Source organism: Syngnathus scovelli, chromosome 10, assembly GCF_024217435.2.
Source record: "Syngnathus scovelli strain Florida chromosome 10, RoL_Ssco_1.2, whole genome shotgun sequence".
Classification (NCBI taxonomy): Eukaryota; Metazoa; Chordata; class Actinopteri; order Syngnathiformes; family Syngnathidae; genus Syngnathus; species Syngnathus scovelli.
Window position 1 is genome coordinate 11,150,794 of NC_090856.1, and position 60,948 is coordinate 11,211,741.

At 47.3% G+C, this 60,948-nt stretch overlaps 6 protein-coding genes and 1 long non-coding RNA gene across 11 annotated transcripts; 4 read left to right on the forward strand and 3 right to left on the reverse strand.

Annotated features, from left to right (window-relative positions):
• The first annotated feature begins 5,612 nt into the window (after window positions 1–5,612).
• LOC125970107 (solute carrier family 22 member 23) lies at window positions 5,613–13,552 on the forward strand. The gene is made up of 10 exons (XM_049722104.2): window positions 5,613–6,840; window positions 7,276–7,379; window positions 7,974–8,128; window positions 9,703–9,889; window positions 10,025–10,152; window positions 10,382–10,484; window positions 10,783–11,009; window positions 11,224–11,256; window positions 11,364–11,487; window positions 11,819–13,552. The coding sequence occupies exons 1-10, from the start codon at window positions 6,427–6,429 to the stop codon at window positions 12,237–12,239; spliced, it is 1,896 nt and encodes a 631-aa protein (XP_049578061.1). The 5' UTR covers window positions 5,613–6,426; the 3' UTR covers window positions 12,240–13,552.
• psmg4 (proteasome (prosome, macropain) assembly chaperone 4) lies at window positions 13,437–14,718 on the reverse strand. Its single transcript, XM_049722263.2, has 3 exons — window positions 14,444–14,718; window positions 13,939–14,014; window positions 13,437–13,767 (listed from the first exon to the last, which is right to left on the reverse strand). Exons 1-3 carry the CDS (start codon window positions 14,594–14,596, stop codon window positions 13,646–13,648), a joined length of 351 nt encoding a protein of 116 aa, XP_049578220.1. The 5' UTR covers window positions 14,597–14,718; the 3' UTR covers window positions 13,437–13,645.
• Window positions 14,679–27,789, forward strand: LOC125970093 (serine/threonine-protein kinase MAK-like). Of its 4 annotated transcripts, none has more exons than XM_049722065.2 (16): window positions 14,679–14,818; window positions 15,034–15,137; window positions 15,227–15,394; window positions 15,642–15,696; window positions 15,855–15,976; window positions 16,083–16,165; window positions 16,234–16,366; window positions 16,427–16,598; window positions 16,714–16,881; window positions 16,981–17,352; window positions 17,429–17,625; window positions 17,709–17,830; window positions 17,946–18,056; window positions 26,669–26,770; window positions 26,891–26,968; window positions 27,181–27,789. In XM_049722065.2, the coding sequence occupies exons 3-16, from the start codon at window positions 15,294–15,296 to the stop codon at window positions 27,336–27,338; spliced, it is 1,974 nt and encodes a 657-aa protein (XP_049578022.1). In that variant the 5' UTR covers window positions 14,679–14,818; window positions 15,034–15,137; window positions 15,227–15,293; the 3' UTR covers window positions 27,339–27,789. The 4 variants fall into 4 exon arrangements, with proteins under 4 accessions (XP_049578022.1, XP_049578031.1, XP_049578039.1 ...); XM_049722074.2 differs by having other exon boundaries at window positions 15,252–15,394; XM_049722082.2 differs by having other exon boundaries at window positions 27,048–27,326.
• Window positions 27,790–28,541: 752 nt separating this feature from the next.
• On the reverse strand, window positions 28,542–38,648 carry bphl (biphenyl hydrolase like). The gene is made up of 7 exons (XM_049722214.1): window positions 38,484–38,648; window positions 30,557–30,660; window positions 29,990–30,156; window positions 29,717–29,870; window positions 29,490–29,621; window positions 28,931–29,054; window positions 28,542–28,849 (listed from the first exon to the last, which is right to left on the reverse strand). The coding sequence occupies exons 1-7, from the start codon at window positions 38,552–38,554 to the stop codon at window positions 28,747–28,749; spliced, it is 855 nt and encodes a 284-aa protein (XP_049578171.1). The 5' UTR covers window positions 38,555–38,648; the 3' UTR covers window positions 28,542–28,746.
• Window positions 38,649–39,809: 1,161 nt separating this feature from the next.
• On the forward strand, window positions 39,810–42,915 carry irf4l (interferon regulatory factor 4 like). The gene is made up of 8 exons (XM_049722144.1): window positions 39,810–40,198; window positions 40,517–40,703; window positions 40,883–40,959; window positions 41,043–41,181; window positions 41,243–41,344; window positions 41,411–41,794; window positions 42,460–42,569; window positions 42,648–42,915. The coding sequence occupies exons 1-8, from the start codon at window positions 40,001–40,003 to the stop codon at window positions 42,801–42,803; spliced, it is 1,353 nt and encodes a 450-aa protein (XP_049578101.1). The 5' UTR covers window positions 39,810–40,000; the 3' UTR covers window positions 42,804–42,915.
• Window positions 42,916–43,656: 741 nt separating this feature from the next.
• Window positions 43,657–60,084, reverse strand: exoc2 (exocyst complex component 2). Of its 2 annotated transcripts, none has more exons than XM_049722025.1 (28): window positions 59,933–60,084; window positions 56,982–57,135; window positions 56,738–56,914; window positions 56,399–56,525; window positions 55,592–55,705; window positions 55,375–55,499; window positions 53,104–53,184; window positions 52,857–53,002; window positions 52,663–52,744; window positions 52,482–52,584; window positions 51,822–51,940; window positions 49,808–49,921; window positions 49,479–49,603; window positions 49,331–49,399; window positions 48,956–49,113; window positions 48,758–48,879; window positions 48,018–48,079; window positions 47,835–47,915; window positions 47,355–47,414; window positions 47,119–47,180; window positions 46,982–47,048; window positions 46,396–46,512; window positions 45,931–46,072; window positions 45,087–45,142; window positions 44,897–45,019; window positions 44,725–44,786; window positions 43,963–44,022; window positions 43,657–43,882 (listed from the first exon to the last, which is right to left on the reverse strand). In XM_049722025.1, exons 2-28 carry the CDS (start codon window positions 57,097–57,099, stop codon window positions 43,789–43,791), a joined length of 2,766 nt encoding a protein of 921 aa, XP_049577982.1. In that variant the 5' UTR covers window positions 57,100–57,135; window positions 59,933–60,084; the 3' UTR covers window positions 43,657–43,788. The 2 variants fall into 2 exon arrangements, with proteins under 2 accessions (XP_049577982.1, XP_049577973.1); XM_049722016.1 differs by having other exon boundaries at window positions 55,592–55,722; window positions 56,398–56,525.
• Window positions 46,224–48,280, forward strand: LOC125970211 (uncharacterized). The gene is made up of 2 exons (XR_007482038.1): window positions 46,224–46,369; window positions 47,862–48,280. It is a non-coding gene; the product is annotated as an uncharacterized lncRNA (long non-coding RNA).
• Window positions 60,085–60,948: the final 864 nt, after the last annotated feature.

Here is a 60,948-nt window from a genome sequence, read left to right on the forward strand (position 1 = left end):
CCGATTTTATTTAATATTTATATGATTCCGCTTGGGGACATAATACGTAAATATAATATTAGTTTTCAATGCTACGCGGATGACACCCAATTATATATGCCGTTATCGATGACAGATCCACAGGACTGCTGTAATCTCGAGGCGTGCCTTGCGGAGATTAAGCAATGGATGTCTCTCAACTTCCTTCGTCTTAACCTGGATAAAACTGAGATGTTGATAATTGGTCCTACTCGTTATCAACATTTATTTAAGGAAACCACTATAACTATAGATAACCGTACTATCACTCAGAGTGATACGGTAACTAATCTCGGGGTAATATTTGACCAAACGCTCTCCTTTCAAAAACACATTAAGAATATAACCAGGATTGCGTTTTTTCACCTTCGTAATATTGCTAAGATTCGTCCTATCCTCTCGACCGGGGATGCGGAAACTATTATACATGCGTTCGTCACGTCGCGCCTGGACTACTGTAATGTATTATTCTCTGGTCTTCTTAAATCCAGTATCAAAAGTCTACAGTTAGTGTAAAATGCCGCTGCGAGGCTGCTCTCACGGTCAAGAAAATTTGATCACATTACCCCAATATTAGCCAAATTACATTGGCTCCCGGTCCATTTAAGATGTGACTTCAAGGTTCTTCTACTAACCTATAAATCACTGCATGGCTTAGCGCCTTCATATCTCGTCGACCTAGTCGTTCCTTATGTTCCGTCTCGTAACCTTCGTTTGCAAAACGCTAGTCTTTTAGTTATACCGAGGGCCAAGAAAATGTCTGCAGGGTCTAGAGCATTCTCTATTCGGGCTCCAGAGCTTTGGAATGCCCTACCAATGGATATTAGAACTACTACCTCAGTAGAAACATTTAAGACACGTTTAAAGACACATTTCTATGAGATGGCCTTTAACTAACTTGTGATGGCCGATTTGGCCGGAGTTTGTTCTGTTCTCTCTGCCCACCTCCTCCCCGGCTGGGGACGGGGTTAGGTGGCTCAAAAGCTGATAGCGGCTGGCTGGATTCTCGGGGACCAGTTCGGGATGGGGGAGCTGCGGCTCGGCCCCCTTGAGGACACTGCCAGGACAATCGAGGGCACCTCCGACATCCATTTTTTTCATTGATTCTCATATTATGTATTACTTGTGCACTCTCTGCATCCATTATAACCTGGTGATCCTGAAAGGGGGATCCTTCCATCTGTGGTCCCTTCTCAAGGTTTCTCATTTTCCCCTGGCAGGGTTTTTTTGAGTTTTTCCTTGCCCTTTTGGGAGCTTATGATCAGGGGATGCTTTGAGAATAATTGTCAATTTTGGCTATGTGAAGCCCTTTGAGACTGTTTGTGATTTAGGGCTATACAAATAAACTTGACTTGACTTGACTTGACTTGACTTGACTTGACTTGACTTGACTTGTCTCAGTCTCCTGGCTTGGAGCAGTTGTTGACCTGTGGGGAAGAAAGATCAGGCGGCAGTAAATTTGCATTTGACACATCTTTCAGTTTGAGTGCTCTGATCATGCTACCTGCCAAGGTATGTTCTTCGTCTGCTTTTTGCAACTCTTGTAGTCAATTTTATTGCCAGGGAAGCGCATAAGCTTAACACCTACACAACTTCCTCATAGCTTATGTAGTCACTTTTCAATCATCTTCCGATTGCTTCAAGCAAAAGTTTGTAGAAAATTTTAACTTAATGGTATTGTGGTGAATTCTCTTCGATGGTCAGCTGGTCTTCAAAACAAACGGTGAAAAAGTGGCTGGCTTGGGGAAGGAATACTTCAGTCACACACGGCTGATTGGGGAAAGATTTTATTCAACGGATGTCAGAGAGAAGTGTCTCGCGCCCTAGCCAAGATGTCGAGTCCCTTTGTATACTCTCGCCCTAAAACTTACACCCCCACGCTTCCCTTCACTCGGGTGGACGCACACGGGGCTGTCGGATTATCTATGACCACGCAGTCAGCCTCCCTAACTCTACACGGTGCATATCTTGTCAGTTGCTAATGGAAACCAGATGTGTCTGGTGCCAATGAATCTATGTTACTGGACCAAGCCCCAAACAATCCCGCACGAACCTGACCCAAACATGACCCGGTCACACTTAGGCTTAGTAGTGAGATATACATTGCATGATACCAGAATAAAAATTTACCACAGTATAACACCAAATGTATTGGAAAATCCATATGTCTTAAAGTGTTGTATTATTACTATCTTTCACTATGTGTCCTACTCACTCACTCCTTCTGAGGCTTGGCAACACCCATGCCTCACACCTTGACAAACTTTTTGGGAGAATGTGTTCTTTACTACATATGATTCTATCATCATTTAATTTGACTTTCTTTCCAAAACGCTTCTCAATTTCCCAGTTCACACATCTCCTGCATGTGTTACTGGTTCTCCAGGTTTTTCTCTCGTTAATTATCAGTCCAAAAGCAACGGGTTTTTTTTCTTTTTTCTTAGCATTCAACTTACTCAAAATCACTCTTTCTTCAAAGTCGCGCAACTCATTTTCCATAGTAGTCGCTAACAACCATTCAACCTGTATTTTCCTTCCATTCAGGCAATCATTCATCAATGCTCATTTGCATCTCACACAGTCTCCAAAAAGGAGTCTTTCTATCACATTGGTCCCAATTTATCCAAGCCCCCCCACACAACATTCATACACCATTTTCAACTCAAGGTTCCTGATAGAAAACTCCACCAATAAAATGTTAGAGTGGTGCTCACTCTAACTTATTTTGCAAGAACCACACGGGAGACAAGTAAGTCCTTTTGAACACCTGCAGGAGGAGAGTCCATTCGTTGCTGTGCGTACAGCAATGATCGACTGAAGGTCAAGAGCATTTTTATTAAGAGAAACAGGGTGAGGGTAAGAGTGGACTGGATAGGGTTGAAGCCCTTGACCTCTAGTCAAAGCATATCAGGGGGTGTTTTACGACGTTGTGTAGGATGGGACAAGTTAGGCTATTTATTACAGGTTGCATTCCAACATAATCATACGATAAAGGTAATCTGGAAAACCCTGACACTGACAGAAATCATCACGTCCAAAGGCAAACGTTTTCATTCATTCCTCAGAAGTGATGTTGAGTGCCTTGTTGGGGTGTGGCCGCATGCAAGATTGTGTTCAGGAATGAAAAGAGCAGGAACGTTGACAATGACTGACTTCTATGGCAGCAAGTGCAAAACTTTGAGTAAAAGGTGGCCTGAGTGCCGTTGAAGCAAATTTCAGCTTATGGCAGGCGCATTGTCGCTGGCCGCGAGCCAGGTGAGCAGAAGATGAGCCGGTTTTGCTCGGGTGTGTCTCTGCGGCTTTAGCTCAGCCCGCCGACACATCTGTAAAAATCCATCCAAATGAATGTTCATCCATCCCAACAAGGATTGCAAATTTCTTTAACCTGTCCTAACCTAACATAAATAAAGCTCAAGTTATGTTTCTAACCTTGTAAGTTCTGTTTTGCCATTCATGGACCGCGTTTGTCGTGTGACTGCACTTAGTAGTCTGTGGGAGAACTCGGGGTCATTTTTTCTTTACTTCGCAACTCGGACCTCCCAGTTCAAGAGTGTTCTCGTGCACTTTTCTTAGTTGGAAGTCAGACAAGTCAGACTCCCCACTTCCCTCGAATGCAGATTTAGTTCCCGGTCTTGAGTCTTTTTTCCTTGTGATGGTTTTGTACTCTTTGTTTATTTTATTAATGTAGGCCCAAGCCTTATTTGCCTTTGGCTTCTCTTTGGAATTTCTTTTTTGAGTTGCACACCAGCCTCATTGATTTGATAAACAATTGCAGCTGTAGCAGGCAGAATAATGAAAGTGAGTGTTGTGTACCTGTGTGTGCGTGTGAGTGTGTGTGTGTGTCTGTGTGTGTGTGTGTGTGTGTGTGTGTGTGTGTGTGTGTATGTGTGTGTGTGTGTGTGTGTGTGTGTGTGTGTGTGTGTGTGTGTGTGTGTGTGTGTGTGTGTGTGTGTGTGTGTGCGTGTGTGCGTATTTGTATTAATGTGTGCGTGCATGCATGTGTGTGTGAGGGAGTAGGAGGTGGCCTTCGAGACAAAGCCCAAACTTATTCATTGCTGAGGGCACTTTCATCAAAGTTGAAAGCAGTCTGTGTGTGGCTCGCTGGGGTGAAACTGAGAGCCTCTGTGCTCACCGTTGCCATGGAGACGATTTTGCCACTCATCATTGCAAAAACATGCAATATATGGTCATTTTGAAAGTTGTAGGCTACAGTTTGTAAGGCGAATGTGCATTGGAAATGTGCCAAGCGTGTTGAGTACAGGTGAACCATCATTTTGCCAACAGCTAATCCTGTGGCAGTGCCACACCTGAGCGCCTGCTCAGCTGACATGGATATGCCTCCTGGGGTGTGCAGAGGGGGAGGGCAAGCTCAAATGCAAAGAAAACGATACCTGAGCTCGGCCAGCTCTACGGTCCGATTGAAACTACAGATACTGCAGCAACTTCACGCACACGGGCGGGAATAATCAATCGAGCCACGCAAAATAGGTTTGCATTTCATCCGAAACACTCGTTGTGGACTTCACATTACCTCCCATGATATGACTGACGCTTCGTCTAATCACACTCCTTGTTCAATTCAATATTTGAAGAGCTTGGACATGTTTGTCATAATCATTTAGCCTCATTCTAATTTGAAGGTGTGGCCACGTTCTGTTTTAAGCAGCAGGAATGCCAGCTCAACAATGTGCTATATGGGTGTGGTTGGCAGATGACGCACCAGTTCATTTATGCCCAGCTGCCCAGCCCATCACATTTACTTTTACAGTAAACGAGCAGGAGGACGTTGGATAAACATGAGAGATGAGAACTGAGTGAACATAAAGGTTGTCACATTTCTGTTAGCAAACATTGATCCTTTTGAGACGTGGATGTTGAATTGGCTTGACTTGTCTCACACTTTTCTGCTGCCACAATACTTGATGTGCTTTATTTCACCCTTTTCACTTAAGTAGATGACGATTCAAGGGACATATGAGTACATATGAGAAGAGCCCAGAGATACTTCTGCAGGCCTACTTCAGCAGGGATCAAGCCCTCTGCAAGAAGTTGTTTTTTTGTGTGTATTTTTTTAAAGCGTTTACATTCTAATATTTGGCTTTTTTATTTGCAGATTGTTGGGTAAATGCAAAACTCCAGTTCAGGCTCCTTAATTGTGTCACTGTCACTGTTGGAATCTCAAGGTCACACATTCTCGGGCATGAAGACCAGTTGCAGTCACAGACACGCCCATAATAGCGACGTCTAGCTCAATACATTCGAATAATTGTGCCGCGTAACATTGTAACGATCCAGAAGAAATGCTCTCCCATGGTGACAATGGACGTGACTGAAACGATGCAAGGCCGTGCGTGAATTATGTGATGGTTTGTCGCCCCCGTGCGGCCGAATAGTCTAATCGTTCCCTCTATTGTCTTTCCAAACCAGTAACTAATTGATTCAAAGATTCATGAAATAAAATAATAATAAAGAACAACACGTGGCTGTTGAAAGCATCAATTAAACATAAATGTGTTCGTCATAGATGACACGATGGCGACACGGCCACTTGAATGATTTTGAGCAAGCATTTCGGGGAAGGAGCGGCACAAAGGAGATCATTGTTGCTTGCCCGCAGATGCCTGTCACTGGTGCAGTCTCTCCAATCGCAACGCATAGCCCGATCGGCGAAGGCTGGGCTTCGCCTTTCCCCCCATCCCCACGTCACGCCATCTCTGCGACCCTCTTTGCCTCCCATTGAGGAGACAGCGGCAGCACAGTCGTCTGAGTCTCTCAACGTAAGCTCTCAGAGCGACAAAGCGAGCCAGCGACGGGAGGGAGCCTGGATGCTATTCTGGGACCGTCCCCAAGAAGATGCGCGCCTCCAGAATTGGGCTCGCACTTTGGCTTCGAACGAGACCTGTTGTGGCGCATATGGATGACCTCGCAGCAGATGTTTAGATGATATTCTCTCCTTACGACTTCCAAAAAGGCCTGGCTAGCCCCGATCGGCTCCACATGGATGCATCCCACTGCGGGAGGTGCGCGCATGCAGGAGCACAAAGCCCATGCTCGCCCGAGCAGCTCATTCCTCTAAGGGAAATTCCCCACAACCTCCTGAAACAATTGGACTGCTTTGGGACCCCCGCGGACGACATGAGGACAACTGTAATGTGATTCGCTCCAAATACCACAGACCCGTTTTTTGTCTGGGAGGGGGCGAGAATTTTTGGTTGCTACGATTAGGATTTATCTGCGCCGCGAGCCCCTTTGTGTCCGCGCGGGGGCTTAGCACAGAGGGGCTTTGCCTGCTACTTGGCTCTCTTGCTTGCTTGCTTGCTCGCTTGCTTGCTTACTTGCTTGCTTACTTGCTTACTTGCTTGGCTTGGCCGGCTATTGCGGCCAGCTGCTCCGCGGGACCGGGCAGCGATGGCAGCCGGTCGCCCGCAACCACACAACCACCCGCCCGAGAACGGCTTCATCCCACTTGATCAGCCGGCACCCAGGCTGCTACCGCACATCGACGCCTCGGTTCTGCCGTCTCTAGGGGGGTTCGGGAGGCACCAGAAGCAGCTCGTGGTCCTGACCTGGATACCGGCATTGTTCATAGGCTTTAGCCAATTCTCGGATTATTTCCTCTTGGCGCAGCCCAACGGCACGTGTTTGCAACCTTTGGGTAACGACAGCAAATGGACCGCAGAATCGTACCCGCTCACCGGTACCGGGCTGCAGGTCAACGGCACCGGGGATGATGAAGACGACGACGGCAGTGGTCTGCTGTGCGCCTGCAAGGAGAGGACATTGGAGCTGCACACGGGACTGAGTCAGAATGTGGTTACCAAGGTAACGAGAGAGCACGACACTGGTCCTCAAATTTAACGAATACATTTATATGATTTTTTAAAAAGTAGATTCACATCTGTCGACTGTGACATGCCTTCATCATCGCCGACGGCAGTAGCATCTGATCCAAACACTACCAAGGCTCACCCACTGACCTCAATTTGAGATGGAGGCTGAGTGCAACATCCCCCCCCCCCCCCCCCCACCGCCCCGCCCCCAATGATCCAATGTGTTGATATACACTGGCCTACTTTTGGATTAGTATTTACTGTATATGGTTTTTACAGTATTTAATTTGGCATATCTTGTTGTGAGATACTGGTGAAAGGTAATTAAGAGAGGTATCGACACTGGCCTTGTAAGAATAATTTACATTATACATATGCATTTTGGATTTATGCACAATTCTGATTTCTACATTTTTTGTGTTTACAGTGGAACTTGGTGTGTGACTCAGCCTGGAAGGTTCATATTGCCAAATTTTCTTTGCTCGTGGGCTCCATTTTTGGCTACCTAGTGATGGGTGTCATGGCCGACTGGTAAATTCACTTCCTTTCCACTCCTGAAAGCTTGTATTCATATTGAAAATTCTATCTTAAAAAGTGATTTCTAAGTCATTTAAGCATCACTGATTCTGCATGCCTCCAGGCAAGTTGTTCTAAAGGCGAGGCACCCTGATGGAGAAAGCTCTATTGCGTTTAGTTTGGTACAACCAGAAAGCTTTCACCCGAGCATCCGAGGCAGCGGGCTAGCTCATAAGGGCTTCATACTTCAGTTGGTGCCAGACCCACAAATTGCTGCTTCGTTTGTTTTGACATCTTATTTTTATAATACCAGAAAGTGAAGTGCCCGGCCCATTATGCCAGATGACTGACTGAGTTCCCACAAGGCAACTCAGCTGGCTCGTGGGAAAACAAAATCCTTTGCATTGTGTCCTGGATCAGTAACCATGGAAACCATGTAAAGAACTGGCTTGATTCTAATATGACCTACTGGGCAACCAAATGAGGGAGTCCAGGTGGCCCAAACAAGACATGGCCCGTACGGCCTTGTTGACGCGATTAGCTCATGTTGTCGGGTTGTGAGCCCTTTGTAAAGATGTCTTTGTTTTTCTTTTTCTCTCTGCTTCCAAGGTTCGGTCGCCACCCGGTGTTGATTCTCTCTGTGCTCTTCATGCTGGTGTTTGGTTTGAGTGTTGCCTTCTCTGTAAATGTCACCATGTTCAGCACCTTGCGCTTCTTTGAGGGTTTCTGCTTGGCGGGCCTCGCTCTTTCCCTCTACGTGCTCAGTAAGTACACACCTTACACCTGTCTGCTTTGGCACCGTATGCATCCTCACCACCTTTTCTTGTTACCCCTCTGTCGTCAGTCAGGCGGAATGTGAATGAAAACCAACATATGTTGAAGTTGTTGGTACAGCTTCATTTGCATTTTTAAGAAAAAAAATCACTTGCTGACCTGCTTTAGTGCCAGCAGCACGTTTGTATTTTGCTCCCTCACTGCACCATATCATGTGACTTGTGTAATGAATCATATTTTCTAACTCCACTCATCACAAAATGGTTTGAATTGGAATGAGGTCAACCGTGCGCTTACTGCATACACGTCAACGACCAAACTGTTTGCGTCCCCCATTTGATGACCTCACTCCATTCTTTCTACCATTGGAAATATGGAATCCCGATTGTCAATCGATTTGATCTCTGGCCCTTTCCGTTTCCACTGAATTTGTCCTTCAATACCCCCTCTCCGTTTATCCATTGCTTTCTTGCTTTCTCTTTACCCCTTGCAACGATTTTATTATTAGCACAGAGACCCGCTGCGCTTATTTTCTCGCACTTCCTTTCATCATTTGCTTCTCTCGCTACAGATTGCCGTCGTAATCATTCGCCGGCCCAAATATGCCGACGCGGTGTGTGTAACTGTGTGCATCGTTGGGTGTGGCAGCCATTTGGGACGTGTTTATGAGGAATTGAGTGCCTCGCGGTGCCATCCTTGGGGAGCTATTAGTGTTGAGCTTCTTCGTCCTCACGTTTGTTTTTCATTTGATCTTGAGGCCATGGTGCACGATTGCACCATGGCATGCAAGAGTGACCTCTTTTGATCATTTGAACTCACACACTGTAAGAGAGTTGGTTGTGCCATGGAAAAGATTTGCTCGCTTCCAAACTTGGTACGGCAGTTAAGGGTCTCAACCTGAATCTGCTAAATGTTATGAAGTCTTGTAAGAAATGTTGACAACTCCTCAGCTCTCTGGATACACTCCCAAACAGACAGTGGTCACCAGCTGGCTCTCAAAGCCTGCCCCCCCCCCCCCCCCCCCCTCCGGTTTTTGTTTTCTTCAGACAAGGAACTGCCGGTGAATGAATGTGTGCAGAGAAAAGAATGAGGGAGAAAGGAGGCTTCATGGGGGATGGGGCGAGACCAGGCAGGGAGGGGGGGATTGGGCAGGGGAGTGAGGCGATACCAGGATGAGCCTACAGGCTGGGGGGCGAGAGGGGGGGCACTGAGATAATCAGCGCATTCTGCTACTCAGCGAGAACAAAAGGTTTGTGCCTACAGTGTGTGTGTGCGTGTGTATGTGTGTGCGTGCGTGCGTGTGTGTGTGCAATATCTCAGTCGAGCTGGCAACAGTTGAAAACAACACAGGGAGGTTTGTTTTTTGTTTTGTTTTTTTGATTTGCACATATGGGGTCACTTCCGCATTGTATAAAAGTAATGTTTGCAATGTCGCGTACGCACAGATTCTTCAGACTGGATTATTTAAATTTTTATTCAGACGCCGTTTTCTGGATATGTTTGTTAATAATGGTGAGCACAGTTAAAGCTAGAAACACTTTTTTTTGTGCTCTCTTCACTTAAGGGGTGGAGCTTTGCTTGCCCGCCTGGCGTTTCTCCATGACCATGGTGGCCAGTTTCCTGATGGTGGCGGGGCAGCTGCTGATGCCTGGCCTGGCTGCCTTGTGCCGCCATTGGCCAGGGCGAGATGACTGGCAGGTTCTGCAGATTGTCATCATCAGCCCCTTCGTCTTGATGCTGCCCTACGTCTGGTGAGTTGACACAAACGCAATGTGCAGGACGCCACGCAGCGTGCCCGCCACGCAGTGCCTCCTCGTTGCTTTGGCTAAACATTGACGTGCTTCTTGCTGCCTGTGAGTTTCATGAGTGTCTTGCCCTTATGGCAGGATTTTTCCTGAATCGTTACGCTGGCTGCTGAGCACCCGGCACTACAGACGTTCCAAAGCCATGATGCTGCGCATTGCGAGGAAGAACCAAGTGGACATGACGACTGAACCCAACAGAGTTCTTTCAGGTGGTGAAGGCTTCATACAGGGTCAACCGCTGGTCAAGAGACACCGCTCAAAGCTCATGTCGCGTTCGTTTGGACTTTTTGCACTCCATTCATTATTTTGTGCTTGCAGCAGCTTCTTGATATGATTCACATTTAGACAACTCATTTAAGTTAAGAAAGTATAATGCGAAAGTTGCGATTCTATCTCCTGTTGCGTCAAGGTGTGAGCAAGTGTCTTGTTTTCAAGCAGAGCTGGAGCAGGAGCTGTACAAGAGGCCCCAGCGCTCCTGTGTGGTGAAAATGATGAGTACCAGGAACCTGTGGAAGAACATTGTGGTGCTGTGCGTCAACTCGTAAGTCACTTTCTTGCCTGCAATGTGCTCAGACACTATAGCGACATCGTTCACAGTGGTGACGACTTTTCAGAAAAATAGCCCTGTCAGCTACTCAATGCCGGATTCATTTTTTGCCTTAAGTATCCGTGGCTGGTATCATCGGCCTCCTTTAGTACCCGATATCTTAAAATACGGGCCCGATTCCGACACCTGTACTCCTCCGTCCCGTCTGAATTATGATTTTTTCTCCATAAAGATGAAGTCAACGCATTTTCCGTCAACTCACAGCTTTGCTTATTTGTGTGCATTTTTACAGGTTGACAGGCTACGGGATACACCACTGCTTCGCTCGAAGTATGATGGACCCGGAAGCCCAGCCCACTGCTTTGTGCCACACGGACTACTATACCATGGCTGGCATCGCCGTGGCAACGTGCGTGGCGCTGTGCCCCATGGTTGGCCTGATGGGTCGACGCGGTGGCCTTCTGACCTTCATGATCATCACAGCGCTCGCGTCACTGCTGCAGCTGGGCCTGCTCAATCGTGAGTCACCGCAGTGGGAAAGCACTTTTTCTAGCTCTCTCGACGATCAAAATGCAGCAGGTCATGTTTCATGCAGTTTCGTAACTGCTGAAAACTGAAAAGATTTTCAGGCATGTACGGCCTACTTGTGTCACAAATGCCATGCGCAATGTTTTTGTCATTAGCATGTTTTCTTGTCTGCCCTCCCCACATGTCAACCACAAATGCGATCCAGTGATTGGGAAGTACAGTCTCCGGTATGACACGGGTACGGTACAGCTACTACTATTGCTTGCATTTGGTCAGATTGGATGAATTACATGAAATCATATTGAGTGTTTTTCTTTCCCTTCTTTTTTTTTATTTTCCCGACAGTCCTGCGGGACAGCCTAAAGAGAAAATTCTCTGTGGCCTTCTCCATCATCGGCATGTTCTCCTCTCATGCTGTCAGCACCCTCAGTATTTTCTTTTGTGCTGAAATCACACCAACAGTCATCAGGTAAGTGAGGATGATAGAAAGAGAATAATGGAGAGGTTCCTTGTGACTGAAATGCTTCACTCCTGACACTTGTGAGCAAATTTGGAGCAGTAATGGGAAAATGGTTGAACCAGTTGTATTTTTGGACTACTCTAGTTGTGTTCAACATGGGGCTGATGAAAGCACACTGACTTACCATGTCGTCGACCCCGTTAATGAAACCAACAGTGCCATCTAGAGGTGTATAAAAATACAGCAACGGGTTCATGAAGCACATTTCAAGCTTCATTTTATCATCACTCGAAATGGGAAGGATGATATGCGCTGAGCAAATCCTCTTGTCATGGATCAGGGGCGGAGGTCTGGGTCTGGTCTTAGCCAGCGCCGGCTTCGGCATGCTGACTGCGCCCATCATGGAGCTCCACAACCAGAAGGGCTACTTCCTGCATCACGTGATTTTTGCTTGCTGCACGCTGCTGTGCATCATCTGCCTGCTGCTGCTCCCTGAGCCGCGGGGTCAGCCGCTGCCCGAGAGCCTGGCTGACGGAGAGACATTCACCCGGCAAACCTTGCTCCATCCGGGCGAGCAGCACCTTCTCCTGGCCAAGGGCGACAGGGACTACTCGCGCGTTCACGACACCCCGCTTCACCTGTCGGCCACGGGCGGCGCCACCGCAGCAGCTGCCACCGCTCTGGCAGCGGTGCCGGCCTCGTATTCCTTGGCCACCGGCGGCGAGATCATTGGCAACCACACGATGGCCAACGGGGTTTGAGCGCAAGGAGTTGCTCAGCAACTAACAGGTCTGGGAAGCCATTTGAACTTGGGATTCAACCCATCCCAAATTCAAACGGCAAATCATTGAACCATTTTGAAGGGAACCATTTTGTTTGTTGTGACCCTGATGATCTCTTGTGCCAAGAGATGCCGGGATGTTGAGGAAGGTAAATTTGTCATTTGTAGTTAAATTATGAATTCAAGAATTGCCAAAATATTTGACCTGATTTGTATTGATCTGAAATCTCCTGTGTTGCACTGCTGTCGACTCTGTTTCGAGTCTTTCCCAGGTCAAAGGAGCCGATGAAGGCAATTGGAGCAGCTATCGGTCAGTGTTTGAGTTGACTTCTTCTAACAGTTAATTTTTGCACTACAAGTCAAGAGACACAATCAAGCGGATTGGCTCAACCACTATCGCTGTATGTTTTGCATGAACGGGCACCACGTTTTAAAGGTTATTTGTCTTACGCTGGTCCACAGTGGCACTTTATCCAGAAGTCGTTGTAGACGCTGATTTTGAAAGTGAGCATCACGGCGGTTGGTGAAGGTTTATGATGGTTGCTCGTGCATCCGGAGACCTTGGCGTGCGTTGCCATAAGAGACTGCGGGTGATGCTACACAGATGTGAGAGTTGAATGAACATTGAAGTTCTCTTCTCTGAAGTCTTATGATGCGTCTCAACATTTGAACTGCCTTTTATGTATCTGTCGTTCTGAACCTTTTGTCATGCTGCCCAATTTTAGTCGCTTGTCACTCGCGAATATCCCGCTCCATGTCTCACTAGCTGTGTTGTTTGTACTGTGGTCATGATGTAATCCTGCTCCGATGGTAGCTAGCCAAAAAGCACAATTACAAAACTAAACACTAGTAGACTAGAACAGTCTGCCTCGAACAGGGTTGCCTGTTGTTAGGGATTCTTAGTACTACGTACAACCTGTGTTCATGAACTATTCAGCAATGATGTGTGATACACCTATTTAGACTCTACAAGCACATTCTATAGTAGCGTTACATAAACTACAAACAGAATTGTAGGATCCAGTAGCGTTACATAAACTACAAACAGAATTGTAGGATCCAGCATCTTCCTTGTACTTCTTTAGCATGTTTCGTATTTTGAACACATGGTTCATGTTTTCAACACTTACACTGAAAAAAAAAAAAAAAAAAACAGACACAACCCAGCCACCAAAACTGTTTTCTAAGTCATATTTTTTAATGATGCATTTGTACCAAAAGCCATAGGCTAACATGTTTTGATAATAGAAATCACCTAATTTATTGTGTCAATAAAAAAAACACTGGATGTGACGTTCTTGTGTGTGGTAGATGTCACAGCAACAAATAAGAGAACAACCAGCCCTTCCTTTTCTACAGTCTAACACAAAATAGCTTGAGGAAAAATCAAAATTTCCCCGGATGAAGCTCAAGCTCCTTTTTGATTCGGTTTTCCACTAGCAGAGAGAGACTGGAGTTGGTCGTTGGAAGTCTGTAACTAACAAAAACTTGCTTTTGGGTCTTCTTTGCTGCAAAATGAGACACACAATTAGTACACTCTTTGGAAGGCTGCCCCTCCATTCTTTTTAACATATTTATATCCCCTCAGAATGGAACCAGTGATGGAAAAACAGTGAGGCGGAAAAAATCCACAGTGCCTAGTACTATACTATTGTGTGGAACAAAGAATGCAGCAATACCTAATCTCCGTGCCAAAGAATTTGGAGCTGTATCTGAAGGGTCCCCCATTACTAACGTAGATAATGGCATGGAGTCCTGCACAAAAGATAGACAGGCTTCAGAATGGACAGTACTGACACAGTTTTGAATAAAAATGTCGTATTTCACTCAAAAATTCGCCGTTTCATTTATACCAATGCTAAATGTGATTTTGAGATTTGGCCCATCGTTGCAATGACCATAAATGTATGCATTAATTTCATCTGAGCAGACAACGAATTGAACAAGGGGGCAGTGGAAAGGGGCCAGGTTTGTGTGATCACAAAAGAAGATATGAGATCAGATGAGATCAGATCACTTCATCATTAACACCATCGCGATCACTTGCATGAGTCAATTCACGCTCAAAGAGAAAACACATTTCGTGTGACGAGCCCTTCTTAAGACGTTTCTCCCCCCCCCCCCTTCTCGAGCCAAGCGATGCCGAGTCATTTTGTACTTGTTGACTATCAGCTTTGGACTCACGTATCTGCTGCTCATTGAAACCGCCAAGTTGGACAGAATTGGACTCGAACCAACCCAGAGGAAAAAAGCACCACTGAGTTTCATGACGTGAAAGTGAACCGTCTGCTCCATAAATCTTTCCGAAAAGTTGTGAACTGAAATAGGATCCGGCATCTCTCCGACTTGGGCGTCACTCGTTTTTATTCATTGATTGACTTTTATTGTCGTCTTGTATGCAAACGTGAATTAACGAGCGGAAGCAACATAACTGGTAAACAACAACTTCCGGGTCAGGACGATAGCGGCAGCCCAAAGCAATCGATGAAGAATTTGCCGATTTGAGGCGTAACAGTTCTGAGCTGTATCGACGCCATCTACAGGACAATCTACGTACTGGTACAGTAAAACTTTGTATTTGTTTTGTCAAATTGCGTAATATGTGATTTATTTAAATTACTGGTCCATTTTGCTGTGACTTTATCATACCCTAAATAAATGCAACCTGTCTTACAAAGCTTGCTGTACTAACAACCACCGAGCTTCTCCTCTGAGGTTGTTTGCTGGCACATATTTTGAACCACATGTCAACTTAATCCACTTCTACTCACCAGGGGATTGTTCTGTTTGCCGTGAAAGGCTTATCTCCGTTTAGCTGACAGAGGCATTCCAATAAACAGCATCCAAACACTCTACTCAGAAATAGACAGAAATACAGGTAAGGCACCAAGCCACAACTTCCATCTCTGTATTTGAAAAGACAGGAGCTGAATGCGAAATACTATGTTGTAATGCTTTACATTACAGTGAGTGAGACCTGTGTCTGTGTCAGACTGCAAAGACTTCTTTTCAAGGAGGGGGGTGTCGGTGGAAAATGAACCGCTACACAATGCTCAAACAGCTGGGGGATGGCACCTATGGAAGTGTACTCCTGGGCAAGAGCAACGGGACTGGCGAGCTGGTTGCCATCAAAAGGTGAGCGCAGCATTACCACCTTTGGAAGATGTCAAAAGGTCAGGCGGCCTAGTTCGAAGCTGAGGGAAATGCTAAAGTGAATCGGCTCACTTCTGGAAACTTTGCTTTTTCTTGTTTATAGTATTTGTAATTGGCTAGTGATGGCTTCATGTAAGCATGGCTGTACTGGATTTTATTGATGGATACAGATTGGCATTTGCCATCTGATCAGTGATCAGCTATGTGTTAAAAATGTGTCACTGTTCAGGATGAAGAGGAAATTTTATTCTTGGGAAGAGTGCATGAATCTAAGAGAGCTGAAGGTGAGGATTTGATCAATATGGAATCAACTGTCGCTCTGTTTGCTAAAACGATGACGTGTTTGGCTTTGGCTTGATGGACGTTTCTTTTCTTGATTAGCAAATGATTGTATTCTGTTTTCCCCACTTACTGAATCTTCGGGTTGTCCCCTGTTGTACAGTCGCTGAAGAAATTAAACCATCCAAACGTAATCAAACTGAAAGAAGTCATAAGAGAAAATGACCACCTCTTCTTTGTCTTTGAGTATATGAAAGAAAACCTCTACCAGCTAATGAATGAGAGGTAACGTCGGTTCACCAGCGCTTATAGTTGCTTTGTGCCATTTTCACCAACATCCATTATTGCCACAACATTTTCTTCCTTTTTTTCCCACCTTCGATGCTGTCAGGAACTATGCAATGTTCTCTGAAAATGAGATCAGGAACATCATGTTTCAAGTGTTGTCTGGATTAGCCTTTATGCATAAACATGGTAATTATTATTATAATTATAATTTTATTTTATTTATGCTATGTTTTGAGTGCTACATTGCTTTCTAGGGTATTTCCACCGTGACATGAAACCGGAGAACTTGCTCTGCATTGGTCCTGAATTGGTCAAGATAGCAGATTTTGGCCTTGCCAGAGAAATTCGCTCGCAGCCACCATACACAGACTACGTGTCCACCAGATGGTGAGAGAAATGACATGATCTCAATTGAGAGACGACCCATAAAACGGAATCACTTGTCAGGTACAGAGCTCCGGAAATTCTGCTCAAGTTCACCTCCTACAGTTCCCCCATCGACATTTGGGCAGTGGGGTGCATCATGGCCGAGCTGTACACGCTCCGCCCCTTGTTTCCTGGCAACAGTGAGGTGGACGAGATCTTCAAGATCTGTCAAGTGCTGGGAACTTTGAAGAAGGTGAGCCAACATACGAGAAGCGCCCACACTTGACCTGAGTGCCAATCAAGTTACGTTGCTGCTGTTGTTGTTTTTGTTTTTTTCTTTCCATCATCTCTCCGGGCTAACACGTTAGGCAGATTGGCCTGAGGGCCACGTTTTAGCCAGCTCAATGAACTTCCGCTTCCCGAAATGCGTCCCGACATGCCTCAGCTCGCTGATTCCCAACGCCAGCGATGAAGCCATCACACTCATGAAGGACATACTGCAGTGGGATCCCAAGAAAAGGCCAAATGCTGCTCAGGTGCACATCTTGATTAAGATGGATCATTTTTATACGATGATGACCTGAAAGAAAATTGTCGATGCTCAGACACGCTCTGTCTTTCCGTCTCATTTGCAGGCACTGCGGTACCCCTACTTTTACGTGGGTCAGTCACTTGGTGGCCCTCCCAAGTTTTCCAAGCAGCACAAGTTGCAGTCAAAGGATGTCAAAGGAGCCGTGGAAGGGAACGTTTTGTGTAAGACAAACAAAACGTCTCAGGAGCCCAAAAAGAGTCAAACGGAGCCGCAGATCTGCAGCCAAGTTCTCCATCAGCCTCCTCAAGCTGTCCAACCGAGCCAGCAGACCTGCAGTCAAGTTCTCCATCAGCCTCTTCAAGCCATCCAACCGAGCCAGCAGGCTGACACACAGCAGCAAGCTGACCCCAGCTTGCTTCCATCCAAGGAGCAACTGGAGCCACTCAACCTGGTTAAAAACAGGCCGCCGGTCGCGGTATGTCTCTCGCGGCTATGCGTGACACTGGGCAAAATCGTCAAGTCTGATTTTCTCCCTGCTCGTTCAATAAAAGCCCACAAAAACAGTAAGCATTGGGCCGGGGAACAACGTCAGTAGGGCGAGGGCCGGACGAAGACGGTGGGGTCAAACGTCCATCAAATCGGTGGACAGCTGGGAGACGACCGAAGACGCCGATGTCGGCGTTTCCATCTCCAAAAAACCCACCATCAACTCTTTGGGGGAGGAAGCCCTCGACGTGTCTAGTGCTTGGTAAGTGCTCGTTCGCAAGCATCGGAGCAGGTCGTTGGGTTGATCCAGGAAATAAACAAAAACAACTCAAACCTCTTGTCCAGCTTTCCACTCCCCAAGACATCGACGGCGACAAAAGCAGAATGTGGCAACGAACTGGACAAAGGTGACTCGGCAGTCTTGTCTCCCAAGCAGCACTACCTGCGGCAGTCCAGATACCTACCAGGTGAGGGGGTGTCACAAAGTCCTGGCCCACCTCAAGAAATGGAGCTTTGACTCATTGGAAAAATGATCGGCTTGCCCGACCAGTAAATTCACTCTGAGCTTTTTACGCTTTTCAGGCATCGATCCAAAACGAAGATCTTCAGCGGGCAATCAGGGAGTCGTCAAAAGCTTGTGGGACATCTTGGGCTTAGCTCAAAAACAGGATTTGGAGCTCCCCCTTATTAAAGGTCAGCTCTGGACACAGCTCACACCTTCAGCAGGCCGCACATGTTACTTTTCAAAGTCAAAGTCTGCTTTATTGTCAATTTCTTCACATGTCAAGAGATCGAAATTGCGTTTCCTACTATCCCACAGTGACAAGACATATTACACACATATATATATATATATATATATATATATATATATATATATATATATATATATATATATATATATATATATATATATATATATATACAGATATATATATATATCCATCCATCTTCTTCCGCTTATCCGGGGTCGGGTCGCGGGGGCAGCAGCTTTAGGAGGGACTCCCAGACTTCCCTCTCCCCAGCCACTTCATCCAGCTCATCCCGGGGGATCCCAAGGCGTTCCCAGGCCAGCTGAGAGACATAGTCTCTCCAGCGCGTCCTGGGTCGTCCCCGGGGTCTCCTACCGGTGGGACATGCCCGGAACACCTCCCCAGGGAGGCGTCCAGGAGGCATCCTGATAAGATGCCCGAGCCACCTCATCTGGCTCCTCTCAACGTGGAGGAGTAGCGACTCTACTCCGAGTCTCTCCCGGATGACCGAGCTCCTCACCCTATCGCTAAGGGAGAGCCCGGACATCCTGCGGAGAAAACTCATTTCGGCCGCTTGTATCCGGGATCTCGTTCTTTCGGTCACGACCCATAGCTCGTGACCATAGGTGAGGGTAGGAGCGTAAATCGACCGGTAAATTGGGAGCTTTGCCTTTTGGCTCAGCTCTCTCTTCACCACAACGGACCGGTACAGGGTCCGCATTACTGCCGACGCTGCACCGATCCGCCTGTCGATCTTGCGCTCCATCCTCCCCTCACTCGTGAACAAGACTCCAAGATACTTGAACTCCTCGACTTGGGGCAGGATCATCCCCGATCCGGAGAGAGCATTCCACCCTTTTCCGATCGAGGACCATGGACTCGGATTTGGAGGTGCTGACCCTCATCCCGACCGCTTCACACTCGGCTGCGAACCGTTCCAGCGAGAGCTGGAGATCACGGCCTGAAGAAGCCAACAGCACCACGTCATCTCCAAAAAGCAGAGACGCTGAGGTCCCCAAAACCGGACCCCCTCAACGCCTCGGCTGCGCCTAGAAATTCTGTCCATAAAAATTATGAACAGAATCGGTGACAAAGGGCAGCCTTGGCGGAGTCAAACCCTCACTGGGAACGAATCCGACTTACTGCCGGAAATGCGGACCAGACTCTGGCATCGGTGATACAGGGACCGAACCGCCCTTATCAGTTGGCTCGGCACCACGTACTCCCGAAGCACCCTCCACAGAACCTCCCGAGGGACACGGTCGAACGCCTTCTCCAAGTCCACAAAACACATGTGGACTGGTTGGGCGAACTCCCATGCACCCTCGAGGATCCTGCCGAGGGTGTAGAGCTGGTCCACTGTTCCACGGCCAGGACGAAAGCCACACTGTTCCTCCTGAATCCGAGGTTCGACCTCCCGATGGACCCTCCTCTCCAGCACCCCTGAATAGACCTTACCAGGGAGGCTGAGGAGTGTGATTCCCCTGTAATTGGAACACACCCTCCGGTCCCCCTTCTTAAAGAGGGGAACCACCATCCCAGTCTGCCAATCCAGAGGCACTGTCCCCGATGTCCACGCAACGTTGTAGAGGCGTGTCAGCCATGACAGCCCCACAACATCCAGAGCCTTTAAGAACACCGGGCGGATCTCATCCACCCCCGGGGCCTTGCCACCGAGGAGTTTTTTAACTACCTCAGTGACTTCGACCCCAGAGATTGGGGAATCCGCCTCAGAGTCTCCAGGCCCTGCTTCCTCAATGGAAGGTGTGTAGGTGGAATTGAGGAGGTCTTCGAAGTATTCTCCCCACCGACTCACGACGTCCCGAGTCGAGGTCAGCAGCACGCCATCCCCACTGTAAACAGTGTTGACGTTGCACTGTTTCCCCCTCCTGAGACGCCGGATGGTGGACCAGAATTTCCTCGAAGCCGTCCGAAAGTCATTCTCCATGGCCTCACCAAACTCCTCCCACGCCCGGGTTTTTGCCCCAGCAACCGCCGAAGCCGCGTTCCGCTTGGCCATCCGGTACCTGTCAGCTGCCTCCGGAGTCCCGCAGGCCAAAACGGCCCGATAGGACTCCTTCTTCAGCTTGACGGCATCCCTTACCGCCGGTGTCCACCAGCGGGTTCGGGGATTGCCGCAACGACAGGCACCAACGACCTTACGGCCACAGCTCCGGTCGGCCGCCTCAACAATGGAGGCGCGGAACATGGTCCACTCAGACTCAATGTCCCCCGCCTCCCCCGGGACGTGGGAAAAGCTCTGCCGGAGGTGGGGGTTGAAACTCTTCCTGACAGGAGATTCTGCCAGACGTTCCCAGCAGACCCTCACAGAGCGTTTGGGTCTGCCAGGTCGGACCGGCATCTTCCCCCACCATCGGAGCCAACCCACCACCAGGTGGTGATCAGTTGACAGCTCCGCCCCTCTCTTCACCCGAGTGTCCAAAACATGCGGCCGCATATCCGATGACACGACTACAAAGTCGATCATCGAACTGCGGCCTAGGGTGTCCTGGTGCCAAGTGCACACATGGACACCCTTATGCTTGAACATGGTGTTCATTATTGAAAATCCATGTCGAGCACAGAAGTCCAACAATAGAACACCGCTCGGGTTCAGATCGGGGGGGCCGTTCCTCCCAATCACGCCCTTCCAGGGCTCACTGTCATTGCCCACGTGAGCATTGAAGTCACCCAGTAGAACGATGGAGTCCCCAGAAGGAGCGCTTTCCAGCATTTCCTCCAGGGACCCCAAGAAGGGTGGGTACTCTGAGCTGCTGTTTGGTGCATAGACACAAACAACAGTCAGGACCCGTCCCCCCACCCGAAGGTGGAGGCAGGCTACCCTCTCGTTCACCGGGGTGAACCCCAATGTGCAGGCGCCCAGCCGGGGGGCAATAAGTATACCCACACCTGCTCGACGGCTCTCACCGTGGGCAACTCCAGAGTGGAAGAGAGTCCAGCCCCTCTCGAGAGGGCTTGTACCGGAACCCAAACTGTGCGTGGAGGCTCGTCCGACTATATCTAGTCGGAATTTTTCTGCCTCGCACACCAGCTCGGGCTCCTTTCCAGCCAGAGAGGTGACATTCCATGTCCCAAGAGCCAGCTTCTGCAGCCGGGGATCAGACCGCCAAGGTCCCTGCCTTTGGCTGCCGCCCAGCACACATTGCACCCGACCCCTTTGGCCCCTCCCACAGGTGGTGAGCCCATGGGAAGGGGGACCCACGTTTCCTTTTCGGGCTATGAGATGTCAGATGTTTTTCCTGGGATCTGTTTCAGCCACTCCTCCAGTTTGGGGGTTACTGCCCATAGTGCTCCAATGACCACAGGTACCACTGAAGTCTTCACTCTCCAGGCCTTCTCCAGCTCTTCTCTGAGCCCTTGATATTTCTCAAGTTTCTCATGTTCCTTTTTCCTAATGTTACCATCATTTGGGATGGCTATGTCAACCACAACGGCTTTCCTCTGCTCTTTGTCCACCACCACAATGTCCGGTTGGTTCGCCATTACCATTCTGTCTGTCTGGATCTGGAAGTCCCAGAGGATCTTGGCTTGGTCATTCTCTACCACCTTTGGAGGTGTTTCCCACTTGGATCTTGGGACTTCCAGTCCATACTCTGCACAGATGTTCCTGTACACTATTCCAGCTACTTGGTTATGGCGCTCCATGTATGCTTTACCTGCCAGCATCTTACACCCTGCAGTTATGTGCTGGATTGTCTCAGGACCTTCTTTGCACAATCTACACCTGGGGTCTTGTCTGGTGTGGTAGATTTGGGCCTCTATTGCTCTGGTGCTCAAGGCCTGTTCTTGTGCAGCCAGGATCAGTGCCTCTGTGCTGTCCTTCAGACCAGCTCTTTCTAGCCATTGGTAGGATTTCTGGATATCAGCCACTTCAGCTATGTTTCGGTGGTACATCCCATGTAGGGGCTTGTCTTCCCATGATGGTCCCTCCAGCACCTCATCTTCCTTTGATGCCCATTGTCTGAGACATTCACTGAGCACGTGATCCGTTGGGGCCTTATCCCTGATGTACTTATGGATCTTGGATGTTTCATCTTGAATAGTGGCTCTCACGCTCGCTAGTCCTCGGCCTCCTTCTTTACGGCTAGTGTACAGTCTCAAGGGTGCTGGACTTGGGATGGAACCCTCCATGCATGGTTAGGAGCTTCCGTGTCTTGATATCTGTGGTCTGTATATCTTCCTTTGGCCACCGTATGATTCCTGCAGGGTATCTGATTACTGGTAGGGCGTAGCTGTTAATGGCTAGGGACTTGTTCTTGCCGTTGAGCTGACTTCTTAGTACTTGCCTTACTCGATGGAGGTATTTGGCTGTGGCTGCTTTCCTTGTTTCCTCGTCAAGGTTGCCATTTGCCTGTGGAATTCCAAGGTATTTGTAGCTGTCCTCGATGTCTGCTATTGTTCCTTCTGGGAGTGAGACCCCCTCTGTGTGGATTACCTTTCCTCTTTTAGTCACCATGCGGCCACATTTCTCAAGTCCGAATGACATTCCGATGTCAGAGCTGTAGATCCTAGTAATGTGGATCAGGGAGTCAATGTCCCGCTCATTCTTAGCGTACAGCTTTATGTCATCCATGTAGAGGAGGTGGCTGATGGTGGCCCCATTCCTGAGTTGGTATCCATAGCCCGTCTTGTTGATTATTTGGCTGAGGGGGTTCAGTCCTATACAGAACAGCATTGGGGACAGAGCGTCTCCTTGGTATATACCACATTTGATGGTCACGTGTGCAAGTGGCTTGCCATTGGCTTCAAGTGTGGTTTTCCACTGTTTCATCGAGTTGGCGATGAAGGTTCTCAGAGTCCCATTGATGTTGTACAGCCTCAAGCATTCAGTGATCCAAGTATGTGGCATTGAGTCATATGCTTTCTTGTAATCAATCCAGGCAGTGCTCAGGTTGGTACATCTGGTTCTGAAGTCTTGGGTGACTGTTCTATCCACCAGGAGTTGATGTTTTGCTCCTCTGGTATTTTAACCAATCCCTTTCTGAGCAGTGCTCATGTATTGATCCATGTGCCCGCTGATCTTATCTGATATTATGCCCGACATCAGCTTCCATGTTGTGGAGAGGCAGGTGATTGGCCGGTAGTGGATGGGACTGTACCCTTTGAAGGATCCTTCTGGATCAGGATCGTACGCCCTTGGGTTAGCCATTCAGGGTGAGTCCCATCCCTTAGCAGCTGGTTTATTTATGCTGCCAGGCGCTCATGGAGAGTTGTAAGTTTCTTGAGCCAGTAGCTGTGGATCATGTCAGGGCCTGGTGCTGTCCAGTTTTTCATTCCTGAGACTCTTCTCTGGATGTCTGCCACTGTGATGGTTACTGGGTTCTGTTCAGGGAGCTTGCTGTGGTCCTTTCTCAGAGCCACCAGCCACTGTGCATCCTTCTTATGTGATGCCTCCCGCTCCCATATATCCTTCCAGTACTGTTCAGTTTCCAGCCTTGGTGGGTCTGCTCTGCTATTATTCCCCTGCCACTGAGCGTACACTTTCGCTGGTTGTGTTGTGAACAACCTGTTTATTCGTCTGGCTTCATTCTCTTTTGTGTACCTCTTTAGGCGGCTGGCCAAGGCTTGGAGTCTTTGTTTGGCAGTTTCGAGTGCTTCAGGTATGGGCATCTGGCTGTATTTCTTGGGAACTTGCTTTTTCATTGCACCTTTCTGGGCCTCTGTCATTTGGCTCACTTCTCTCCGTGCTATCTTGGTTTTGGCCTCCAGCCTTCTCTTCCATGGTGGGCACTGTTGTGGTCGCATATGGTCATTCTTCTTGTAGCCAAGCATTTCTAGGATCACTGCTGCTGAGGTGTATATCAGCTCATTGGTTTCAGTGATGGTAGCCGTAGGAATTGTTGTCAGTGCTGCATTCACATCTTAGGAGACTTTCTGAGGGTACTTCACTTAGCCTCTGCAGTGTGTATCTAGGTTCCCGAGCATTCATTCTCACCGTGATCTTGTTCTTCAGGTCAGTTGCTGCCTCGTTCAGCTTGATTGTGCTTATTGGGGTTTCGTACCCAACCTCTGGACTTGTACATGGATTTAACTCGTCTCTGACCTGGTGCTCTGGTTGACCTTTGCTATGGCATTTGTGTTGTATCTCATATATATATATATATATATATATATATATCCATCCATCCATTTTCTGAACCGCTTAGTCCCCACGGGGGTCGCGGGCGTGCTGGAGCCTATCCCAGCCGTCATCGGGCAGTAGGCGGGGGACACCCTGAACTGGTTGCCAGCCAATCGCAGGGCACACAGAGACAGACAACCAATCGCACTCACACTCACACCTAGGGACAATTTGGAGTCTTCAATCGGCCTACCAAGCATGTTTTTGGAATGTGGGAGGAAACCGGAGTGCCCGGAGAAAACCCACGCGGGCCCGGGGAGAACATGCAAACTCCACACAGGGAGGGCCGGAGGTGGAATCGAACCCGCACCCTCCTAACTGTGAGGCGGACGTGCTACCCAGTGCGCCACCGAGCCGCCTATATATATATATATATATATATATATATATATATATATATATATATATATATATATATATACATACATACATACATACATACATACATACATACATACATACATACATACATATATAGGTCCAGTCCACGGACAACAAAATATTCAAATAAACAATACAAAAAGTAAAAATAAGAAGGCACATACAATGAATAATAAGAACAATGAATAAATAATAAATAAATAAGAGCAACATGGTTGAAATGGAGCAATTGTGCATACAGCAGACAGTCAGAACACAGTGGAGCCTCGGTTTTCGAACACAATCCGTTCCAGAAGGCTGTTCGAGAAGTGAATCGTTCGAATTCCGAATCATATTTTCCCATTACAAATAATATTTTCATTTGCGCATTTTTGTCCGATCGTGCAACTGCAGCGCACCGCCGAATGCGCAACCGTAGCGCGTCGCCGACCGCGCAACTGCACCGCCGCGCTGGTCGCATTTTTGTGACAGAACCGTCGCTGAAATTTAGAAAATATTTTTAAAGTCCTGCTGTACTTTCCAAAATTAAAGTGGACATCAGTGCGCAGGGAGCTTAATATTGTCCGATCGCGCAACTGCAGCGCACCGCCGAACGCGCAACTGTTGCGAGCCGCCGACCGCGCAACTGCACCGCGCTGGTCGCATTATTGTGACAGAGCGGTCGCTAAAATTTTGAAAATATTTTGAAATTCCTAATGTACTTTCCAAAATGTAAGTGGACCTCAGTGCGCAGGGAGCTTAATTTGGTCCGATCGCGCAACCGCAACGCGCCGGGCGCTCAGTGTGTCAGGCGCGGAGCAGGGAGAGGACTTGAATGCAGAGTTTCCAAAGTCCAAAGATGTGTTTATTTTCTCCAATGGCAGTAGTAACAAAAGGCGCCTCAATATGAGGGAAAAAAGGGGGAAACTCAGGCGCCTCGAACCGAGGGAGAAAAAGGGGAAATCAAAGCGCCTCGAACCGAGGGAAATACTATAACGAAGATAACCAAGTTAACATAGGTGATCAAAGTCGTTTCAAACAAGGCTTCTACATGGAACTCGAGGGTTTCGTGATCGCTAGTGTTCTTAGCAAGGCAAGACGCACTGGCACTGGACATGGAGAAAGGCGCGGGTTATATGGACACAGAAGGAGGGGAACACAGGTGAAGACAGTTGGTCATTGGCGCAGGTGCACAGTTGGTCATTGGCGCAGGTGCACACACTTGGAATCAGGGAGTCACGTGACCGGACGCACAGGGGATGGACACACCAACTGGAACGAGAGGAAAATTACACAATAAAACAGGAAGTGACCAGGACGACACATGACAGCATGACACAGTGTCGCATTGCTTTCGGAGCGTCTTTGTGTTTTAGGAGGGCTTTACTGCTCCCACTTCCTTTGGAGGCATGATTAGAGTTAATGCAATCTTCAGAGTAACGAGAACGTAATAAGGAACGGAGTCAGTTGGCATGCGGGTCCTCTCGGCTCATCTCGCGAGGTTCGACAACCGAATTTTGTCCGACAGCCGAAGCAAAAAAATCTCGAATTTTTTGTTCGAATACCGATTTGTTCGAGAACCGGGACGTTCGACAACCGAGGCTCCACTGTATAGCACAAAAGTATAGGTGGAGTAGTGCAAGGCAGCCAACGTGGCCCAAAAGGCCAGGACGTTATGCAGCCGAGGGTGGAGGTGGGAGAGAGTTCAGGATCCTAACAGCCTGGAGTATGAAGCTGTTGGTGAGTCTGGTGGTGCGGAGCGCAGGCTTCTGTACCTCTTCCCAGAGGGCAGTAGATCAAACAAAGTGTGAGCGGGGTGACTCACATCACTCATAATCGTGGTCGCCTTGCGTGTGAGATGGGAGGTGTAAATGTCCTTCAGGGAGGGGAGTGAAGTACCAATAGTCCTACCAGCTGTATTCACTATGCGCTGCAGGGCTTTCATGTTGTAGTCAGTGCAGCTTCCACCCCACATAGCGATACAACTGGAGAGGACGCTCTCAATGGTGCCACGGTAGAATGTTTTTAGTATCGCTTCTTGTCTTCAACAGACTCCTTCATGTCCAAGACAAATCTTTCACCTCTCGAGAAGTCCGAAACTAAAGACGCTAAGCAGATGAGTCCTCTGGCGCAGATTGGCGTTCCCTCTGCCAGTAAGCTACACCAGCACGCTTCAGTTCTTTTTCACTCAAATGTCTCTCTGAAATTTAAAAGATAGAAAGAGGTGTCCGTTTTCTAAACTTAGCGACCTGACATTATTCCTGGATGTTTAGGTGATCTGTCGACCCCTGCTGATCTCAGGATTGACTCCAAAGTCAAACTGTCCAAGACTACAATTTTTGCCAATAAAGGTAAATACACACATTGTTATTGTTCATTGATTCATTGTTCATCTGCGTGTGCCCTGTGATTGGCTGGCGACCGGTTCAGGGTGTCCCCCGACTACTGCTCGAAGATAGCTGGGATACGCTTCGGCACGTATGAGACCCTCGTGGGGAGAAGCGGTTCAGATTAGACGGCCATTTTGTAGTTGTAATAACAAAGGTCACTTTGCTGCCCACAGATAACCAGACGGAGCACGATGACTTCAGAGCGCCGCAAATCCCGTGTCCTTGTCCAAGTGGCAGCTTCTCCACAATAAACACCTTGGCCAGAAACACACACATTCCGCCAGTGCACGGGCGGGTGGACTGGACCGCCAAATATGGAGGCAATCGATAGAATGAGTGGCCGCGTGCCGACCGCTTCCCGTTTGCCATCGCTCATTTGCCAAACGCTGCGAGCGAAGCTCCCCAGCGACCGACTGCGACGTCACTTTTGTTGCGCTTGCAGAGACTCGTAATCTTCCCCAATGGCACCTCCGTAATTCATTTCTGCAGCGGTAACTTGTCAGTTCTGGAACATGACCGGACCACCTCTGGACTACAAAATCAGCAGAAATGCAAGTGGAGCATCTCAATTTATATGAGTGCTTGGAGGACAAAAGGAGAAGGGACTCAAATCAGTCAGAATGCTGCATCAAGTCCAAAATATGCCTTGTGCAACTTGATCCGTCAATCCAATCTTTGGCGTTTTGTATGAGTGCAGCTGTCACATGACCTTTGAACCTGTGTTTCGTCAATAAATGCACCAACTTGTCGTTCATTGACAAGCCTGGGCGATGTTCACACAACGTTTTCACCCCGTTGCTTTGCAACAATCGAATTGTACCGTAATTTCCGGACTATAAGCCGCGACTTTTTTTCAAAATTTTGAACTCTGCGGCTTATAGTCAGGTGCGGCTTATATACGATTTTTTTTCATGATTTTTGTGATGACTTGATCACTTTTATACACTTGTAAAAAGGCTGTGGACCACTGTTGTGCGGTATCTTGAAGAAAAAACAACAACAAAAATACAATTTTGAAACACTACTATGGCTGCTGCTTATTCTGGCTGTGTTGCTTGTGACTATTATGAGCTTTAGTAGGAATGCACGCTAGGTGACCTGCGTCAAAGGGCTCTAAACCCTTTCTCTTACTCTGCCATGTGACTCAGAGATTACACAAAGCAGTGGCGCTGTTTGGACCATCTGAATTGTATTAAAACCCAATCAGCATTTAAATTCAATTCTTCTGACATTTTGCTCACTAAAAACAAGTTGTAATTATTAGTATTTTATTCAGAAGGTTACTTTGAACCCTGAGGCTTAAATGGCGGCGCGGCGTATTTATGGATTTTTACGGCTTTCTGTGTCCTGTCTTTCTTTATAAAAAACTCATGTGCACGTGCGTCTTATAGTCCGGTGCGGCTTATGTAAGAAAAAAAAACTAAAATATCCCTGAATTTTAGCTGGTGCGGCTTATAGTCCAGTGCGGCTTATAGTCCGGAATTTACGGTACTCTTTTGAAGACTTTTGACAAAATAAATGACAAGAAATGGAATTACTGTAATGGTGTTTAATATTGAAGTGTGATCCTTTCCAGAAGGAGCTATCGTGTAGCCCAAGGATCTTCCAAAGCGGTTGTTGAAAGAATATTAACTTATGCAAGCTTCTCTTTTGTCTGACCCCATTGAGCTTCATGAGGCGGCCCGGCCACTCCGTTAAAGATTTATGATCCAGCATCATTCAAGACGTAAAGTGTTAGTTTAATGATTGTGTCCCTCTTGCAGAAAATCTTCCAACAGTTTGTTGAATTCTTCAGAAAACCTCAGATGGAGGTTGTGCTTTCCCTCTGGCATCAGATGTAATCTACGCTTGGAAAGGGAACACAACCATTACGATCTATGATGGGCTTTTTTTTCCTGACATGGTCACATGCTCTGGTCTCACCGTGATCCCGGGATGCCTTTGAGGAGGAAGTCAGGGTGACTGCGGGGCACTATCGGATCCTTTAGGCCATGGATTATCAGAGTCGGACATCTGATCAGAGGCAAGAGCTCGATGCAGATGTTTCCTAAAAGAGAGGACATTTTTAAAGAAGTTTGTGAGAGCCTATGCTCAATATATTTCAACTGAAAATGAGAAATATATCGCAGCTGACATCTCTTGTGGAAAATAGGTTACTTAATTACAAAATCCAAACATGATTATGGCGAAATGTGTGTAAAATTATTTTGTACTTTTTGCTTAGCAAAATGAAGCTTCAAATTTGCTTCATGAGCCAGACGTACCTTGTGACTCCTTTAGATGGCGCTGTTGGGTTAGGTGTCTTCATTGTCAGTGTCTTTCAGCACAACATTGAGTCCAAAAAATGCAAGTGCTTCATGAAGCAAATCTGAAGCTTCATCTTTCCATCACAGAGTAATGTAGGAATTAGCTCAGTGTTTTGAAATCTTTTCAGTGCTTGTAAACACATCTCGTGGTATTAAATTATCTGCCTTGTTTTCACCTTTGGCTCTGTGTGCAAATTGCACCATGCCACCCACCCAGGCTTGCCATGTTTGAGCAAAGACTTGTGCTCCGTACACCTCCTCCATGGGTGCCCTCATCCTTGCGCTCCATTTGGACACATCACGGACCGCTGGTGGTCCCGCCGAGCCCGCATGAAAGGCGATACAATGTCAGCAAAAATGCCCCTCGCATTTGACGACAGGGGATTCAAGAGTGAGCGGTTACAGTTGTAAATGTCGAGGTCTTGTTGCGATACAAACGCATTGGACCCCCATACAGCCATCCTGTTGATGAAGTCGGGATTCCTGGCAGCAGCGATCAGGGCCGTGATGCCGCCGTCACTCCATCCCACCAGAGAGAACTTGAGAAAGCCCAACGTCTAAAATGAAGATGCCTACACTGGTAAGTGAATCCATTCTAATGATATGGAAATGTATTGGGACTTGCCTATAAGTTGAACTTTAAGACTTGAGACTTCCTCTCAGATGAGCGACCTACCCTCATGAGATCCACCGCATCCCTGGCGTCCCTTTCAAAGAAGTCCAGCGGAAAGTCTCTGTCTGGAGGTCGTGACTGCCCATAACCACGCGGATCCCAGCCCACGACTGTAAAAAGATCCTGATTCAAAGACTTCAGCTGAGGTTGAAAATCTGTCTTTGTGCTTCCTGTTGTGGATGAAAAAAGCAAGTTGTTATTTAGAAATATTTGGCTTTGTTTAGTTTTTAATCTGCTCTAATCAGCTGCTTGCTTTCTTGCTTGCTTTGCTTTGCTTTGCTTTGCTTTGCTTGCTTTGCTTTGCTTGCTTGCTTGCTTGCTTGCTTGCTTGCTTGCTTGCTTGCTTGCTTGCTTGCTTGCTTGCTTGCTTGCTTGCTTGCTTGCTTGCTTGCTTGCTTTGCTTGCTTTGCTTGCTATTGTGACGACTGCATGATTGGAAATGCGGTTTTGAGAAAGGATGGACAGAGAGAAAAAAAGTACAATGTGGAGACTTTCTAAATCCACCGTACTAAATCTTGAAGACGCCCTTGAACATGAAGCGAGTGTTGTGTACGTTAGGTTAGTGTGTACCTAAAGCACCAGGAAGCAACAGCACAGCGTGTTTCCCTGTGCCTGCCTTCTCATAGTAAAGATCAACCCCGTTCACATTTTGCCTGCCACACGTCAGTGAGGAGCTGTAGAAAAACACCCCAAAAAAACATGACAGAGACTTTATTTACAGTGCTGAAAACCAACAATATATTTCAATACAGCACCAAGAAAACTATGATTCTAGTTATATTAATTTGAAATGATGTAACATCTCATACCATGATCATTTTGAGATTTTGATAATGTGAGGGGAGGTTATGACAGGAGATTAACTGAGGGATACAAAGTGGTTGTAAAACAACACGTAACCTACTGCGTGCTATACAGTGATCCCTCACCACTTCGCGCCTCACTTTTCACAAATGCGCTACTTCGCGGATTTATAAGTGACGGGAGAACGGCATTTAAATACACGCTGATAGTGTGGGCCATGCCTCTGAACAATGTGCTAGGGAAGAAGCACTAACCTGTGCAGAAGAAGTCGGGACACGTGACAATATCACGTGTTTGTTGTTTTATTTACGGTAAAGGTACAATACATGCACAGAACAGTGTGGGAATGGTTATTAAGGGAATGGGAAGTGTTTATGTAGTGTAAAAGTATTGGCGAGCGTTTAAAACAGGAGTCACCAACACGTTGCCCGCGGGCACCAGGTCGCCCGTGAGGACCACATGAGTCGGCCGCAGGACTGTTCTAGAATTAGCTCAAATAGCGGCACTTGTTAGTGAGCTGCATCTATTTCTTTTACAGTCAAACCTCGGTTTTCGAAGGTCCTGGTTCTCGAACAAATCGGAATTTTAACAGAAAAAAATTCGGAGGTCGAACCTCGCGAGATGAGCCGGGAGGACCCGAGAAAACCCGACCGCGCGGCCCGGATGCCGACTGACTCCATTGTTATTGTATTTTCGTTACTTTGAGTCACAAACTTTGATTGCAGTTTTGTGACAATTTACTTCCGGGTTTGAGCAACGCTGGCGTCTGGATTGTTGACTGCCGCTTCGATCCCGAACCGTGACCGCTATTTGTTTGTCCCCTATCTGTTTTGTGTTTCCCGTTTTAAGTGTGCCCGCTTTCTCTTTGTTTTTCCTCCTAATTTTTACCTTTTCACCTGCCCACTGTGTATCTCTGGAAGCTCCGCTTGCACCTCTCTGTTCCCGCTCCCTCTGATTACGAGCTACGCTAGCCAGCTAGTCAACCCACCACTGGACCCTCCTACCTTCCGACTCTAATCCTGTAGCTGCTCGCTCTTGGTTCGGCAAACAGCCTCAGTCAGAACTTTCTGGCCGGCGTCCTCGGGGGGAGCACCCGCTCGCTGCGAGCTCGCTGGTCGTGGTTCGGCTGTGTGCCGCCATGACGCACTGGGGCTTGCCGTTTGCACGGGTACAGTCGGGATTGACCAACATCACCAGCCACTCCACCAACATCACAATTTGGTCCACTGCTGCTTCCATGCATTTCACTGCCCATCAACTTCTAGCTAACCAGCTGCTAGCCACTTCTAGCATTTTATCTGGATTATTCCCAGATGCTGTCACGTCTCATCTCCTCCATGAACTATCACTTCTATTACTCCGGGCTTCCATTCCACCAACTTCTCGTACAATTGTCTACACTGCTGCTGATCTTCATCATCTCAACAATAATCAACGTCTCCCTGCCGCTGCTGCCTCAGCTGCCAGCAAGGCTGGGATCCTCCGCCGTCGCCGCTACATCCACCGTGGCTCTGGACTATCTTTTAACAGACATTTCCCTTATGGCTCACCCATCCCTTCTTTCTGGACTACTTCTCGCCCCCCCATCACCCCCACCTCCCGTACTGTCAACCTCAACAATCTCCGCTCCCCCACCCCTGCTCCTTCATCCATTTCCCTCGCGCTGTTGAACTGTCGCTCCCTCTCCAACAAATCACCAGTTATTTTTGAACTACTTTTGGACAATAACTTGGATCTGCTCCTCCTCTGTGAAACATGCAACAGCCCCTGGACTTTTTTTCTCTCAACCAAGCCACTCCGTCTAACTATAGCTACATTGCCAAACCCCGCCTCTCTGGGCGAGGAGGTGGTATTGCTGTCCTCCAGAAGCAGTCCCTACACATCACTGAATTGCACCTGAACCTCCCATCTATTTCATCCTTTGAATAGCTCGCTTTTTCCCTCCCCAACTCCACTACTGCTGTTCTTATCTACCGCCCCCCAAAGTCACATCCGTCTTTTCTTTCTGAACTCTCTGAACTCCTCACCATTGTATCCTCAGTCTCCTATCGCCTCCTGCTCATCGGTGACTTCTATAACCACATCGACCAGCCAACTGCTCCACTGACGTCTGACTTCATCTCTCTTCTGGACTGCTTTCATCTCACCCAGCACATCAACTTCCCCACCCACACCAAAGGCCACACCCTGGATGTAGTATGCTCCTCCTTTCCACTCACATTCAACCCCCGTCCTCTCACCTTTCCACTGTCTGATCATCTCTGCATCCTCTTCTCCGCCCCTCTACCCTCGCCTCATAATTCCACAAAGCGCACCATCTCCTACCGCAACATCAAGACTGTAAACCCGAACACGCTTTGCCAGCTCTTATCCTCTGCCTTTCCCTCCGACCCCACTTCTTCCTCCCCTGATGACCTTGCCACCATGCTCAACAACATCCTTTCCGACTCCCTTGACTCCCTAGCCCCCTGGAAAACTTCCTCTGTTACATTCACTAACTCTGCCCCTTGGTACACCCCGCAACTCCGCTCCATGAAACAAACTGGCCGTCAACTCGAACGCCTCTACAAAAGAACCCGCCTCACCGTTCATGCTGAAACCTTTAAACAACACATCTCCTCCTATCGTGATGCTCTTCTTGCTGCCAAATCTTCTTACTTCTCATCTCTCATTAATAACACCAACCGGAACACCCGCATCCTGTTCTCCACCGTCAACAAATTGCTCCAGCCACCAGCCACCAAGCCACCCTCCTCACCCGCCCTCTGTAACTCCTTCCTTGTCAGTTTTAACAACAAAATTGCCCAAATCAACAGTTCTCTGACCGTCACCATCAACAACTCCTCCTCCCCCACCTCCCCTCCTCTCCTGCCCCCCCTTCCCGATCTCCCGCCCTTCCCCTCTCTCACTGCCTTCTCCCTTGTCGACTCCTCCACCATCCGAGACATCATCACCGCATCCAAGACAACCACCCACTCTCTCGACCCCCTTCCAACGACCTTAACTAAGGCCTGCCTCTCTGTCCTCCTCCCTTACCTCACCACCCTTTTTAATCAGTCTCTATCCCTCGGCCACTTTCCCACTGTCTATAAGCTTGCAGCCATCACCACCGTCCTCAAAAAGCCCACCTTGGACCCACTCAACCTCTCCAACTACCGTCCCATCTCCAACCTTTCATTCTTTTCCAAAATCCTTGAACGCATTGTCTCCGCCCAACTCCACACCCATCTCCAGTCCAACAACCTCTATGAACGCTTCCAGTCCGGATTCCGCCCACTTCACAGCACTGAAACAGCTCTTGTTAAAGTCACCAACGATCTCCTCATTTCCGCTGACTCTGGTGCCCTCAACATCCTACTACTACTTGACCTTAGCGCAGTCTTTGACATTGTGAACCATTCCATCCTCCTCCAAAGGCTGCGCCAACTAGGTGTTGAGGGCACTGCACTCGACTGGCTCACCTCCTATCTCACCAACAGAAACCAGTTCATTTCTCTCTCCGGTCACACATCCATCCTCTCCCCAGTTACACAAGGGGTCCCCCAAGGCTCAGTTCTTGGCCCCCTCCTATTCATCTGTTACCTCTTTCCTCTTGATAATGTCATCCGCAAACTTAATCTGGACTTCCACTGCTATGCGGATGACACCCAGATCTATATACGCACCACACCAACTCATAACCCTTCCCTCACCCACTTTGAAACCTGCATCTCTACAATAAAAACATGGCTGTCCCACAACTTTCTCAAACTCAACAGTGATAAAACAGAGCTCCTCCTCATAGGCACTAAATCCTCCCTTAATAAAACTGGATCCATCACACTCACCATCGACTCCACAAACATCACTCCTTCCCCCCTGGCACGCAACCTTGGCGTTATTTTTGACCCCACACTGTCCTTTCACCCTCACGTTAGCTCAGTTGTCAAGACCTCCTACTTCCACCTCCGACGCATTGCCAAAATCCGGCACTGCCTCTCTCTTCCTGCTGCTGAATCCCTCATCCACGCCTTCATCTCATCCCGGCTTGACTACTGCAAATCCCTTTTCACTAGAATCACTGCTCACTCACTCCATGGACTGCAACTAGTCCAAAACTCTGCTGCCCGTCTCCTTACCCACACCCGGTCCCGTGAACATATCACTCCTGTTCTCCGCTCCCTTCACTGGATCCCCATTGAGGAGCGCATCATCTTCAAGATACTCCTCCTCACCTTCAAACCCCTCCACAACCTGGCTCCCACTTACCTATCCGACCTCCTTGTCCCCTACTGTCCCAACCGCCCCCTCCGATCCTCCAACACCTCACGTCTGACAGTCCCAAAATCTAAACTCAAATCCTTTGGGGACAGAGCCTTCTCCTGCACTTCACCCCGACTCTGGAACTCTCTCCCTCAGTCTGTCTGTGACTCACCCACACTCCCCATATTTAAGTCTCGTCTAAAAACTTACCTCTGCTCTCAAACCTATGACCTCCCCTACCCATAACTGGTTTCCTCGTCTTAATTTTATCCCATTGTCTCTCACCCTCCTCCCCCCCCCCCGCCCCCCCATTGTTTGTCTTTGCCTTCTTCCCTGTAAGCGTCTTTGGGTTTTTGAAAAGCGCTATACAAATTTAATGAATTATTATTATTATTACTGTATTAATCCCTAATCATGCCTCCAAAGAAAGCAAGTGGGAGCAGTAAAGCCATCCTAAAACACAAAGACGCTCTTAAAGCAATGCGACAGTGAGCGCCCGGCGCCCTGCAGTTGCGCGACTGGACCAAATTAAGCTCCCTGCGCACTGAGGTCCACTTAAATTTTGGAAAGTACATCAGGACTTATTATATTAAATATTTTCGAAATTTTAGCGACGGCTCTGTCACAATAATGCGACCAGCTCGGTGCAGTTGCCCAGTCGGCGACGCGCTACTGTTGCGCGTTCGGCGGTGCGCTGCAGTTGCGCGATCGGACAAAATTAAGCTCCCTGCGCACTTCGGTCGACTTAAATTTTGAAAAAAGTACATCAAGACTTTAAAAATATTTTCTAAATTTCAGCGACGGCTCTGTCACAATTATGCGACCAGCACGGTGCAGTTGCGCGGTGGGCGACACGTTACGGTTGCGCGTTCGGCGGTGCGCTGCAGTTGCGCGATCGGACAATTATGCGCAAATGAAAAAATGCTTAAAAAAAGGCGGGGGGGGGTTTGTCTTGAAACGGATTAAAAATTTTTCCATTATTTGTAATGGGAAAAATAGATTAGGAATTCGACTGATTCGCTTCTCGAACCGCTTTCTGGAACGGATTGTGGTCAAAAACCAAGGTTTGACTGTAATTTTGCTATTCTTGTTAAAGTTACACTTACATGTGAACTGGAAATTACAATAATAACACAGTGAAAGCCAAATTGAGCAAATTGGCTATTTCAGAAGTCTGTGTCAAACTGGTAGCCCTTTGCCTTAATCAGTACCCAGGAAGTAGCTCTCGGTTTAAGAAAGGTTCATGACCCCTGGTTTAAAATATTCTGGACTGGACCACAATGAAACAGGAGATTCATGCGCAACTGTGACTCCCTTTGGTTTCGCTATGCATGATGTACATGATGATCGTGTAGTGTGGTAATTCTGAGGCTGGACACTGTCGTTTGCCAAGGTAAACCATACTTTCAATTGACTTACAGTACACTTGTCCCTTATAGCGGCCAACAAGAAACACTGTGTTGGAAATTTCAATACAATGTGTTAAAAATTCTAAATAATATATACAGTGCCTTGCGAAAGTATTCGGCCCCCTTGAACCTTTCAACATTTCGCCACATTTCAGGCTTCAAACATAAAGATATAAAATTTTAATTTTTTGTCAAGAATCAACAAGTGGGACACAATTGTGAAGTGGAACGAAATTTATTGGATAATTTAAACTTTTTTAACAAATAAAAAACTGAAAAGTGGGGCGTGCAATATTATTCGGCCCCCTTGCGCTAATACTTTGTAGCACCACCTTTTGCTGCAATTACAGCTGCAAGTCGCTTGGGGTATGTCTCTATCCGTTTTGCACATCGAAAGACTGGAATTCTTGCCCATTCTTCCTTGCAAAACAGCTCGAGCTCAGTGGGGTTGGATGGAGAGCGTTTGTGAACAGCAGTCTTCAGCTCTTTCCACAGATTCTCAATTGGATTCAGGTCTGGACTTTGACTTGGCCATTCTAACACCTGGATACGTCTATTTGTGAACCATTCCATTGTAGATTTGGCTTTATGTTTTGGATCATTGTCCTGTTGGAAGATAAATCTCCGTCCCAGTCTCAGGTCTTTTGCAGACTCCAAAAGGTTTTCTTCCAGAATGATCCTGTATTTGCCTCCATCCATCTTCCCATCAATTTTAGCCATCTTCCCTGTCCCTGCTGAAGAAAAGCAGGCCCAAACCATGATGCTGCCCCCACCATGTTTGACAGTGGGGATGGTGTGTTCAGGGTGATGAGCTGTGTTGCTTTTACGCCAAACATATCGTTTTGTATTGTGGTCAAAAAGTTCGATTTTGGATTCATCTGACCAGAGCACCTTCTTCCACATGTTTGGTGTGTCTCCCAGGTGGGTTGTGGCAAACTTTAAATGACTTTTTATGGATATCTTTGAGAAAGGGCTTTCTTCTTGCCACTCTTCCATAAAGACCAGATTTGTACAGTGCACGACTGAATGTTGTCCTATGGACAGACTCTCCCACCTCGGCTGTAGTTATCTGAAGTTCATCCAGAGTGATCATGGGCCTCTTGGCTGCATCTCTGATCAGTCTTCTCCTTGTTTGAGATGAAAGTTTGGAGGGACGGCCGGGTCTTGGTAGATTTGATACTCCTTCCATTCAATATAATTGCTTGCACAGTGCTCCTTGAGATGTTTAAAGCTTGGGAAATCTTTTTGTATCCAAATCTGGCTTTAAACTTCTCCACAACAGTATCTCGGACCTGCCTGGTGTGCTCCTTTGTCTTCATGGTTCTCTCTGCGCTTTAAACAGAACCCTGAGACTATCGAAGAGCAGGTGCATTTATACGGAGACTTGATTACACACAGGAGCATTCTATTTATCATCATCAGTCATTTAGGACAACATTGGATCATTCAAAGATCCTCACTGAACTTCTGGAGTGAGTTTGCTGCACTGAAAGTAAAGGGGCCAAATAATATTGCACGCCCCACTTTTCAGTTTTTTGTTAAAAAAGTTTAAATTATCCAATAAATTTCGTTCCACTTCACGATTGTGTCCCACTTGTTGTTGATTCTTGACAAAAAAATAAAATTTTATATCTTTATGTTTGAAGCCTGAAATGTGGCGAAATGTTGAAAGGTTCAAGGGGGCCGAATACTTTCGCAAGGCACTGTATCCGTTTCTACTTTGCGGATTTTCGTTTATCATGGGTGGTTCTGGAACTCGTCTCCCGCAATAAACGAGGGGTCACTGAGGGAGCAAATATTTCCTTAGCGAGACATGGTGTACGTGTTTTAGCAAGAATGTTTTCTTTCCTGTTTGCCACATGGAGAAACGACGCTATCTAGTGGACATCATCACGCATGAACGACTTCCTGCCAAAGTGGTGACGCCACTGGAACAAGCAGCCCCCTCCCCCTCCCGTCCTTTTTTTCTTTCCCCGCATTCAAGCGCCCGTACACTTTTCAAAGACATGTTTCAATATTAAACATGGTCGACGTGTGAGCACCAGTACGACTGCATCGTGACCGTCGCTCTCCTCAGGCTGACCAGACGTCCTCCACGCAAAACCGATGTCATTCCCGCTTGCTCGAAAATCTGAGCTTTCAAGTTCAGTCTTCGTCAGTCTTCCCTCGAATCGTTTTGCATTTAAAGTGAAAGGACGCTAACGGACTCGCTGTTGCAGAGTCACGAGTTGCTGCTGCTCCTGCTGCTGCTATTGGTTTCAATTACAATTTCAAATGCCTGGCTCCACTGTACTCAATCCATTGGAATTTAGAATCAAACTGAGACACTGCTGATTGCGAATTCTTTCTTTGTTGTAATTTTTAAAATAAATTCTGAATTCTAATGAATTCTTTTTTTTTTTAATTGAAAAAAATGCCCATGAATGTCCGTAAAGCTGTTTAACTAAAAAAATGACCAAGCATTTTTTTCACAAATAAAAATGACCATGAATATTAAGGTTTTTTTTTATTATTATAAATAAATAGACCATGGTTTGCATGTATTAGCTCTAGAATTGCCACAGTTATCCAAGTAACAGTGGAGCGATCAAAGGAACCATAACTGATTTAATGTTTTTAAATAATAAAAAAAATACCATGCATAGTAAGTTTTTTTTAATAAATAAAAATGAACATGAAAGCTATTTTAAACAAAAAGATGACCGTGTATGGAAAGGCTTTATTTTGTAAATGAAAATGTGCTTTTTTCAGCTCCGCTGATTGTAAACGCCTCCGCTGCCTGTCAGCGCGCCCGACCCGTGCCAGCATCTCAACCGCACACAGGAACGCAGTTCAAGACAAGGATTGCCCTGCCGAGTTTTAAAATAACTCTGGGGAAGATGCGGCCGCATTTACTGGAAACAAAATGAGCTCGCGTTTCAGCACGCAGCCATCGAGAAACAAAACGCCGACGGCAACATCAGTGACTTTTTAGAAACGGATTCGGTTTGGATTGGTTCCGTCTGGCACCGCCCCCGTGACCCTGACCGGGTTCGGTTAAGCGTTGACCCCCCCACGCCGTGTGTCACAGATGCAGCAGCTGCTATATCAAGTCATTTGAGCTTTTATTCCAAAATTGTTCAGATCCTCATCCACTTTCTGTGCCCACTTGCAAGACAGTTCAGCGCACTACAGCAGGACAGCTTCATGCTTGTAGTGAGGCAACTGTGCCCTCGTTGAGTGGTTGCAAATGCACGCACAAAGCTTGATAGTTGTTCTACAAGTGGCCTCCCACCTCAAAGAAACATGCAACATCCCCATGCAGCATCCTCTGGCCACACCCCTTGAGGGGCGCGAGACGCGCCACATTTAAGCGGCGAGATGATGACGGCGACTTCACACTCACTGAGAGCTGTGAAAGAGCTTGACAGGCAAGGCGAGTGTGGCTGTGCAAAAGATTTCCCCTGCAAAGCACAAGTAAGAAGTTCGCAACTTTGAAGTTGCTTGGCAAACTTGGCTGAGAGACTCACTTCGACCCAAGTGAGGGAGACGGGCAGACGTGGTGTCCGTCGGGCCAGACATGAACCCTGACGCGGATTACGGACTTCACGGAAGCAGCGGCAACGGAAAGTTGCGACAGTGGCTCATTGAGCAGGTGGATTGTGGGAAATATGCCGGCCTGGTGTGGGAGAATGACGAGAAAAGTATCTTCAGGATCCCCTGGAAACACGCCGGCAAGCAGGACTACAACCGTGATGAGGACGCTGCACTTTTCAAAGTACTAAAAACAAATGACACCTTAGCTTCCTGCGTCCTCCCTTTGCCTTTCGCTTTTCTTCCTGTGTTGATTTGCGTTGGCTTGCTTCACCTTTGCGCCCTTTTGTAAATAGAGTGCAAATGCATGGATTATTTTTCTGATGATTTTCAAGTTCAGCACTGCCCGTGTGTACTTTTCATTGACTTTCTTTGTGGTGACTGTTTGATGCAGAGTAATCGAAAAGCGCAACACCAACATGTCGGATGTCATAAGAATAATGACTAAGTAGGCAGTGAGTGGAGCTGTTTGAGTTTTTTCCAACGTTTGATGTCGCTGTAGGCCTGGGCGCTGTTCAAGGGCAAATACCGGGAGGGGGTGGATAAGCCCGACCCGCCAACTTGGAAGACGCGCCTCCGCTGTGCCCTCAACAAGAGCAACGACTTTGAGGAGCTGGTGGAGCGCAGCCAGCTGGACATCTCCGACCCCTACAAAGTCTACCGCGTCATCCCCGAGGGCGCCAAGAAAGGTAAGTTGTCGCATCATTGGTCTCTTCTGAGATGGAACCGTGATGGGGGAGATGGACTTTTTCTCGAAGACAAAACGCCAACGAGTCCAAGTCGTATGACTCCGGCTGCAAAGTGCCGGTTGCTTCCGTCGCTTTTTCTGAGGAAGCATTGCAGCAAATGTGTCCAACTTGACTTTCAGGGCCCAGAGAGGAGGACGGTCCTCTGAGCACCGCTGGCTATTCTGTGACTTCAGCCTACGCCGCTCTTCCAACTCAGGTGATTCTCTATGGCCCGCCCCAAGGTTTTTGTCAATGATGCGGTTGGCTGGTTCGAACGGCGTGTCGTGTGTCCTTCAACAGATGCCTACGTACGTTCCCTCTCCGGAATGCGGCTGGAGGGACTTCACTCAGGAGCAGACCCCTCTGCCAGAGCTGTCCTTCACTCAGGGCCCGTGTCCCCCTCGCATCTTGCCGTGGCAGGGCCCATCTGTGGAGAACGGTATGTCGCTCACGCAGTAAGTAATGGGTTCCCCTGAAATGACTCGTGTGCATGCGTGCAGGATACCAGCTCAGAGCTTCCATTTACTCTTACGGTCCCACCGACGCTCAGCCCTCACCTTTTAGTTTAGACGGCAGCATCAGATCAGCAGAGGCATTCCGAGGTACTTTGCGAGTACAATCTTTTCTTTGAAAAAGGTTCATGACTCACACGTCTTTTCTCCATGCAGACACACGGCTGCACGTGCTGGTGTATTTGCGGGACACCCTGGTGAAGGAGGTGACCACCTTCAGCCCGGAAGGCTGCCATATCTTGCCAGCCTCCCTGGAGGAAAAACACTACTTGTCCTCAGGAGGCCGCGACGTGGTCCCGCTGCCCGCCGCCGACACCTTCGCGGCTCAGAGGAGAGCGTTGGAGCGGCCGGCGAGTCCCCATGCCTCTGCTTTGGAGGGGGGGCTGCTGTGTTGGATGGCCCCTGACGGACTCTACGCCCAGCGGCTGTGTGAGGGCCGAGTGTACTGGCAGGCGGGACTCGCCCCCTATGGTGACAAGCCCAAAAAGCTGGAGCGGGATGTCACCTGTAAACTACTCCACACACAGGACTACCTCACAGGTGAGAGCCGGCAGGGCTGGGCTACCTGTACTATTTTCGCTGGCCAGTTACATACATTACATACATCTTTATTGTGACTACTTTGTTTACAATCAGCATTTATATTAATATTGAAAAAAAAATGAAAAATGTATGAATAACATTATGGCCAGAAGACAAAAGACGGAAGTTTGCATCGTCACACCAAACCAAATTTGAATGGCTTTAATTTGAATCATGTTTAGCTGGGCAATCTTAGCAGGTAACGCAAGTGAGCGTGACACCAAGCTCTTTTTGCACCATGAGAAGCTCACGGGATTCTTCGACCCTCGCTGAAGGTCGAGTTTGCCAATAGCTCATCTTTTGAATACTAACAAGTTGTGTGGGCCTAAAACCTGAAGCAAAGTCCCCCAAAAGTGGCTGTCAACAGCTGCAGCGGGCCAGGGTGTCCTTTAAGATGAGTCACCAATGATTGCTACGCCGTCTATGCGTCCACACCCACACGTTAAAACAGCTCAAGTGTGAAGTGTGCCAAGTGTTTAGGGCTTTGCAAATGTGTTGTGGCCACACAGGGGTTTCCATTGCAGTCAGCCCCAAAGGTCACACCTCAAACCAAGCTTTTACGATTAAATGCTTTTCACATATCTCAAGTTGACAATCGCCACTGTCTGTGTGCCGGCCATCAGAGATCCAGACGTTGGGGCTCCACAGTCGACCGCTGGCCACTCGCTTCCAGGTTCTTCTGACTTTTGGAGATGAAGGTCTTGACTCCCAGAGGGCAGGCCTCACTGTGCAGGTGACTGACAAAGCACTCACACTGAAACCAGCGTTAGGAAATGTAAAAGCTCAACATGAAACGGAATATTCCTCCCAGGTGGAGCCTTTGTTTGCCAGGCAGCTCTTGTACTACGCCCAGCAGACAAGTGGACACCTGTACCGCGGCTATGAGCATGCGGGCCTCACGGAACATGTGGGCCTCTCCGAGGACTATCACAGGGCCCTCACGCAGCATCGCAGCCTGCAGCAGTGACCGGAGCAGATATGATTTGGATGATCAAGATACGAAATAGTGTATATAGCTCGTTTGCACAGGCCGCAGCTGTGCAGCAATTTAAATCTGGAATAAAATGCCATGCAGTTGACGGGCTGTCTCAATCATTTCATCAAATTAGAATCATTCAAATGCATAAGCAACGTTTGACAATAAACCCGAAAGCAGAGAGGACTATTGCCACAAGTCAGAACAGAAAGCCACAGAAATTGATTGCCTGAAAAAGTTTGCATCACATGTTCACTTCCAGGTCAAACAAAAAGTGGCAAATTTGCATTTGTACATTTTCAGTCATTCTTTTCTCAGTTTCAAGTTGTGTGTGAACATGAGGTTGTTTATTTTATTTATTTATTTTGGCGGAAAGGTACCTTCAGTTTTAGTTTACTTTGTTTTGGCTCTCAATGAAAATACAATGTTAATGGCTGAGGAAGGATTTTGGTGTAGGCAAGGAAAGTGCTGAAGCCTGAGTGTGCCTCACAGAGAGCGCAAAAGCCAAAAATTGTTTGCTTTTTGTAACGGCCCCGGCGGACCACACCCCGCCAGTGCTTGCGTGAGCAAGCCCTCGAGACGCCAGACGGCTCGAAGGAAGTGGAGGGTGCAGATGAACGGCTACACCCTTCGTTTGAATGCAACCGTCAACAAAAATGTGTCTTTCAACTCTTCCCGTGCGCCTGGTGGTTCAACTGTAGGCATTGAAAACGTCTGTCATAAAACGCTACGAGTACATTGAAAAGGTAGGAAACGTATATTGGTGCTATTAACTGAAAACGCACTGAACGGAAATAAGGTCCACATGGTGATTTGTAGTCACTGACAAACATATGCGTTCAGATGGATTGTGCTTCTTGAACCTTTTTGGCTTTGGAAGCAAAACTTTATTTGAACATTTGGGCTCCAGCTTGTTTTTGATGTGGAAAATGAAAGTGACACACAAGTTGCGGTCGTGCACAAGAGCGGCTGGAGTTTATCTCTTGACAGGCTGGACGTAGGTGGGCTGAAAGCAGGTGAGCTGCAGGCGCATGCTGCTCTTAAACGTATTCAAGAGTTCTTCCAGCAACCTGGCACAAGACACACACTCGATGCATTACAAGTCTGGAAGAACATCTGAGCAGAACCTGCGCGGCACAGGCACACTCACTTTTTATCTGATGTGCTATATAATGGAGGAAGGGCCTCCAAAGCCATGTGGAAGCTGCCACTGAGAAAAAAGACTCAAAGTTAGTCACAGCAACAAATAGACACTCTGCGTGTGTGTGTGTGCGTGTGTGTGTGCGTGTGTGTGTGTGTGCGCGCGTGTGTGAGTGTACGGCCATAAAGAGGCTTGGTTCAAAATTGGACTGATCCAGGAAGTTTGACCCAACTTTCTGGATGGTTCCAATTTGTTTCACAAATCGGGCTGTTTTGAAGCCAGCCTTCTTAAATGTGTACGTTTAGGGCCACTTTCCATCCGTATTGTGGAGCTCTGTGTGGTTAAGCTGTTAGTTAAAGATGAAAGTTTGATTGGCGCAATCATCTAAAAATAGCCTCCAACTGAACTGAATGCCAGCAAACTGTCATCGACAACACAAGAGACGCTCGGGCATCAAGAAGGAGCAGTCGAGCACGGCTGTTGAGTGATATAGGGTTGCCACGGCAACGAATCATTTCAACGATACCAAATGACTTTGCACTTAGACACGAGCGAGCCAATGCACACAGCAGAAGCAGATTGCTTTCACTTCCTTTCTCTCAAGCCACCAAGGAACATAAATACGGATCGTAGCGAGCCACACATGACTGTTAAGATGTGTGTGCGTACGAAACACACGCAGTCTCAAGAACCGAGCCAAGTGAGTTCCTGTCTGTGGCGGCCCGCATGCGTGCGTTCATACATGGGTGCGTGCGCGCGTGTCGCACTTACTTGCTCTCGGCATTCAGGTATGTGGCGACGGCATCTCTCAGGGCGCAAAGTTCAAGTCGAGCCTAAAAATGGAGGTCCAAGGTGCAAATGTTAGCCAGCGAGCCATCTGACACATTTCGCCGCCGGCAGCAGTCGTCAGCTTGCGCTTGGAGCAAGTGTGCGATGGCAATACCTGCAGGGCGCCGTTTTTGCTGAAGTTTGACACACACTGCATAAGGCGACACATCTCGTCCGCAACCGTTGCAAGGATTTTGGACAAGACACAAGCGACCAAGTCCTTGGAGATGGTAAAGACCTGACGGACAGATGACACTATTTGGAAAGGCGGCAACAAAAGAAAAAAATGCAACTGGGCGTCATACCTCAGCATGAACGGCGATGATGTTGACCAGCGCTTCTTTTAAGTAGCTTCTCACGGCTGAAGAAGAAAGACACACTGCATCCTAAATTGTTTTTTTTCTTAAATGGAGTGTTTTGTCAAATGTAAATCAATGCTCCTTTCTTTTGTGTTTGAAAACTGTGGTTTATTGCATTGCACATTTTGGACCGCAGGGAAAGAGAAACTGTTGCTTCCACATATTGCCAATAGGCAGGGAACTATTTTTCTAAATCCAAACAAATTGGAGGTCCATCCACCCGTTGATTAAGTTTGGGGTTAGACGATGAGCTGAGCTAACTTTGGGCGGAAGGCAAGACCGTGCCGATCTTGAGAATTAGCCCCGTTTGTTTTTCGACTGGATGGTGCCTACCAACTCTCACAACTCTCACATGGGTGTGCAACAAGCGAAAGTAGCATATCCTACAAGTGCGGTCCACTATTCCAAAATGTTCCTCTTTCACATCCAGCCTGCACACACTCGTCAGACCAAAGCAGAACAAGGTTCAACTTCATTTTCATCATCATTTGAAAAGATGTCGTCTCTCTCTCTCACGCACGAAGGCACGCATTTCCGTGCTAAGGCAAACCACATCTATGCAAACAGGGTTCATCTGTGTTTTCTCAGGCCAAGACCGTGCAGTGTGAGCTCCCGAACAATCTCAGAATAAGGCCTTCAGGCCGCATGACACAAGCAAGCGCAACGCTCCTCCTACGAGCTCTTTAGCGTACGGGCTTCAAAGTGGGTCGCCAAGCTGGGTTTTGGGGGAATTCCTGCGCCGTGCGTGACGAGCGCTTCCTTCCCTGGCGGGGGTTGGGTGTCAAAGTACCTGTGGGAGTGGGGCAGTCTCTCCAGTCAAAGTAGCCGGCGTAGATACCCGGCTCCAGGGAGCCTGCAATGGGGTCGGCTCTCCTCTCCACGTAAGCCTCAAAGAGTTTTTCGTCCAGTTCCCGAACAGCCGACACGCTCACCTGGCGGGCGGACAACAGCAAAAGCGGCACTCAGTCCAAATCCATCCTCTGCTAGCCTCACAAAATGGAAATTGACCTTTCAAAGAAAGGACTTTTACCAAAAGGTTACACTGAACTTTTGCTTTGTGACTCAAACATGAGTCATCGTGTCTGTGATGGGCCTCTGATGCGGTACAATAAAGCCGAGCGGAGCGCATCTCGGCGGCGCTTCACGGAAACATCCCAACTTGCTTCTTGAGGACAGCCCGAGCCGCAGCAAAGAGCGGCTGACTCATTGACCGTTCAGATGACAGCAATGTGAGACGCCGCAACTATTAACTGACCCGTGTGATCTTGTCCGAGCCCGTCAAGCAGTGCTTGTCAAAGTGATCGGCCAGGTTGAGGAAGGTGTGTCTCTCCAGGTAGTGGCAGTTACTGAGGATGATCAGCAAGCGTTGTTCCTGCAAAGACAGCAGCAGCACACGCATCAACCATTATGGAATGGAAGAGACACTGTTGCATCCGCACATTCTGGTCTAAAGCAACAGGTCAAAGACCAATTACGAATGGTTTTTTTTTTAAATCTTAATCTATTTAATTTTAATCTTCAATGCTAAATCTTGTTGGGGAGGAGACGCCTACACATGATGCAAATGTGTAACTTAGGTGAGTGGAGTGGAGTCATATTTGGGCAAGGGAAAACCCCCATCTGCACCTTTACCAGAAGCACTGTATGCAGCAAATGCCCCCCCCCCCCCCCCCCCCCCCCATGAACATATTTGACGGCTTACAGGAAAGGAGGATGTATTTGCTTCTCGTCCACATAAGTCGATAACATTTTGCGGTTGCAATGATTCGGGTCGACTGTTGCCGTCAGTCACATGACATGTCGAGTTTCAAAGAAAACATGATGGAAAAGAGGATGCTTACAGATGTTGGACTTGGGCACTCCTGCGTGTTGTGAAAGCGATCTGGAGAGGACAGATCCATGGCAACGCTACAACACAGAGAGAGAGAGAATCTTAACACGTGTTCACAGAGGCCCACCACAATGTGGCAGCACTTACTGAGACGTTGGCACTTCTCCATCTGTGTTTTTGCTGAGCTGTTCCAGGCAGCTGATGAAAACCTAACACGGGCATTCTGGTCAGGCTTGTTGGGAGAAACACACAACTGGGCTGCTACACACACAAGCAGGCTGACAGATATCCATCACAAGCTATCACGCGCACCTCAACTCAAAACACGGCAGCTTCAGTATACACGCATCCCATTGAGTGTTTTGAGACAAAAACAAACTCACCTTCATGATGCTCACGCAGAGGTCTGTGGCTTGGTCTTGAACTTGGTCCAGCTGGAGTATCTGCGGAAATACGGCGCATAAAGAAAAGATCATTTGCGCATATTTGCTACTTGATTGATGTCTGTATGAGATTTGTTTGCGTTGAGTATGTGTAGCTGGGTTGATCAATCAAATGATGAAGGCATAGTTGTGATTGTAGCCTTGCCGATTTGGGCTAAATTGTTTGATGTATCGTAACTCCAAAAAACCTTTGATGAGTAGCCTTTGGTATTGTCTAAAAGCGTGTGCAGCCACTCTGCAGCCGTAGATTGACGGCAATGTTTTACAAAGGAAAGGTTGAAAAGTTCAAGTGCAAAATTCTGAAAAGGAAGTCAAAGTCGCTGCGCTTTGAAAACACACGAACCAAAAAAAAAAAGTCAGTCAGTCCGTCTGTGGCCGAGTCGAGTCAGTGGATGCAGAAGTATATTTCATATTTCTTACGTTGATCTCTCCTGGCTTGATCTCTAGAGGCTCTTTGAGTGACTGCAGCATGTGGACCACACACTGCTCAAACTGAGAAGGCTGGCCAGACCGTCAACGAAAGACACGGAAATGGATGAAGACAAAAAAAGAGAAATGTCTGCAAACAGCTTCAGGAATGAAATAGGCCACGTGCGTTCTTACCAGCTTAGTCAGGCCTTCGTTATCTACCAGCCAGTCTTCCTTCTCGGCGAGGTTCCTGACATCTGAAAAGCACACAAGCAGATTCCAATTAGAGATTGCTCGAGGACAATACGGAGATTCTGACAACACGCTCATTCTTTGAGCCGTCTTGAAATGTTGTGGAGGCTTCATTTGTTTGTTTGTGGATGTGGCTGTTAAGAGCAAAGCCCTGTCTGAAAGCTGAACGGTTCACCCAAAAAATATAAAAAGGTGCATTGTCAAAATGCCGTGCGCCTCTATTTTGTAGACGGCTCGCTGGAGCCAATCCCAGCAGATCTCAGCTGATTCTGGCTGAGCCCAACTACAGGGCATTTCTCGCACGTAGAAGGCCTTCGCAACAGAATTGGCGTGGCTTAAATAAAACCACAATGTGATAACAGAAAAAAACCTCTCAAGCAAGTTGACTGAAGTCAAATGGCAGTCATGTGAAAGCAAGTAACTCTTCTTAAATTAACCAGACTCCACAAGTGAAACTGAGCTTTAGTCCCATAAAACGTCCGCTATTATTATTCTTTTTAAAGTTGTATGTGAAGGTTGATGTGTTAGCACTAGATTGTTGATGATTAGCTTGCGTTTTAAATCGAGGAAGTGGAGTGCTTTCACAGCCATCGTCCAAAAGCATCCAACCAAAATCCTGTTCAGAGGAAAGGCAGGCAGAAAAATGCGGGCAAAAGAAAATCTGTGAGGGATTCCTCCCTCACCATCTGTGGTGTGCAGCAGTGTCACCATGAGGCAGTGAACGCGCAAGTCCAGCAGCAGATCCTGGATCACCTGGAGCAGGTCATTTGGGATCTCCAGAGCGGACAAAGCTTCGTAACAACCCCTGCAAGAGAAGCAGCCATCAAATTATGGAGCAGAGCTGACTTGAAGAAAGAGCGAATTCCAATTTGTTTTTTGACCTGACAGTGTGAATGATTTGCGTCAGCCAGATCCCGGGAAGTTCTGTCTTGTTCTCCCAACCTCCATAAAGACTCTGATCCGCTGGCGGCAGCGTCGAGGGAAGGAGTGCCCCGCGGACGAGCTTCACCAAGCGATTGGTCACCTCCTCAATCATTTTCTACACGCACGCACGCGCGCGCACACGCACACGCACACGCACACGCACACGCACACGCACACGCACACGCACACGCACACACACACACACACACACACACACACACACACACACACACACACACACACACACACACACACACACACACACACACACAACAGTCAAGAGAACTTGGATTCCAAAGTCACTTGAATGCGGCTTCAGAAGACATGCGTACTTTAAAGTCATTCTGCCTCTGTCGCGCATTCTTCTTGGATTTTTCCACTTGTCCGGATTTCTCTCCAGTCTGCAGAAGTGATGGGGGAGACAAAAAAGGAAGCTCTGCTATCTGGAGACAGAACGTCTCACCGTGGTGCCGTTCTTACCTCACTATAAAGACTGCCATTGACGTAAGAGATCCAAAGCTTCCAGAAGTTGGGCAGCTGGCCGATCATCGCAACCGAAAGCTTTTCCACAAACTGCACCTGCTGAGGGCTTTCAAAGTGCCAATCTGAAAAGGGTGGATACGCGAGTCGTTTGTGAATCAACCCGTTCAGAACTTTGAAGAGTTGCGGCAACCCAAGTGAAGCTGTAAAGCTTTCCCGAATATTCACAGGATTATTATGGGCTCAAATCAAGCCCCTGCTGCAACCAAAACATGTATATGCACACAAAGAAGTGCTTGCGCCGAACGTGTCAGGTGCGCACTACTTACTGCTTGGTCGTGTCATCTGCAGGCTAGCGCCTCTCTTCAATGACGATGCGTGGCCCAGCCTGCCGAGAGCCGACGGACGGCTATCCCCATTCAGATCCAGAACTCCGGCACAGACTGAAATGTACAGGAAAATGAGGAGAGGGGGCGGTAGCAGAATTGTGAACTCAAAGGAACACATCAATATCAAACACTCATTTTCATATTTGCACATTCCTCCATAATCTCAGAGGGCTTTCACACTAAACGGTCCCGCCTCAGTGGTTGTACCTATCTTTATTTTTGTTCCGAGCCAGCCCTTGCCCGGCCCGCAGTTAACAAGACGACCTGTTGTTTCAGAAACAGGGCAGGAAGCTCAGTGCGAGCCGGGCTGGGGTGCGGCAGGTTGACACACACGGTGCGGCGGCTCTTTTTCAGCTCATCTGAGAGCAGAAATCCAGCAGATGGCAACATGGAGCTGCGTTTTCACCACATCATGTGGACCTCAGCAAGTGCCGCAGCTGGCTTACAGTGCTACCTTCCAAATAGACACTGAATCAACAACTAGAAAAGATTCACTGGCTGACAATAAGATGGACGAAAAAACATGCCCAACGAGCAGGGTTGTGTTTGTTCATTTTGTATTCCTAAATGACAACTAGGATTGAGGCCGTTTGTGTTTCTCAGACAAGGCGACGCACAGTGCTTCACATAAAGTCTGTATCACTCATATTTCAGACATCACAAGATATGTAAAATGTTGTTTTGACTCCAATGTTTTCTCTCATTAGAGGAATGAGAGCTGCTGTTGTTCCAGCTGTTGGCGGAGAGGCATCGACAAGACAGACAGAGAGGGACAGTTCAGGGACCAAAAAAAAAAAAAATACAAGCGACTCTTAACCTTCCTCGGAGTCCTATTACGCTTCGGGAGGTACATTCTTTTTTTTGTGAGCCAGCGCTGCATTTGAAGCGTAGTTTGTTCCACGGTCGAGTTCCAATGGAGCTGTTGGAGGCAGCAATCAAAGAGGTGTTAATTGGCACCTTTGTAAAGTCGCGCACTGATTGAGCCTAATCGCAACCTCATGTCTCCTTGTCAAATTGGGAACACCGCAGTCCCTCCAATTATTCGCTGACAAAACTATTTTCCTATGAACTAATTTCCCTGCAAATTGTATTGACGTTGGCAGAAGAAGCGCCGTTGAGGAAATCGGAGAACTGGAATTGAATCAGCCGCAGTCAGATCGGGGGCGTTGAGATTCCCACATACGGAAGCAACTTCAACGGCTATCTCGCCCCTATTTAAAACAGTTATCAGAACATCGATGCCTGCATGTGAACAAAACCAGAATGTTTGATCGCACGCTGGAACATGTGATGAGCAGAAAGGAGGAAGGAGAAGCCAAAGTCAAGGCGATTTGCTTTTGCCAGATAATGGTGAGTTCGGGGAAGTGGGAGGCGGAGGTATGCAGTGGATGTGGTTTCCCCAATGGCGAATGCTTGAAGGTTGCCTGGCCGAAGGGATTCGCCAAGATTTCAAGAGGCGCGGCTTTGGACCAAGAGGTGAGCAGGAAAGACCACGTGTGGGGCGGGGGTATAGTTGTGTTTATATTGCAACTAGCCTGAGTGGCACAGCCACCCACTTGTAATTTTGCCTTCAATGCCTGATGTGGAGTGTATACACGTGTGTGCTTGGTGAATCACGAATCATGCTGGACATTTTTGTGCTGTCTGTTTTAGTCGCCGCTAATTGTTTCAATCCATCTCCTGTACGACGCTGTACGAGAAATTGCACTAGTTAGGCCAAGCCCTGAAACCCAAATCTGCTCGCTTTATCTAATTCAGACATTCAAGCAAAAATAAATACGCGGGCCTCGAGTCGCAGGGAGGAGGTGACGGTAGAGGAGGGTGACGACGGAGTAGGGAATGCGCACTGAGGATGCCACGTCACAGGCGGCTGGCTTCCTCTAACTTCCGAATCTCTGGATAGTTCACAGGAAATGCTCAAATGTTTTTTTTGTTTTGAATGTGCGTTGCTTACCTCGCTGACCTCCGATAAACTCGTCCCTGCAGTCTTGCATGAGCTGCAGGATCCATTTGTGCTGAGCGTAGATGCACTGCCACGCTGGGTCACCTGGAGCGTGCAGGTCAGATAGGTACCTTCACAAGGAGACAAAACAGGCACATTAATTCATCTTGCGCTCTGTGGCATTCGCTTCACTCCCTTTGAGGTTTTTGTATACATTTGTTATCTTTGGAAAACCTACTGGTTTCTGACCAACAACACAGTGGACCCCGCTCTTTATGGGGTACAGGGACCGGGTAGCCCATGCAAAGCAAAAATCCACCCAATCCCATCCCTCCATCCATCCCCAGCAGTCTTGGCTGGACCTTCTGTCAGCAATTAAATTCCCTCGGCAACCTGCGGTTCCCGACGTGATTCATTCTCTGGTCTGCGGCTCGGCTCCTCCTGCTGTCGTCATATAACGAAGCCGCACACTTGTTTCTCATTAGCTAGCATCAACACATGCATCTCTGGCTCGCCACACGAAGGGGACTTGAGCAAAATGGCAAAATGCCGCCGCACTGTTCTGCGGTTTCGCGTTGGAAAACATCCATCGAGGAGGAAAAGCATCATTTGAGGACCTACCCGGATAGATTTGATACTACTATGATGGAAATACATTCAAAAGCGCAAGACCTGATGTATCTCTTCTGATCATGTAGAGTTGAGGGAGTTTGAAGCAGTTTTTCCAGAAGCAGGCTCCTGAGAGCCCTGATCCTCGTCTCAACCTCCGCATACACTTTCGAGCAGAAGGAGAAAGATGATTATGCACTGATGCTTATCCGGAAGCATACAAACGAGGGGAATTGCCATTTACCCTTTTTAAAAACGGCAACTTCTGTATTGCCAAAGAGAGATTTGGCCTTCTCGTAGTCATTTATTACCACGTCGTAGTCTCCCTGTAACAAAACGTTAGGAGTGAACTCAGCTGAACCCAACATTGGTGGAGCCAGCCGCATCAGTTACAGAGACGTTTATGTCCTCCACTCGTCAAAGAAATCAAAGTCATACCTTTTGGATGTTGCGCTCGATATTAAGCGGCAGGTTAAAAAGAAACTTGAAACGCTGCAGGACGTTGAGTGCATTGCGCGTGGAGTCCGCTTTGTCTTTCCGTCCTAAAACCTCCCGGAAAAGCGTGTCCGCCGTTTCACTTGCACCTGTGAACGAGAGAGACAGCAAGAAAGAAAAGACTTTGCATGTAAAGTACAGCACAACATGTGAAAAAAATGAAAGGCTGAGACAAAAAAAAAAGGTCTACTGTTGAGGATGACTTCCAGCCGGTGGGTCATTGATCCCTCCACTCGTTCAGTACCATCAGAATCCTGCCTCTGGTGGATAGCTGGAACATAAAAAAAGAAAAGTTAGGAGTTTTTAAAGCACAAAGATAATGAATAAAAACTTTTGAAAGGGGAAGAAAATCACAGTCACAAATATGTGAAAAAAAAATCTATTTCAGGAAGATTAAAGTCGATTTATGGACTTCACTTTGTTAAAAGTATTGCATGGGAGAGATAGCATTTGGAGAAACACAATTGGAAGCAAAGAAGAAGCCAAAAATCAAAATTCTCTGACGGCTTAAATGATTTAGAGAAATCGACGTCTTTTCATGAATTTGAAAAGGAGTGAGTAGGGGATCAAACAGCAAAAGCGAGAGAGCGAGCGAGCGGTGCGGCTAACCCAGTGAATAAATAAATGGTGTGCAGTCGTGGGCTGCTGGGCGCTGAGAGCCGCACGGCCGGTTTATTGACAAAGGGGAGGAGAGTTGGGGAAGCGGACCTTCCAAATACTTGTCAAGCCATTCAAATATGCAACAAGGAGACTTTTCCAAAATGAGGATGAAAGACACAAAGATGGGGAGGGAACGATACACTCATTCCCTCTCGTGCTTCCCTCCAACCGTTAGCAAAGAATGGAGGCAGCAGAGCAAGGGGGGAGCAAAAAGACGGATTGGACGGACAGACGGACGGGGCAGAGCTTTCCAAATAAATACTATAAGGGCTCATTTGGACGCACAGAAGCATCAAGGCAGACACTCAAGTATTCCACAAACATACTTTTTTTATTTTTAATATGATCAGCATGGAGGTTTCTGGCTTTCTTGCACCTTTCGCGTGGCTGTTTTAAGCAAGACTTTGGGACGTAGAGAGAAGAATGCGACTAGACGCACAAGAAGACAAAACGAGCGTGTGCGCCGCTTGACATCTTGGCTGTCCCCTTTCGCCCTGTTGCCAGCTGCGTGTCACACGCGTGCGTGTGAGACGCTGAAGGGCCGATGACGTTCCATCCAAGCTAAACATCGGGTCAAGCTCCGGATAAATCGCTCCGCCACGACTTGAGGAAGAGCCGCAGCTTCCCTTCCTGCAACTATTGAGGGACAAAAATGAATCGGAATAAAAATACAGCGTGGCCCGGCCGCTTTCTAAAGCTGGAGATGTTTTGACTCCTGTCGGGGCTGGGGGCTCGGGGGAACCGGCCCTGGGAATGGGCTTTTTTGGAACACACGAGCAGTTCTGTTTCCTGCATCGCTCGAACACTTCCTTTTGACACAACAATACAAAACCTCCAATTTCAACATTTCACTCACAACAAAGCTAGGCGGACTCTCAGCCAGAGCAGCTCTGTCTCAGAGGTGTGGCCTCCGGGGGAAATCGAGTCCAAAACCTTCTACTCGACATTTCAGAATAAGTCCTACTGGCACCAACCAAAACATTTAGCCAGGACCAAACAATGATCATAATAATCATGAAAAAAAACATTGATTCATCTCTGCATAAAATTTAAAGGGAGCCGCTTCAGTTAAAGTCAGCTGCTGAGTTGAAAGCATCATAGCAGAACGTAAAATGTGTTCAGCCAATACAAAATAGAATAAGTTCTCGAGGGTGGCTTTGCATCAGGTGGGACTGTGACGTGTTGACACTCCCCCCACAAGCTGCGCCAACTGTACGTTTCCCTTCTAGGCAGCGGGCACAAAGTTGGCACGATCGGCGCATTGTTCCAATTGCTCATATTGGCTCCGTTATCATCTTGAGCAATCCTAATATTCTCTCTTGCATTGTGCTGTGCCACTCTGTTTATTTGGACACTATGAAAACATTGCCGTTCTCCCAAATGGGCCACAAATATACGGAAAGCAATAATAATAATGACAAAGGTAGAAAGTGTGCTTATAAATAGCCCCAGGAAGTAACAGAGTGGCTCGAGCGGAATAAAAGAGTAAACAATCAAAATGTACAAATGACAAGCCGAGGCTCCGTTTACACCGTTTGTACAGGGCGGCCATGGCTGCCCGGTTACTGACCACGTAAAAACTAAAAGACCCACAAAAGTTGCCACTCGCGTCAGAAGAGGAAAACATCTACGAGAAGGATAAGCAGCCTCTGTGTGTCTATTGAAGGTCGCTGTGGCATAAACACAAGAAGTCTTTGAGAGCAGTGAAGGAAATGTTCACGCTTTGAAAGTATGCAGGGTCTAAATGGCGAGCCACTGAGCGCCATCCAACTTTACATCAAGACATCTTCACGGTTCTCACCTGCCAGTGCGTCCTGAGCCTCAAAGAAGGTACTGAGTCCTCCTTTAACGTAGGCCAGACTTCCCTCGTTCTTCTTGTTGGCTTGCTTCTTCAGATTGCTGGCGGCCATCTTCAAGTGCTCAAAACTAAGAAACAAAAGCATGGCTTTCATTAACCAGCAAAAACATAAATAAATACAGGTTTTAACGTTTGAATCATTCCAAACATAGAATCATACCTCGAGCCTGCGTGGTTTTCAATGAGATACCAGGTCGCAGAGAAGTTCTCACTGGTGAAGTCACCACTCATCCCTGGAAATGTCGTCTCAAGGTCTTTCAGGGGGAACTTTCCTCTATGGCAACCCCCCCCCCCAAAAAAAAAAAAACAACAACAATTAAATCAGGGAAATATTTCAACATTTTGGAGTCACGGGTGTTATAAGAATAAAACCCTTTCGGAGATGCCTCCTATGCATGTTGCATTGATGCTGAATGCAATTCATTTTATTAAGTACCCGTGGCGCTGTTCTACTGTCAGATTTTGTGTTATTGTAAGCAGGGGGCAGTGCGTCGCCAACACAAAAATGTCCTCCAGTTTGGCGTGGGAAGCCAAATGTGTGCTGCCTGAGAGGAACCCGAGAGGAACTCGTGCTTCATTAGGCAAGCTTGATCTCAACTAATGAGCCAAATCCTATCCAAACTCGAGAGGCAGCACCCGAGAACGCGCGGACAAGCACAAGCATGCTTGCACACTAAACACAAGTCAGGTCAGAAAAATAAGTCCAAATGACAACAACTATTTCATCAACCAATTATTTGCATCTCAAACTTGCCTTCTACCTGCGTGATGACCAGAAAGCAACACAAGTCCTGAAGCTTTGATTAAAAAACGATTTACACTGAACTATTATATTTTCGTTGTCACTGGCCGCCGCCACGTCTTTCCAAAGCTGCATATGGAGAGAGCTTATTTGTCTCATGATGTAAACAAGGCCAGATGTACAGAACTTGGCGTGTTTAATGGAATTCTGTTACGTGTTCCGTACTTGTCGATGTCGATGCCCAGTGGATTGTTGGGTCGGAGGGATAGAGGGGAGATGCCTTTGCTGCGGTCCGTCCTCATGTCGTAGTAGTTGAGTTCGTCCACCCACACGGCCGACTGGTCCAGAATACCTGCCGGTGCGACAAGACGATCATCTTAACAGCACCGCCAAAATTGGACAGCGAGACCCTCGAGTTACTCGGGATTTTTCTTGCAATTTTGCTTATTTCTGACCAAAGTGGAAGTGAGCAGGCTTTCTTAAAATATGTCATTTATCTCTACAGTGGAGGGTGAAACAATGACAGGATGGCGATGGCTGCCATCTTGCGAGTGATTGTCTTACCGATCCTCTCCGGCTTGAGCAGTTTGAACGACACGGTGGAGGTTCCGAGGCCTCCGGACTTGGTGGTGACGATGATTTCGCCCTTGTCATCTTTTGCTGGGCCCACGCGGCACACTATCTTGCTGGCTGACATCCACTCCGCCGTCAGCAGGCAGTTATGTCCACATATGGACAGACCTGAATTGAAGCAGGAGAAAGCAAAGGTCAAATGCGAGACTGCCATCATGTGGGCTGAGGATATTACCGATGAGATCAGCTGAGCCCGTGCCCAGGTTTTCTCCACGGATGGTAACTTTGGTCCAGGCCGGACCCTCCTTGGGCGAGATGCCCGTGACGAGCGGGGGCGGACGGGCACGGGACATGCTGCTCTTGGCCAGGTGCGCCAGGCGGATCCAAACCTGGAAAAGCAAACACGCAATGACACGATGATCGTAAAGCCAAAAGTAACCCTTTCAAAGAACCCATGCAATATTGCTGCACTGGGTATCAAATCGTGCTTTCAGGCTGGAAAATACATTTCAGCATTTAAAATAACAACTGGATAGTTTTAGTTGGCCAATTTTACACTGTTAAACTAAAGCCATCCCAAAACTGACCGATAAAAAAAAAAAAAGGCCCCCCAGCTTCCAAACAATGCAAAGTATGCTCCGCAAGAGTTATTTGTAAGACAGCAGAAAGGAAAGTGAGAAGCAAGGAACGGCGCTGCCGAGAGCAAGGGGGAGAAAGAATGTAAACCTCAAAGCTCAGAATAAATAAACCTGCCCTCAACGAGCACTCGCCGTAAACTTGGACGAAAACGACCACGCAAAGTGGCTTATGCCTGAGACATTTTTCTTCCTCAAATTATTAGCAGCTCAAATGACAGCAAAGGTGAAGCAATGCTGCGTTATTTACATTGAATACATTTTAGACAATGTTAAAAATGACAACATGCAGGCAAAAGTATGGAAAACATTTAAAAGTAAAGTGGTGGGGCAGAAGAATTTAAAAGCAAAGTAATGAAATAAACAGTCGATTACTAAAATTATTAAAATAATATACAGTGCAAGAATATAATTTGGGGGAAAAATGACTCAAGAAACTCGAGGCACTGCACACATGTACAGTGGACAGCGTGCGGACGTACCAGTGTGTGTGTGCGTAAATGTGTAGATGTGTATATGCATGTGTGTATGCGTGCGTGTGTGTTGTGTGTGCGTGTGCGTGTGTGTATGCGTGTGTGTGTGTGCGCATGTGTGGTCTGGGTGTGTGGTCTCCAGCGTAGGCCGAGGGAGCGCCTGCTGACGGGTGGATGAGAAAAGAGCCGCTGTGTTTACTTTACTCCAGAGGCTACACATGAACACGGGAACACTGCCCAGACCCCTCGTTCCACAAAACCAAGGTGCACAAGATCACGCACGCAAAACGCAGAAGGGCAGCATGGGCACCGAGACATATGTTGTAGTCTTGATTGAAAAGCTATTAGTGAGATCTTCTTGGCACAGGAGTGATGAAGATGCTGTGATGTCAGAAGATCCCCAAACACAGTCTTCTCTCTTACAACATGCTGACACCTTATTTTGGGGGGTTAAAAGTACAAGTTAGAATTTTGGGGGAGATTTATTAGATAAAAATGAGACCAAGAAATAACGAGCTGGAACCCATTCCCTCATAATGGGTGTGTTTGGAATTAGTCTCAGAGCGTGCACTGCTTCACTCCAACTGCTGTTCGAAGCTTTTGAATTTAGAGATTTTGGCCCTCAAAAATGATCGAGGCACAAATTCTCGGTCAAGTCTGTTTTCTTTCATCACAAGAGTGCCCGGCCCAGCCCACTTGTTTGTCAGCCTCCGGCACTTTTCAGCTTTTTGCTCGACGAAATCAAGTCCCCCGTTTCCCAAATGAAAATCCCAGAACAACAAACAAAATGCTGAATTTGTTCTTGTGTCTTACCCGACTAGAGACAGACGGCCTCGTCCAGTCACATGGCAAAATGAGAAATTCCAACTTTTATTAGTCAACACTTTTCATATAAACAAGTTTGGAGGGTGAGAACTATTTGCTGTGAGATTCTGTCGAGAACTCAACACTGTAACTAATAATAACAATACGTATTCAAAATTTCAGATGTTACATTATTATGATCTAAAGCGGTGGTTCTTAACCTTGTTGGAGGCACTGAACCCCACCAGTTTTATATGCGCATTCACCGAACCCCTCTTTAGTGAAAAATATATTTATGTTTTTTCAAATTCAAGACCGATGTTTTTTACTGGTGCACAAAATGATCCGTGCATGAACCTCACCTTGTTCATAGAACAAACCCAACACAATGCACAAAATACACACCTGCAAATCAGTGTGACTTCTGCTGTTGCCTTTGCGAGACCAGTTCAGATAAGCGTCATCACAAATTTACACGATAAATCAGGTGTGTTCGGACCTCCACAGTGGAGGCTCTGCCGAACCCCTGAGATCGACTCACCGAACCCCTAGGGTTCGATCAAACCCAGGTTAAGAACCACTGATCTAAAGGTAATTTCTTCAATCACTGTAGTTGAGTTGCTAATAAACAGCCTAATCGTAGTAAAAATCTGATGGACAAACCGGGCGCACAACGAGACGTCGCATCTGCCAAACGGACAAAATTGTCAGACTCGTTTTGTGCATTCTCAGTCGACCAAAGACTTCATTTTGTTTCAAAAGCCAAGCCACTACATTTATCCAAAACCAACAGTCAGGGCCACCCATTTTTTGTCTTGGGAGCTCTGCAGGAAATGGGACATGTTGTGACCCTTCCTCCAACATGCTCACTCGCTTGCACTCACGTGATGATTAAATACAAACATCCACCCATGTACCCATCCAGCCATCCGTAACGCTTAGGGAGGGGTCATAGACAATCAATATTACGAAAGAAAAAGACCCTCGATCAAAAATAAACAACTTCCTTCCATCGCCCCAAAATTAGTGAGTGAGCGAGCAAAACTGGCGATCAATGGTTTCAGACAAGACATAGAAGGGGCATCATCTGCATTGTTGACATTTCTCAATGCTAAATCGAGGGTGGCCACTGAATTTGTGTCAACACAGAGAACATATCATTATTGATTATTTCTGTTTCGTGTGACCTTGAATATGGCGCAGGATATTAATTATCATGCAACAATTGAATAATGACGTTGCACTTAACATGAGATAAGAAATAAGAAACTTACTGAGAGAGTCGCTGCCGAGCTGTCGCAACCGCTTCCTGTAGCACGGGCACACTTCCGGTATCCGTTCTAAGGCGCTGCTTTCAGAATAAAAGTTAAGAAGAAAAAAAAACTAGGCTTGACGCACGGTTTCTAATTGCGTCCAGACAAAGTGGTGACAACGCCGAGGACAAATAATGCGGGGATAAAAAGACGCACAGGCATATTCTGGAAAATGAAAGCCAAAGTCACAATCACATCCATTTTACATTCTTATGCTCCTGGTACTACCTCCTCTACAGACACAATATACACAGTCGAATACATCAGTCGAATAAATAGGAGTACTTCAAATATAAACAAAAAAAGTCGATAGGTGGACAGAAGCTTTTTCGTTGTGGACAAACTGTTCAAGAGCAAAATAACTTTTATTAACATAAGGTCATTCACTCACATTCAACAGCTCCTCTCCGCATAAAAAAACAAACTGTCAAATTGTGGTTGAGGTAAGACAATGACGGTAGGGTTGAGCAAAAAGAAATTGAGGAAAATATTATTATTGGCCGCAAGCTTGTTGCAAACGAAACGGAAAGGAAGGTATAAAGGTTTTGAACTCGCTTTTATTTGTAAAGGTTTACTTTATATGAGCAAGAACTCAATAATTTGCAATCTATGTTGCAGGTATCTGTGTTTTGCATTATCATGTCACTATTGTCATCTGAGAGAGATTTCCGTCAAAGTTTAATTGAAAGGAATCACAAAATGAGGCGGTAATTATCACGCCCACTGCTGCTTTGAAGACATGTTGTTTGTTTCTTCCCTTGAGGATCGGCCGTCAGCAAGAGCGTTGCCTCTTTTAGCAATTCTCTTTTCACGGTGCATCATTGCGGTATTTCCACATGTTCTGGGAAATGCGCAGCGTTGTTGCAAATGCATCGAAGACCACCCATGCACACGGCAGCACTGATAACATTACATTTATCCTACTAAATTGTGCAGGACAAAGACAATTTCGATAAGGCAAGGCCCTCTCCCCTGGG

Bases quoted from the DNA above. Each gene is read 5' to 3' on its own strand.
- LOC125970093 (XM_049722065.2), top strand. From the start codon at position 15,294: ATGAACCGCTACACAATGCTCAAACAGCTGGGGGATGGCACCTATGGA. The intron at 17,626-17,708 runs GTAAGTGCTCGT...CCTCTTGTCCAG, and splicing joins CTCGACGTGTCTAGTGCTTG to CTTTCCACTCCCCAAGACAT. The intron at 17,831-17,945 runs GTGAGGGGGTGT...TACGCTTTTCAG, and splicing joins GCAGTCCAGATACCTACCAG to GCATCGATCCAAAACGAAGA.
- exoc2 (XM_049722016.1), bottom strand. From the start codon at position 57,099: ATGTCCCGTGCCCGTCCGCCCCCGCTCGTCACGGGCATCTCGCCCAAG. The intron at 56,526-56,737 runs GTAAGACAATCA...TCGCACCGGCAG, and splicing joins GCTCAAGCCGGAGAGGATCG to GTATTCTGGACCAGTCGGCC. The intron at 46,073-46,395 runs GTCAGTTAATAG...TCCGCCCGCCAG, and splicing joins GCTCGGACAAGATCACACGG to GTGAGCGTGTCGGCTGTTCG.
- bphl (XM_049722214.1), bottom strand. From the start codon at position 38,554: ATGACATCGGTTTTGCGTGGAGGACGTCTGGTCAGCCTGAGGAGAGCG. The intron at 30,157-30,556 runs GTACACACTAAC...CATCCACAACAG, and splicing joins GTTGCTTCCTGGTGCTTTAG to GAAGCACAAAGACAGATTTT. The intron at 29,055-29,489 runs GTGAAAACAAGG...CCTCTCTTTTAG, and splicing joins ATTTGCACACAGAGCCAAAG to GAAACATCTGCATCGAGCTC.
- psmg4 (XM_049722263.2), bottom strand. From the start codon at position 14,596: ATGCCGGATCCTATTTCAGTTCACAACTTTTCGGAAAGATTTATGGAG. The intron at 14,015-14,443 runs GTGAGTCCAAAG...TCTTTTGTGCAG, and splicing joins TTTCAATGAGCAGCAGATAC to GACTCCATGCCATTATCTAC. The intron at 13,768-13,938 runs GTATTGCTGCAT...CTCATTTTGCAG, and splicing joins TTCTTTGGCACGGAGATTAG to CAAAGAAGACCCAAAAGCAA.
- irf4l (XM_049722144.1), top strand. From the start codon at position 40,001: ATGAACCCTGACGCGGATTACGGACTTCACGGAAGCAGCGGCAACGGA. The intron at 40,704-40,882 runs GTAAGTTGTCGC...CTTGACTTTCAG, and splicing joins CCCCGAGGGCGCCAAGAAAG to GGCCCAGAGAGGAGGACGGT. The intron at 42,570-42,647 runs GTGACTGACAAA...TATTCCTCCCAG, and splicing joins GGGCAGGCCTCACTGTGCAG to GTGGAGCCTTTGTTTGCCAG.
- LOC125970107 (XM_049722104.2), top strand. From the start codon at position 6,427: ATGGCAGCCGGTCGCCCGCAACCACACAACCACCCGCCCGAGAACGGC. The intron at 6,841-7,275 runs GTAACGAGAGAG...TTGTGTTTACAG, and splicing joins GTCAGAATGTGGTTACCAAG to TGGAACTTGGTGTGTGACTC. The intron at 10,485-10,782 runs GTAAGTCACTTT...GCATTTTTACAG, and splicing joins GTGGTGCTGTGCGTCAACTC to GTTGACAGGCTACGGGATAC.